We start from the raw sequence: 60,948 nt of genomic DNA, 5'->3' as shown, positions 1-60,948 counted from the left end.
ATTCATAACAAAAACATTAAGATACCCTTTTAGATTGGTAAGATTTTTCAATATCCAGCACCAGTGAGAGGGTGGAGAAATAAGCATGGTTACACTGTGTGGATGGGTGGGTGGGAGGACATTAATTTTTCTAGAGGGCAGCTTAGCATTATGAATCACAATTTAAACTGTACCACAATTTCCAAGCCATAATCCACTTCCAAGAATTACTCTAAGGAGATAAACTGAACAAGAATGCAAACATGTATACATACTTGTAGCTACCATCATCCTATTTTATGATGAAGAAGCTGGAAAAACAAGTATCCATCATTAGGGTATTGGTTAAATAATATATTGTACAGTACAGCAATTGCAAGAAATACCATGCATCCATTAAAAATGGTAATACATATCTATATTTGACAAGCACGTGTTCCGAAAATTCTAAGGCATAATCTACTTTTTAAATGAATATGCTTTATTATATTCAAAATATACAATTATATAAAATATTTTATAAGCATAATCATATAAGTATATATTCGTAATGAATATATCTAAAGGAAACCCAAATATGAAGTGGGTTTTTTGTATGGTTATCTGAGGCCGATGGAATATCTAGTATTTTCTTCCCTTTTTTTCTTTGTACGTTCGTACTTCTTGGATTTACCTCTAAAAACAATGGGGCTGTATAACTTTATAATCAGAAAAAAAGGTGTACTTTCATCTGGGGTAGGACTGTAAGGTTCTTCGATTTTCCACGCTATCCTAACTCATTAGGGAGAGAGGTGCACACACGGTTACACCCAGGAGTTCCAAAGGTAGTAACCAGGGCTTGGGAAGACTCTAGTCCCCGCGCGACAACAAAGACAATCGTGTGCCCACCTGGCGCCGGGCGTGGCCGTCGCCTCGTTTGCTCGCGGCCTCCGGGGAACCCGGCTCCCTCGGCGGCACCGCCCCCACCCCCCGGCCCTCTGGGCCACGAACCTGCCTGCCGCTGCAGCCACCAGGCCGGCAGTGAAAGCCGGGCGCGCGAAGTGACTCGAGGGGCTCAGGCACGTCAAGGGCACAGCACGACAGAGCTTACACCTGCTTTGGGGAGCAGCAGACCTGTGTTCAGTAGGGATCTCAGGCGTTTCCCAGCCGCGCCAGGGGGGAAACTCCCATTCCGCGCTTTTCAACACCCGACCTCTCCACAGCAGCGGCCGGCCGGCCCTCGTGGGCCCATGCAGCCCCTATTCCAGCCTCTGCCCGCTCACCTACCCCGCCAAGGTCCGTTCGTCGCAGCGAGTCCCGCCGCCCCACTAGCGCAGCACCGTAAGCCTCCGTTAGCTTCCCATAGCTCGCGCAGGCGCACAGCCCGCCCACGCGCCGAGGCCGCAGTTAACCGCCCCGCAGCCGCCGTTTAAACCTGAAGAGCGAACCCGAGCCCTCGGCACCGCCTTTCAGCCCTCCTATTGGCTCTGAAGACGAGCGTCTTCCACATCTACATTCTGATTGGTACTCATTTTCGTTTGGCCTTCTCCCACAGGCGGGAGGAAGCCCGGGATTTGAGCGTGGATTCGGAAATTCTCCAACATTCCCTTGGACTGGCGCGTTACCCGGAACCGTATCTGCGTCGCCTGCAGGCGCACGGGTAGGGAAGGAGGGGACTCTAACCTTCGTTAACGGCTAGTTGGCTGGGTTTTGGCAGGGGCGGCCTTAGCGTTTAGTCCGCCTCAATGGACGGCGTCTCCACCCTTCCCAACTCCGGACTGCTGTGTGTGTGTGGGGGGGGGTGCGGTGACGTCGGAAGAGGAGGCTCCCGGAGCTCGGCTGGCGTCATTTCCATAGATCCCTCTCTTCAGAAGGTTCACCTGGGGTCTGACCCACGCAGGTTCTGTTTAAAAACACAGACGCGCATTGAGACCCTTCTGTGGCTCACGAGGCTGTCCGACCCATTGCTGTGTCTCCTGTCCCTACCGACGTTACTCTGCACCTGTGCTCCAGCCGCACTGACTTCCTTGCTAGAACAGCACTCGCGGTTTTCCTCTGGAATGCTCCCGTCTACTCCCTGCCCATATCTTAATTTTTAAGAACATTTTTTCTTTTTCTTTTTCTTTTCTTTTTTTGGTTATGTACCCGCTTTGGGGATCGCTGAGGATGAGACCTAGAAAAGAAAATGCGTAGAGGTCCCCACGATTCAATATTCTGATCACTGCCCTGCAACATAGCTAAACAATTTGTCCTCCACGTCTGAGCGTTCTGTATCCCACTTCACACAAACAGGCAGGTGCTGGTTGACAAATTTATATCATTTTTTAAAAAATATTTTATTTATTCGACAGAGATAGAGACAGCCAGTGAGAGAGGGAACACAAGCAGGGAGAGTGGGAGAGGAAGAAGCAGGCTCATAGTGGAGGAGCCTGATGTGGGGCTCGATCTCATAAGCCGGGATCACGCCCTGAGCCGAAGGCAGACGCTTAACCGCTGTGCCACCCAGGCGCCCCTACAAATTTATATCATTTCTTAAACTCAGGATTCAGTGAGAGGGGGAGGATAATATTTCATCCTTTTTCTCCAAACACTTTTACCCCTTAGTCTCGGGGCCTTTGCACGACCTCTAAGTCACTTTGGATTTGTTGGGAGGAAGAACAAGGAATAAACAAGATGGCAGATGGTGGGTTGTAAAGATTTTAATGACCCTATGCGTAGATTTCCAATATCAACACTACTTTAGTGCCACACATTCTTTTCTTTCCTCATGAGCAAATATCCCTTGTTCTAGTTTGGTCATCTCACACCTGTGTGACTTTTTCTTTGACATCAAATCTCCGCGATCTGTCTTAGAAACAAGAGCACTGTCATTTTTCTTACCTACGGCTTTGATCATTCAACATGCTCCTTATCTCCACCCCCAATTATTTTCTTGTTATCCTTTATGACAAAGTTTGGTCTTTGAAAACCTTTAATCCATAACAATCTGAAGGATCTATCTCCTGTCACATTTCAAGTGGTATCTTTTGTTCAACACAGTCCTTGTTTTTTGATGGATCACTTCATGCTCCAACTTTGCCTAGATCTAATTTAACAATCTTCATGATTCTCTGAAATCCATTGAACCCACGTCAAAAATCTTAACCAAGGCCATCTAAAATAAAGTATATGGAAGAAAATTCTATTCTTGAAAACCAAACTGCATCCTTAAAAACATTAAGGAAACTTCCAAACACACACACAAAATTGTATATAAGGAAGCCCCATGAACTTAGTGCCTAGTTCCAATAATTAACTCATGATCAATCTTGTTGCTTCTATATCACTATCCACATAACTCCTTTTGTATTATTTTGAAGCAAATATCAGGCATCTGAAATCTATAAATGTATTACAGTATGATTTCTTTAAAAAAGACCTTTTTAAAAGCATAACCACAATACTATTATCACACCTAAAATATCTAAGGTATTTCCTTAGTATTATCAAATAGCCAGTGTTAGATTTTTGACTTGTCTCATTTTTTTTTCTTTACTTTGCTTGTCTGAACCAGGATCCAATCAAGTAGATTGGTTGATCTTTTAAGTTTCTTTTATAAGCTCCTCCTCCACTTTCTTGTGCAGTTTGTTGAAGGAACCATGTTGTTGGTCCTATGGAGTTTCCCATAATCTGGATTATGCTGATTAATGCAGTTTAATATGGTTTCCTTACCTTCTGGTTGTAACACAGCTCTCTTTCAGATGCTTTCCCTGCTTAGGTTTAGCTGTCTATTAACCCAGCAGCATCATTATCTTTGCACTGAAATATTACTTTCAACTGGTTATATTGCCATGCTTAAATTAATCACTCCTTTATGATATGTTTGCTTACCTCACCCCTTTGTTGACATTTTCAAACTCCTTCAACTCTAGCCCTCTCTTTTCTGACTCATTATCTCCTGTCTCTGACATTTGCAGTTTGTCCTCCTTTTAATCTTGGAAATACAGAGAACACTGGCCTAAAGAACAGCAAAATGAAAACAGCCCTCTGGATGCTGCTGCCCCTCTTCTGCCAGCCTACTTGTCTAGCTTCTCGACTCTGTTCTCATTGCTGTAGTGCCTCCCTCATCAGTATATTCAAACTGTACTCTCAGATGTTGCTAATGATCTTAACGGTCATCTCCAGTTTTGCACAGTTCCCATTCTTTTTTATTTTTTTGAGATTGTTTGATAATTTATTCAGTAAATATTTATTGAACACTGTTAACCTTAAAAGTAAAACTGTCAGTTATTTTGCCAGCCAAAATGTGTTTATTTGGGTATAGCAGGGGATTGCTAACTCGGGACATGCTAGGTATAGCAAAATGATGGGCAAGTACAGAGAACAAAGGAGAGGAATGTTCTTTTATAAACAAAGGGAGGAAGTTGGGAGAGGCTGTTTTAAGCAAAATGTTTATTGGAGTGCACTGGGAATTTGAAGTATTGTGGATTTTCATTGGCTAAGTTGTGACAGCCTCTCATTGGCTAGGCTGTTGCCAGGCTTCTACATAGGAAAAGCCTCCTTCCTCTTTCTGGGGTAGTCAAGTATAAATTGCTTTTTGGTGGGAATGCAAGACACAACTCTTCTTATTGGGGATCTACAATTGACAGGGAGTAGTGGTGGGACATGAGACCTTTCTGTTGTGGCCTCTCAGCTCCATTTTAAATGAGGTATCCTTTATTCGGTTTCACAATACCTATGTTAGGTACTGTGCTATGTGTCTTAGTGATTTGATGATGAATAAAAAATGACCCCCCTCCCTTATGAAGCTTCCAGTTGGACTGAAGAAAATGACATTTATCAAACAATCACAAATTATTGTAAAATTACAGCTGTGTTCAGTGCTAAGGAGAAGCAAATGGTCTAATAAAAACATCTAAAATGGGGAGATTTAACATAGTGCCACTGAACAAAGAGCTAATGGATGAGTAGGGGAAATGTGGAGGGGAGAGATCGGGTGAAAGATTTCTAGGCCTAGAAAAAAGCATTTGCAAAGGCCTTTTGGGGGTGGAAGCTTGGTACATTCAAGAAATTGAAAAAAGACCAACAAAAAGACAGGGTAGAGATGAGACTGGAGAAGTAGGCAAGGGCCAGATTATGTAGGTCATGTAGGCCAAGATAAAGAATTCGATCTTTATCCTAAGAACTATGGAAACTCACTAAAATGAAGATTGGGACGTGCTATGTGACATACTCAGGTGTGCATTTGTAATGTTATCTTGGCTGCATTGAGGAGAATGCATTTGAGGGGGACAAGATTATGTGAAATCCAAATTGGAGGCAGTTGTGGTATTCTAGGCAGTAGATGGTGGTGGCTTAGGCTAGGATGTTAATAGCCAGAGATAGCAAGAAGAGGACAGATAGATTTAGTGGATAAAACCCTAAATGACATGACCATGAATTGGCTAGGGTTGATGTATGAAAGAGGTCATGGATTACTTGTAGGTTTCTAGGTTTTGCAACTGGATGCCATTTTCTGAGATAGGGACTACTGGAAGAAGACCATATTTTGAGAGAGTTAGATTTGGGGCATGGTGAATTTGAGATGCCCTTAAGACATCCAGGTAGGGGTAAAATCAGGCAGTTAGAAATCTGAGTGAAGAGGTTAAATGCAAGGTATGGCCTTATGATATTTGCGAATGGGTGGATAGTTATTTAAATAATCGGTGAGAATGAGATCTTCCAGGACAGAATATAGAATGAAAAGCAAAGGCAGCCTACTTTCTTCTTGAAACTCTTCTGGTAAACTCTTTGAGACTACTACCCTGTCATGATTCTCCTCTTACCTCTCGTCTTCTGCCTCTCAACTGTTGCTCGTTTCCAAAGTATTATCCTTTTTTCCCCCTTGAAGAGTTTAATAGTTTTTGTTTTTTTAAGATTTATTTATTTGAGAGAGAGAGAGAGAGAGACAAAGAGTAGGGGGGCAGATGGAGAAGGAGAGAATCTCAAGCAGACTCCCCACTGAGTGCAGAGGCTGGTGTGGGGCTCAATCTCACAACCATGAGATCATGACCAGAGCTGAAATCAAGAGTCGGATGCTTAACTGACTGAGCTACCCAGGTGCCCCGAGAGCTTAATAGTTTTATTGCTTCCACTACTCATTTTATGTGAGATAATTTCAAAATCTTTATTTCCAACTCTTACCTCTTTCCTGGTTTCTAAAATTTATCTTAGCTGTGTACTAAGATTTCTACATGAATATCTTTTCCTTCTCAAATATGACATAACTAAAATACTATTTCTCCTTTCCCTCTGGATTCACCCTTATGATATCCATATTCCTTTCAGTGGTATCATCATTTCCCCAGGCTTCCAACACTTAAGAAATGATCATTTTTTACTCTTTCTCATCCCCATATATCTTACAGGTATTAAGTTCTACCATTTATTTCCTTTTAAAGCCTCATCTCTCTCACTTCCATTTCCTTTTTACAACTAATCACTAGTTCAGCCCTAATTATTTCATTTTCAGATTCCTTCAGTAACACATTGAATGATATGGAAGGATATGGCATAGTACTTAAGAGTGTAGGCTCTGAGGTCATATTATCTGGGCTCAAATTCTGACTCTTCCACTCCCTAGTTTTGTGCCTTGGGCAAGTTATATAGCCTCTCTTTGATTCGATTTTCTCACTTTTAAAATGAGATGATAATCTGACTTCCTTCATATGGTTGTTGTGAAAATTAAATGGGAAAATGCATCTTAGCATAGTGTCTACCAAGTAATAATTGGCTGCATTATAAATAGTGTATAGTGCAGTTGATTCTTGAACAACATAGATTTAGACTGTACAGGCCAACTGATAATGTAGGGTTTTTTTAAAATATAAATATAATACTGTAAATATATTTTCTCTTCCTTATGATTTTCTTAATATTTTCTTTTCTCTAGCTTACTGTATTGTAAGACTACAGCATATAATACATGTAACATTCAAAGTATGTGTTAATCAATGGTTTATGTTATCAGTAAGGCTTATGGTCAACAGTAGGCTATTACTAGTTCAGGTTTTGGGGAATCAAAAGTTAACATGCAGATTTGTGACTGTGTGGGAAGTTGGTGCCCCTAGCCCCCGTGTTGTTGAAGAGTCAATTGTATGTGGTTTACGCATATGTTCTTCTGCTCTGTAGCTTGTCTTTCACCCCCTTAATAGGGTCTTTCACCAAGCAAAAGTTTTACATTTTGATTAAATCCATTTTGTCAACTTTCCCTGTTATGGATCATACATTTAGTGTCCAGTCTAAAAACTCTTTTCTTAGCCCTAGAGCCCAAATATATTTTTTAAAGTTTTACATTTTATATTTAAATCTGTGATCCATTCTGAGTTAATTTTTGTATTAAGTGTAAGACTTAGGTTGAATTTTGTTTTTCCTATGAATGGTCAATTATTCCAGTATCATTTGTTGAAAAGGTTTCCTTCATTGAATTGCTTTGGTCCTTTTGTCAAAAATCATTTGGGCATAATGATGTTAGTCTATTTCTGGCATCTCTGTTCTGTTTTATTGATCTGTGTGTCTGTCCCTCCACCATTATCTCACAGTTTTCATTCCTATAAATATGTGAAAAGTCTTGAAATGAGGTTCCTCCTGCCTTATTATTTTTTAAAATTGTTCTAGCTGGCTATTCTAGTTTGTTTGCCTTTTTATATAAATTTTATAATAGTCTAGTCTATAAGAAATCTTTCTGAAATTTTGATAGGAAATGTGCTAAATCTATATATCATAATGGGAAGAATTGACATTTGTACTATTTTGAATCTTTGAATCTATGAATATGGTATGTTTTCATTTTGTTTAGAACTTCTTTGATTTCTTTCATCAGTATTTTGTTGTTTTCAGCAAATAAGCCTTGACTGTGTTTTGTTAGATTTACAACTTAGTATTTCATTTTTTTATGCAGTGATGCATGGTATTATGTTTTAAATTTTGATATTCACACATTCATTGTTAGTGTTCAGAAATATAACAGTTTTTTATGTATTTATCCTGTATCTGCAGCCTCGCTGAATTCGCTTATTAATTCTTATTTCTTTCTTTATTTATTTAGGTAGATTCTTCGGGAATTTCTACATGAACAATCATATTCTCTGCCAATAGGGACAGTTTTATTTCTTATTTTCCAATCTGTAGTCCATTTACTTCCTTTTCTTGTGTTATTGCACTGTGTAGAACTTCCAGCATTATATTTGTTAAGAGTGGTGAAAGAGAGTATCCTTGCCTTGTTCCCAACCTTAAGGTGAGAGCATTTAGTTTTTCACCATTAAGCATAGTGTTGGGGCGCCTGGGTGGCACAGCGGTTAAGTGTCTGCCTTCGGCTCAGGGCGTGATCCCAGCGTTATGGGATCGAGCCCCACATCAGGCTCCTCTGCTATGAGCCTGCTTCTTCCTCTCCCACTCCCCCTGCTTGTGTTCCCTCTCTCGCTGGCTGTCTCTATCTCTGTCAAATAAATAAATAAAATCTTTAAAAAATATATATACTAAAAAAAAAAAAAGCATAATGTTATCTGCAGTGTTGTGTGTGTGTGTGTGTGTGTACGCTCTTTAGTAAGCTAAAGAAGGTCCCCTCTAGTTCTATTTTTCTGAGAGTTTATTTTTTTTAATCATGAATGGGTTTTGAATTTTATTAAATGCTTTTTCTGAATTGATTGGTATTATATGATTTTTTCTTCTTTAACCTGTTAATATGGTAGATTACATTGATTTTTGAATGTTGAACCAGTTTTGCTTCCCAGAATAAATCCCACTTGGTCATGGTGCATAATTCTTTTTATATACTACTGGATTCTATTTGCTAATATCTGTTAGAGGCTTTTTTTTGTTTGTTTGTTTGTGGTTTTTTTTTTTTCATTTCTGTGCATGTGAGGTAGTGGTCAATAATTTCTTTTTATTTTATTTCATTTTTTAGCTAAGTATAGTTAGCATACAATGTAACATTAGTTTTAGGTGTACAACATATGATTTGACAAGTCTGTAATGGTTTTCTTTTCTATACTGTTTTTTGTCTGGTTTTAATATCAGAGTAATACTGGCCTCATAGAATAAGACGTGAAGGACTTTCTCTTTAATTTTTTGGAACAGTTTGTGAAAGATTGGTGGTAAGGCTTGTTTAAATAGTTACAAACTATTAAAATAATTTCATATTGGGTGAGTTGAAGTAGTCTGTAATTTTTGAGAAATTGGTCCTTTTTGTCTAAGTTGTCAAATTTATTTGTATAGAGTAGTCCACAGTATTACCTTATTATCTTTTTTATGTCAGCAAGGTCTGCAGTGATATCTCATGCTTCATTCCTGATACTGGAAATATATTTCTTCTCTATTTTATCAGTCTTACTAGAGGTTTCTAAAATCTGTAGACCTTAATCAGCTTTTTTTTTTTCCCCAGTTGTTTTTCTGTTTTCATTTTCATTGATTTTTTTTCTCTTATTATTTCCTTCCTTCTGCTTAGGGTTTAATTTGCTCTTGTTTTCCTAGGTTCTTGAGATGGGAGCTTAGAATATTAATATATAACTTTCCCTCTTTTCAGATGTATGTGTTTAGTGTTTTAAAAAGATCTATAAAAGGAGCACTGCATTAGCTCCTTTCTACAGATTTTGACATGTTTTAATTTTCGTTCAATTCAATGCATTTAAAAATTTTTCCCTTGAAACGTCCTCTTTGATCCACGGATTATTTACTTATTTATTTGATCTATGGATTATTAAGAGTTGTTTAGTTTTTGAGTGTTTGTAGATTTTCTTAATATCTTTTTGTTACAAGTTTCTGGTTTGATTCCATTGTCATTGGAGGATGAACTTTGAGCTCCAGTTTTTTAAATTTGTTTAGATTTGTTTGTGGCCCAGATGTGGCATACCTTGGTGTATGTTCTCTGTGCACCTGCGTTCTTATTGGTTGAAGGGTTCTGTAAATGTCAGTTGGATCCTTTCGGTTGCTTGTGGTGTTGCTAAATTTTTTGCCTAGTTGTTTTATCTGTTTTTGAGAGAAAGATGTTGAAATCTTCAGCTATAATTGTGGCTTTGTCTATTCCTTCAATTCTGTTAGTTTTTTTGTTTGATGTATGCTCTGTATAGTTTGATGTAGAGCTCTGTGAGCTCTTAGCCACCTTGGTCCTCCCAGACTGTCAGTTTTGTCTCTTCGACTCAGGCACACTTCTACAGCCTGTGAACTCTTCAGGTATAAGCTGGGGCAGTCATAGGGCTCACCTCATTTATTTTCTGTGCCTCAGGAATCAGTGACCTACATTGCCTCATATCCAATGCCTTGGGACCCATGTATTGTCATCTATTCATTTTTTTATTTGCTTTAGGCAGGAGGGTAAATCTGGCCCCTCTTAAACTACCTTGACCAAAATCGGAAGAACTATGTAAATATAATTTAATAGAACTAAAAGTCAACAGGTGGGTCAGATAACGTCCAGTTTGTGCTGGGCAGCTCAGGTCTCATGGTAACTTGGTGTCCCATGGTCAAGTGTTTAGTTTCTACTGAGGCCTAGTAGCAGGCCAAGAGCTATTCTAAACAGGAGAGCAGTTATCTGCAAAGGATGGCCAGGCCTTGCTCCAAAATTCTAAGGGCCTGTGCTGCAGTTGAGCTATACGTGCCTGCCAGGGGCTCCAAACAGCATCCCTGTCTGCCACTGCCACCTTTTATGCCATTGGTTGTGCTGATTGGATGGCCCCGGGGCAGAGCAGCTTGTACGGCAGCCTGGAACTGTTGCAGGGCCTTCTCTTTTCTGGGCCTCGCTCAAGTCTAGCAGCTTTTTGGTTACGCAGCAAATGGGCAAGATTAGCACACCCAAATGAGGAATATGTTGCCTCCAAAATCCAAGACACCCACTAGCCAATATACCTCGTTTTGTGTTGTAGGAGGGGCCTGATTAAACGGTGAATTTATCCTTCACCTTGGAAGGGATATCTCAACATGTCTCATGTCACTGAACCCCTAGAAATTTCACTGAGGTAGCAGTCTCCTGAATTTTTGTTGGACTTATTCCTTCTGACATGCAAATGTTTTACCAATATGTCTGGAATACTTGCTTCTGCTTGCTCTCTAGGACCATTAAGCATTATGTTGTCACTGTAATAGGACCAGTGTGATATCTCTTGGAGGGGAAAGGAAATGAAGATCCCCTAGAAACTAAATTGACACAGGGCTGGAGAGTTGTTTTACCAAAGAGGTAGGACAGTAAAGATGTATTTCTGGCCTTGCCAGTTGAAATCAAACTGCTTCTGGTGAGTGTGTAGACAGGTATGGAAAAAAAAATGTTTGCCAGATCAATAGCTACACCCCAGGTACCAGGGGATGTGTTAATTTGCTCAGGCAATCAAACCACATCTGGTACAGCAGCTGCAGTTGGAGTCACCACCTGATTAAAATTATAATAAACCACAGCCATTATCCAAGTCCATCTGTCATCTGCACAGGCCAATTAGGAGAGTTGAATGGGGACATGGTGGGAATCACTGCCTCTGCATCCTTCACGTCCTTGATGTTGGCACTAATCTCTGCAGTCCTCCTGAGAATTACTTTTGGTTTACCATTTTCCTAGGTAGAGCCATTTTTAAGGGCTTCTGTTTGACCTTTCTTGCCATAATAGCTTTCACTCCATAGTCAGGGAACGAATGAAGGGCTTCTGCCAGCTAAGTAAGTCTATTCCAAGTATGCATTTTGAAATTTTAAAAGTAAACACCTCTGCCAGCTAAGTATGTCTATTCCAAGTATGCATTTTGAAGTAAACACCTCTGCCAGCTAAGTATGTCTATTCCAAGTATGCATTTTGAAGTAAACATAGGAAGGTTCAGGGACCCACTGGACCCACTATGAGATGTAGCTGAGCTAAAACTCCATTGATCACCTTCCTAAGCCCCTACTCTGACTGGTGGGCCACAGTCATTTTGGGTCTCTTGGAATTTGTGTCAATTCAGGGCCAGTTTCTAGTAATCCTGAAAGGTTTGAATATTTCCTTTTCCCCAGTGCACAGTTCCCCTGGTAAATGGCCATAGGTTCCTTTGGGCAAGGCTGGGAGGAATATTAAGCAAAATAAGTCAGAGAAAGACAGGTACCATATGATTTCACTCATATATGGAATTTAAGAAACAAAACAAACATGCAAAGGAAAAGAAGAGAAACAAACCATGAAACAGACTCTTAACTAGAAAAACAACTGATGGTTAGCAGAGGGGAGCTGAGTGGGGGATGGGTAAAATAGGTGATGGGGATTATAGAGTACACTTACCATGATGAAAAAAATGCAATACAATGCAGTACAAAATAAAATATAAAAAATTAAATTAAGAAAGAAAGCTAAGCTTAAGCCTAGGATGTCAGTTCTAAACCTTACATATTCTCAGATTAACAGTGACAGATTATCAGAGCTCTTCAGAAATCTAAATTTCCATAATGATAGTTACTGTGAAAACCATTAGCCATCACTCTCAGTGCTGTGCGCATTGCCCTCTCCCCTCTGCCTAGATAACACCATTTCTCAAACTTCGGTTAACTTACACAGAGAATTTTTTTCTCTCTCAGATAAGTGGTCAGAAATGGAATGTGTTGATACCTGCTCCTATTTGTAAGACTGGATACTCATCCCAGGGCTGTTAAGGGGTTGTCATCAGATGCTTTGGAACATAGGCCGTTTCTAATCCAGATCTCAGAGGCTTTCTCTCACTCTTGGCTGCCCCTTGACCCCAGGGCTGACCACTTCAGTGCCTTGATCCGGGAGTAATTCGAACATCTCCCTGGGCTTTGCGTCTGTGCTCCTTGCCAACACTCCTTTAGAAGGCTTCTCTTGCACGTTTATTTGAGAGCAAAGGGGATTTGTATTATCACCTTCACTTCTCTGCCTGTTAAATGCGGTTGTTGATGTTCCATGTTCGCATCAGCGCCATTGGAACTCTTACCCAACTAGATCTTAGCCATGTCCTAGAATTCCTTGGCTGTATAGTTGACTCTTGAACAACACGAGTTTGAACTGCACCTACATGCAGACTTTTTTCAATAAGTATACCTATCGTACTGTAAATGGATTTTGTCTTCCTTATGTTTTTCTTAATAACATTTCCTTTTCTCTACCTTTACTGTAAGAATACAGTAAATAGTGCATATAATGCACAAAATGTATTAAGCAACTATTTATATTATCAGTACGGCGTTCAGTCAATGGTAGGCTATTAGTAGTTAAGTTTGGGGTAGTCCAAGTTATATGCATATTTACCACTGTTAGTGGGTTGGTGCCACTAACCTCCACGTTGTTCAAGGGCCAGCTGTGCTAACCATAATCATAAGCATCTAATGCACATATTCTTGTAGTAGACACTATTCTAAACCATTTACAGGAATCATCACATTTCATTGTCACAAAATCCCCATGAGGTTAGTATAATTATTTTTTAATTAACTCAATTACTAGTATGAATTTATACTATAGTTAGTGTAATTATTTTTCTTTTTTTTAAAGATTTATTTTATCTATCTGAGAGAGAGGAAGAGAGAGAAGGAACATGAGCAGGGTAGGAGAGGAGAGGGAGAGGGAGAAGCGGTCTCCCTGCTCTGCAGATCCTATCTTTTTCAAGCAACAGAGTCTCTGGTGATTGATTGCCAACCCATGGCTGCAAAAAAGAACTGGCTGAAATCCTGAAACTGCTATTTTTTGAACCACATTTTATGAGTGGATATTCTTAATATTCTCTTTGAAAGAAGGGAGACAGCAAGATGGATCATTATTCTCACCTCACAAATCAGAAGCGTAGAGATGGGGGCTGCTCTTGCACTTATATAAACATTTGTAACTCAGTGATTATCAGACCATCCAAACTTTCTTATGCAACCAAAAGCTTCCAAAGGAGCTGCTTTAAATTTATAGAACTTGGCTGTCCAGAGACTAAACAGTTTTGATTCTTTTTTTTTTTAAGATTTTATTTATTTATTTGACAGAGACAGCCAGCCAGAGAGGGAACACAAGCAGGGGGAGTGGGAGAGGAAGAGGCAGGCTCCTAGCAGAGGAGCCTGACGTGGGGCTTGATCCCAGAATGCTGGAATCACGCCCTGAGCCGAAGGCAGACGCTTAACGACTGCGCCACCCAGGCACCCCAACAGTTTTAATTCTTAAATGGTCTCTGTGCCCTAGGGCAGAACGTGTTGTTTGTAATAATAGGAACAATTTGTGGCCCAGAAATCCTCCCCTTTGGCAGCCAGGTAAGCATAGGAGAAGAAACTATCATTAATACGACCCCTGCTGCACCCCAGTTTCAGTGGGAAGAGGCATATTATTAGTTAGAAAAGTCCCTGTCAAGAAAGAAAGTACAGGCAGTACAGGCAGGGTACAAAACAGAGGTTGCTGTAGTGCCACCTAGTGAGACTCCGGAAGGTCAGCGCACAGCGTGCCATTATATATGCCAGAAGCACAGCATTTAAGACTTGTGCCCCTCTGTGACCAGTCTTTCTCTGACTTGGATGCTCTCATGCAGCCACTCATTGTGGGAGGAGTTGAAGAGCTGAATTTTGTCTCTCCCAAAATAGGGAGATTTGAAAGACCCAGGGTCAGGCCTTTGGGAAAGCAAAAAGGAAGTTGGTGGAATTGACTCAGCATTCAAAATGCTGGAAGCTGTTCCTGACTCTGGGCTTGCTCTGGGAATAGAGTCCTTCTAATAATCCTGAACTAGCCTTTTTATGCCTTCTAGAAGAAAGTACGTGTGCCTAAGAGTTTGGCATCGAGAAAGGCACTTGGAAATTCCCAGAAAATCACAAAAGGAGGGGAGATCCTGGAGACGGGGGAAGAGATACAAGGAGAACACTCCCAGAACAATTCAGTTGAGATCTTTTTAGGGATTTACACAATCCTTTGGATATTTCTTCAGTTTTTGGTCATGCTTCCTTGTAGAACTCTAGATCCCACCTTGTTAGGATAAATCAGAACTCCGTTGATTTCCTGGCTGCTCACTCATCTGAGAGAAGCCAGTCTGTTCTGAACCTGAGTCCCTGACTTCAAAGGCCATTCTAGAAGAAACTGTTCTTGACCTTATGGCTTACTCCCAGATGAGACAAATACAGGCCTCAGAGATAGTTTGACTTTAGCAGGCCACTCCTACACTAGCCCCGCTGCCAGGTTTGTCTTCCTGCCATGGCAGGGCCCCAGCTGCAGCCCCTGGGCTATGGCCCTCTTTGGACAGCTGACCTCTGAGGGTAGTCTGCTGGCTGAGTCATCCGCCACCTACTCAGGCTTCGGGGGTGTGTGTGGCTCCCGAGATTCTCAGATACCGAAATCTTCCATTATCTTACCTCAGTTATGTTCTTGTGCTTTGGCCTTACGGGAACGTGTAAGACAGAACATTCTGTTCACTTTTGCTTGGGGAAATAGAAATAATGAATTTCATTCAGTTACGTTGCACAGTGGTGGGTCCACCTTTCCCCAGTATAACTCTGTAACAAATTTGTGTGAACCTGGGTCAATGTTCTCTATAAGCTGCCCATCACACCTGGGTTTTCTTTGGTAGATGAGAACAGACGGAAGTGACAGCTAGGGGACAGTATAACTTCACTCCCCTCTTCTCCAGCCTGACTTGTCAATGTCCCAGCAGCCTGTAAAGGGAAGCCCTGAATGAGCCATGAGTGTTAAGGAGGGCACTTGTGTTGAGCTCTAGGTGTTATATATGTGATGGATCACTAAATTCTACTCCTGAAACCAATTTTACACCATATGTTAACTAACTGGAATTTCAATACAAATTCAGAAAAGAAAAAAAAGGAAGTGCATATGAGCATCTACTCTGACCCAGTCCTGGAAATTGGTCGAGAACTGCTGTTTGGGGGTGGCTGACAGGACCCTCCCATCCTGTACTCATCACTCCAAAATGTGATGGGCAACGACCAGGGTGAGGGGCTGGAAGGCAGTAGGCTGGGGCAGTGGAACAGTGCTTCAGGGAAGGGCCTCAGGGCAAAGCCCTCTCTGCCTTGGAGACTGAGAGCCTGCTGACTCCATCTAAGAAATGCCTCAGGAAAGGGGGTCACACAGAAAGCTTTCGGAGGAGTCCTTTTTTTTTTTTAAATAATGATTTTTTATTATGTTATGTTAGTCACCATACAGTACATCCTTAGTTTTTGATGTAGTGTTCCAGGATTCATTATTTGCGTATAACACCCAGTGCTCCATGCAATATGTGCCCTCCTTAATACCCATAACCAGCCTATTCCAATCCCCCCCCCACCCCGCCCGAAGCCCTCAGTTTGTTTCCCAAAGTCCATAGTCTCTCGTGGTTCATTCCCCCTTCTGTTTACCCCCCCTTCATTCTTCCCTTCCTTCTCCTACTGATCTTCCTGCTATTTCTTATGTTCCATAAATGAGTGAAACCATATGATAATTGTCTTTCTCTGCTTGACTTATATCACGTAGCATAATCTCCTCCAGTCCCATCCATGTTGCTGCAGATGTGGGTAATCGTTCTTTCTGATGGCTGAGTAATATTCCATTGTATATATGGACCACATCTTCTTTATCCATTCGTCTGTTAAAGGGCATCTCGGCTCCTTCCACAATTTAGCTATTGTGGACAATGCTGCTATGAACACTGGGGTGTGTATGGCCCTTCTCTTCACTACGTCTGTATCTTTGGGGTAAATACCCAGTAGTGCAATTGCTGGATCACAGGGTAGCTCTATTTTTAACTTTTTAAGGGACCTCTACACTGTTTTCCAAAGTGGCTGAACCAACTTGCATTCCCACCAACAGTGTAAGAGGGATCCCCTTTCTTTAGGAGGAGACCCAGTGAAGAAGTCCACTGTTACTCCTGGCCTCCCCACAGTCGATCCCCTGTCAACTATGTTAGGTGAGTTAAGGTCTTAAGCAGCACCTGTGGTAGGAGCTGAACCAACGAGAAGGGGTGACCCAGAATCCATGTCTGACCCTGAATTCCTGTTCCTTGCTTCTGTCACCGGTCGGACATGATCCCTCAACTGACAGCTGAGAGGGCGCGGATCAGGATCTCCCTTTGCCTTGATGCTCTGCTGAAATTTCAGTTCAGTCCTGTCTCTTAGGCATAAAAGAAAGACATGGGGCTCTGTGGCTTCTATGCCCAACTCATTAACCCATTTGGGAAGATGGTACCTTCCAGGCTGCCCACAGCTAGAAAGTCTGGAGGACAGTTAAAGGAGGGAAGTGGGGCTAGGTCAGGAGGCTGATTTGGGTTGAGGATGGGGAAGGGGGCAAGGGTTTCTGGGGTGAGACCCAGGCCTGCAGGGCAGTGTTGTGGGGTGGGTCCAGCCTCTAGGGGGAGCGTGGGTCTGAGGCAGGCTTAGGGGGACTGCAGACCAGGAGAGCTAGTGCTCCAGACCCCATGTCCCCTGAAGGCATGGGAGTGAGGCAGGTTTGCCCTCATGTGCAGAAAAAACGGTCACGGAGAAGAAATGGGACTGGACATCCATCACACACTTCCTTCTTCCTGCCTGTAGGGGAGCTCAGAGGGAGCCCTGTAATACAGCAAGTCTCTGTCTTCTCACGGCCTCACCTGGAACCAGATGATCCCACTCTCATGTGGGCTCCCTGCAGAGCAGGGCCAGGGGAAGTGCTTGTTGGAGGTTGGCAGAACTGATGCAAGAGGGTATTTCTGAATGCAGGGACTATCTATGGGTTCGGGGTGGTGGGGGCGGAGATGGGGTCTGTTTTTATTTTCTTTTCCCTGCATTCCCTGCCCTTTCACTGTCCTGCAGGGGCAAGGTGAGCCCAAGCTTGGGCTGGCTACAAAGGAACCAAATGTGGCCTCAAGTCCATTACCTTCTCCTCCATTGGGCGTGGGTAACAGGGAGAGCCCCTGGGCAGGGCAGGAGCAGGACAGCATGTCCTCCAACCTCCCATGGAGGAAGGGGCAGCAGGGTGGAAAGGCTTTGAATGGGGGCCAGAGGAGGGGAGAAGGTGCAGACTCTCAGCCCCACGAGGGGGGAGGGCTGGGAACCTGCTTCCAAGGCTTTAGATACAGACGGGGGAGGAAAGAATGGCTACAGAGCACACCCTCTCTATCTGTGGGAAGGAGAGGTGGCCGCAGGCGTCCAAGGTCTGTCTGGGGCCCACACTAAGATCCTCAGATGAGAGGTGTTGAAGGGCTAAACAGCTGACCGAAGCTTCTGGCTGAGTCAGGAAGGCAGAGTCGGGTGTTAACCTTTGTAAAGGGATTTACCAGGGGACCAGCTCCTGAACCTCCCGCCATCTCTGGGCCTCACCTACTAGGAGGGGAAGACAGGTCCGGTGATAAAGGCGCACTTTCCACAATAACAAATCACAACTTCGTACATACCGTGTGAACGATGATGGTTGTTATGAACGCAGACTTGTGGTATATGCACAGAAGTATTCTTGTATGGAGGGACGGCCTACGTTCGCAGTTGTTCTCAGATTTGGAAGCACAAAGGGAGCTTTATGTACTTCTTAGGAGTTTGGTGTGTTTGCACAATTTCTGTTACGTCTACTCCCAGTAGAATGTTGTTCAAAGTTGCCTGGATGAACACAGGAGAGAGACACGTTGCACGAAGTTGGAATTCGCTGCAGATTTTAATCCCTGGTTGCCCAGATCATGGTGCAAGAGCATCTTCCCAGGCAGAACGTGGGGTCCTTTGCTTCCAAGCATAAGCTTGGCTCTCCCAACTCAGACCCTCAGGACTTCTATCCATGGATTGGTGCCTGTGTCTCACATGTTCCAAATGCAAAACTCACAAATGTGGTCCCTGTGGGAATTACTTCCCAGACCGTGGCTCATAAGTCTTATAGATCCCAGCCAGGCTTGTGGGACACCCTAGTTTTAGTGGGACTTAGTTTGTGAATGTTGTCTCCGCCAGGCAGAGAGATTCTTTATTTATTTATTTATTTATTTTTAATGGAGACAGACTTTTTCTTACCTGTTCTCCCTTCCTTTCTCCCCACTGTCATCTCCAGCCCTGGGAACCCTTCTCCAGATTGTAAAGAGAAGGAAAGAGCATGGGAGAGAGGAAAGATAATGGCCCACCAGATCAAACAGATATGCACCTTATTCCCTGGGGGAAAACAGTTCCTTTCCAAGTGCCCTTGGACTTCAACTGGAAGATGAAGTCAGTTCTTTCTAACCTATGTGGTTGTTCAGAGAATTCAAAGGTATCAAGTGCTCTACATGCCCAAAGATCCTTTGACACCAAGTAGGGTCTTCCTGGCCATGATCCATCCATATGTGAATTTCTTTTCTTCCTTTTCTTTCTTTCTTTCTTTTTTTTTTAAAGATTTTATTTATTTATGAGAGAGAGAGAGGGAGAGAGAAAGCATGTGTTGGGGGGGAAGGCCAGAGGGAGAGGGACAAGCAGACTCCCCCGGCAAGCAAGGAACCTGACCCGGGGCTTGATCCCAGGTCCCAGAGACAGTGACCCAAGCCGAACACAGATGCCTGACCGACTGAGCCACCCATGCGCCCCACCATATTTGATTTCTTAAGTCCCAACAACTACATCTGATGTACCTCTGGCAGTCCTTGTTTCCACCTGTGAGGACCCAGAGGCACAGAGAAGTGAATAACTTTTTTAGATCACATTACAGGGAGGTAGTGCACTGAACCTTCCATCCCAGATGTGCAGAGGAAGGATCACATTGGGGTAGTCTGTTTCTGGCTCTGGGAATGAGCCCACTCAAGATAAATGGGCCCCACACTCTTTCCCCAAGGCAGGAATCGGCCATGATCAATGCCTGTCCGTTCTCTGTGGTGACCACCAACTGCAAGGTAGGCAAGGAATGTCATCCCGTGAACTGGGAATTAGGGGCTGTCCGTATGGGGGCACTGCTCCCTTGTGCCTCTCGGGTTAACCACGTCAACAACGCATTCGTGTTTTCATCAGCTGGTTTTGATTATTTGATAGGTGCAAGGCATCTTTCTAGGTGCTGAGGAGAAAGCAGTGAACACAATCCAGGAAAGTCTTGCATTCATGGCACATTCGTCCTTGAGAGGGGAAAGACACAAGACACATAAGTAAGGAAAAGCCTTCGAATGACAAACTGGGTTAAGCATGTGCGAGAAAACTGGAGAGGGATGTGGCCAGCATGGTCAGAGAGTTTTGCACACACATACAGATATTTCCTGTTTACCCATGAGCACGTTGGCAAGCCTCACTTAATTGAGTGACACTTAGTAGATGAAAAAGGGAGGTACAACTGTGTGGCGCTGTCTGGAGGGAGTGAGGCAAAGGCAGAGAACTGATGGGAAAACTCATTTCCAGGCCTCCCTGCTCCTTTCCCCCAATCACACCCCATTTCTAGTGACTAATCCAAATATGGCTTCCTCTCTCCCCATCACCCCCAGTGTAAGTCTCTCCCACTATAATCATTTCTGGTCTTTGTCTCCCTTGGACAAATTAATGAATAAAGCTCAAGGGAAACAGATCATCGAAACCTCTTCAGCCCCCTTTCTTGAACTGTCCCATCCATCTCTCAGAGGGGTGCTACACTGGCCCGTCAGACCACATCTGGAGCATCAGGCTCTGGCCCTGGTGACCCACTTTGGGAGGGGTGTAGTACCGCTGGAGGTCACGCTGAGGCCAGTGTCCAGGATGGTCATACCTGAAAGGGACTGAGCAACTCCCTCACAGATGCTCAGTGACCCCAGGTTTGTCGTATGTGAAAGGTTGTCCTGTGGATGTGGGGTTAGACAGGCTCTTTGTAGGCCAACTTCCAGAACTACAAGTGAAGTGAAGAGGGACTAGCGAGAGAGATTCTCTACCAGCATTAATTAGTACCTTATGCTAGACCTAATAAAATGAAATGGGGTGTCTGGATGAGTTCTGAGTATCTGGAGGAATGCAAATGCAGACAGGGTGTACCCTCTCCTGGGAACATTATAGAGAGGATGCAGGTGGCTTCATCTGAAATTTATGGTTCTGTGATCTAGTGGGCTGCCTGAGGGCAGGTGATGGGAATAAATAAAGCTGGAGCCTCCCTCTGGGACTGTCTCAGGAATGGGCGCGAGGATGTTCCAGTTCCTTCTGCTGGGGATATTCACAGTGCTCTTCATGGATGAAGGTAAAGCCTGGTGAGGGAGGTGGTGATGGGTGACTTTTTGGGCTGCTGTAAAATGGTTTAAGGAGATTTTTTTTCTTTTTCTCTTTGCAGGAGACAGAGTCCTGACATCAAAATGTATGTTGTAGTTGGTTTGCAATTTTTGCATTAATAATGCCACAATGAGAGGGGACGTTCCCGATTTTTTCAAACATTGTCCCTCTACCCACCCTGACTATATTCTACTCTTCTCACTCACTGCTCTTGTGGTTTTTTTCTGCCCCCAGCCTTGGGTGAATGGGGGAGGAGGCTTGAATCCTTGTGGTCATAGCTGTCACCCACTCAAGGGAGTAAGGACTCCTGGCAGAAGTTGGGAAGGGTGTCAACTTCCTTCTTGTGAGGTCTACACCTCTACAGTGTAAATGTTGATATTGGGGTAGGCTTCTGAAGCAGACTTAACTTTCCCTAGAGCTCTGCTTTCAATCTTTCCTCTCTTTATTTAGTGGTTCGGTTTTGCTATCAATGTGCCCACTTTAATGGATATAAATGCCTCACTGGCTTGAAAAAGTGCTGGAAGTTCAATCTAACAATTCACAACAGGAGTTGTTCCATAGATCACTACTACTATAGTGATCGAGTAACAGGTAAGTGCGGGTTATAGGGAGACACAAAACATTACCAGTGGTGCCCACCAACCCTGGAGTTAAGGCGTGGAGGGAAACGGGGACGATGGGAAAGTCTGGGGAAAGTGAAATTCTCCATAAACTACCTGGGGTGGAGCCTGTGTGGGAGGCAGATATCTTTTGTCTGGTCCTACCTAGAGAGACTTAGATGAGATTTAGGCACAGCTTTGGGGCTCATTCCCATCCACAGAAACCCAATGAGGTTCTGGAGAGATGTTATTGCTAGGAAGATGGTATGATTAAGCAAGGAGATCACATTTGCTTTTTTTCTCTCTTTAGGGAGATCTCTGTATCGTTACACAGAACTGTCTTGTAAACCTTGTGAAGAGGGAATGAAACAAATATACCATGACTTACTGAAAGAAACATTGTGCTGCAGTCATGATGACATGTGTAATAATGGCCACATAAATTTAGATACTACAATTATATTTGGAAGAGGGATCGATAACATGACTGATGTGATAATAGAAAGCTAAACATGTGCTTAAGATTTTGAACCATATAGGAACACACATCTTATTAAATAATACTTTCCCCTCCCCCTAAAATAGACAGAGTATAGGGGCACCTGACTGGCTCAGTCTGAAGAGCATGGGACTCTTGATTTCACGATTGTGATTCAAGCCCCATGTTGGGTGTAGAGATTTCTTAAATAAATAAACTTAAAAAGAAAAGAAAAAGAGATAGTATAAAAGGAGATAGACCATAAAGTAGAAGAGATACACACAAATGCACACACACCGTAAAACAATATAACAGCATTGACTAAACATATTAGCCAAAGTAAAAAGATTTTAGTTTAGTATACAGTGCAATATCCAACTCTGTGATGATTTAGAAATATGACCAAGTCAAAACAATTCAAAATGTGTAAATATAAATGAACGGGAAAAATATGTATTAAAAACCCATAGGGATTTTGAGCCTATTTATGGGCTCAATCATCAAAAGAGATAATATACTTTACGTTATCAAAGCCACTAATCTACAATAAAGATCTAAATTATTAAAACAGGCAGCCAATACCACAGCAACAACTTTTCTTAACAACTCTCCTATAGAAATTATAAGAGAGATGATGAGAAAAAGAAATGCATGCTAATCACCAGATCATGTGGATAAATAATGAGCAAGGGGATTAAAGACATATATAACATGATTATTAAGGTTTATTATCATAAACCTATATCTAATTCTGAACCCAGATAATAGAGAACACGGCTTTTCAAATGCACATGGAACATTCACAAAGATTAGTCACATATTAGCCCTGTGGAGGATTGAGTTGATTTACATCTGAAATGTAAAAGGTCCGTATTTTTCTCAGTCCATGTTTGGAATTTTGGCCAGGATAAAAACCTTTAAAGTCTGAAACTCTCCTGGTGACTCCCAGCATCATTTTATTTACTGATATAAATAAACTATTTTCCAGCCTGGCTTGATCACATGGTCAGAGACATTATAATCCCACCCCTCGCCACCAACCACATGCACTGTCATTAAGAACTTCTGTTTAAAATAGTCCTGAAGCTGAGATTCCTCACACAGATTTTGATTGTGCAGTGCAGTGACAGAGAGCAGTCTGTAGGTAAATGAGGACTCTGGGAGCTTGTGCATGGAATGTCTCTTGGATTTCCCCCAATTTTTGTCTGTACTCTCCTTTTGCTGCACTGTATTCTTTGTCTTTAAATAAAAGCTCTATTCAATATGCACTATAAGTATGTTCCTAGAGAATAAGTGTGTTCTGTGAAGTCTGATGAGGTGTTCCAGATATCTAAATTTGGGAAATCTTTGCAAACCCTCAAAGAAACACTTGATAAATTCCGAGAAATAGAAATAATAAAAGCAATATTCACTTACCACATGCAATAAAGTAGAAGTTAAAAACAAGACCAAAAAGGTGCCACCACCTGGAAATATAGAAAGGTGTTATCAAGGAGCTCTTAATAGGAAAATCTAGGACCAAAAAAAAAGCAGAATTTCTTAGCAGAAAACATTACGTATCAAAAGTTATGGAATACAGCTATAGCATTTATCAGAGGAAAATTCATAGCATTAAATACACATAAAATTTAAAAAGTGGTAAACACTCAACTCAAAATAGCAGACCAAGAACAAAGTAAGCAGAAAAAAGGAAAGAAGTAGCACTACGTAAAAGCAGATATCTCAGAAGTAGTGTATTCACTCCATATGGCCATCATTCATTCTGTGGCTGTGTACATAGACTTAGTGGCTTAAACACATTATCTCACAGTTTCTATAGGTCAGAAGTCCAGACAGAGCTTAGCTGGGTCCTCAACTCAGAATCTCACAAGACTGCAATCAAGGGGTAGACCAAGCCATGTTCTCATTTGATAACAATTTAGGAAGAATTCACTTCTAAACTCTTTTGGCCTGTTGGTAGAATTCATCTCTGTAGTAGTATAACTGAGGTTCTTTTCTTTCTAGCTCTTGGCTGGGGCCTCTTTCAGCTCCAAAAGGCCATTCATTCACAGCTCTCTACCACGTAGCTAGCTATCCCCATAGTCAATTTACAACATCACTGCTCCTTCAAGGCCAGTGGGAGAGTGTCTCTCCTGTTTGCTAAGATCCAGTCTTATATAATGTAACATAATATGAATGATATTCTTTCACCTTTGCTACATTCTATTGGTTAGAAGTAAGTCACAAGTTCTGCCCACACTCAAGGGAGGGGGTTATTCAAGGGGTGAATCATTGGGTATATCCCATACCTTAGGATGTGTCTGCTACATATAGAAAACAGGAAATAAATACAACAAATGAATTAAAAAGTTTAAATAAGCAAATCACAAGTTAACCTGTTATTTAAAAAAGGAGACTGCACAAATACAAAATATTAGATATTGCAAAGGAGTAATAAACATCCAAACTGAGGAAATTTTAAAAAATATTTAAATTTCAAAATTAATTTGTATAATCCTATGCAAATGAATATAAACATCTAGTTGAAATAAGTAATTTTCTAGGAAAATAGAATTTTTACCCAGACTGACCCAAGCAGAATTAGAAAGGCTACCCAAACTCATTTCTATTTTTAAGAAATAGAGAAAATTGGGGTGCCTGGGTAATGCTGTCGGTTAAGCGACTGACTCTTGGTTTCGACTCAGGTCATGATCTCAGAGTCCTGAGATTAGGCCCTGCTGCAGGCTCCGCTCTCAGGGTGGAATCTTCTTGAGATTCTCTCTCCCTCTCCCTCTGCCCCGCCGCCCACCAATGCGCTCGATCTCTTTATCTTTCTCTTTCTAAAATAAATACATAAATCTTTAAAAAATAAAAAACAGAGAAAATTATAAAAGAGCTCCTGTCACTTCCCAAAAAACACACATCTACATGGTTCACAGAAGAATTCCAAAAAACTTTTTTTTTTTAAGGAGGGTAGGGGAGAGAGAGAATCTTAAGCAGGCTCCATGCCCAGCATGGAGGCTGCTGTGGGGCTCGATCCCACAATCTTAAGATCATGACCTGAGACAAAATCAAGAGTAGGATGCTTAACCAACTGAGCCACCCAGGTGCCCTCCCCCCAAAAAACCCTTTAATAAGTAGATGATTCCAATGCTACTTAAACTATTTCAGAGTATAGATAAGGAAAGGAAACATTCTTTTTATTAAACAGTTATATCCAAATCAGTTTATGTAATATAGAGCATTCTAAAAGTCTCACTTTTTTTGGCTAACTGAACATGATGAAAAAAAGAATTGGAAGAGATTGTCTTTAAAAAGACGATAAAAAAAATAAAGCCTATCTTGTCTGATATTAAAAAAATCTCACTTATCAATTTAAAAATCTTTGACAAAGTATTAGCAAACAGATTTCAATACCAGATAAAAGGATAACATAAAATGAATTATTTTGTTTCTGTTGAATAACAATTCCAAAACTCAGAGGCTTAAAATTACAAGTTATTTTCCTGTGTCTGAGGAATTCAGATAGTCCCGATTTGCTCAGCTGGGTAGCTCAATCTCAGTGAGACCAGACTCACTTATACGTCTAGTGGGTAGCTAGAGATTGGTTGATTGAGCCTGGCCTTGGCTAGGGTGACTGAGCTCTACTCTGCATGCTCATCTTCTCCTGGGACCAATAGATTAGCTTAGACATGTCTTACTCATGGCAATGTCAGAATCATAAGAGAGCAAGACCCAAGCCCATTTTTAAACCTCTGCTTACATTAAATTTGCTAACACCCCAATGGCCAAGCAAGTTACATGGCCGTGCCTGGAGTTAAGAAACTGGGCAGGTAATCCCACCTACAATGGGAGGACATTGAGAATTTTCACATTAAAGGATGTAGACATATAGGAGGGGTGAAGAATTGGGGCCAGATGATACAATCTACCATACATTATGGCCAAGTGAGCCTTATTCTAGGGATGCAAGAGTGGTTCAGTGTTAAAAATGTCAATTAAAGGGGCGCCTGGGTGGCTCAGTCGGTTAAGCCTCTGCCTTTGGCTTCAGTCATGATCTCAGGGTCATGATCTCAGGATCCAGTCCCGCATTGGGCTCCCTGCTCCACGGGTGTCTGCTTCTCCCTCTCCCACTGCCCCTCCCCCCACTCCTCCCTCTCTCTAAAATATAAACAATATGTTTTTAAAAAAGCAGTCATTAAATAGACCAATCAATAAATAAGTAAACAAAAACAGTAGACATTTGTCCTAAAATAAAGTAGGATATCATAAATTCTAAAAAAAAAAGTCAATAATACAATAACAAGAATCAGATGATCATCCTAAAGGGTAACAAGTAGTCATTTCACAAAATTCAACACCTGTTCATCTATAAAAGAAACTCAAAAGTGGAATTGATGAATGTCTTTAACATGATAAAGTGATATATATCTCAGTCCAAAATCCAGTAGCTTATTTAATGGGGGAAATATTAGATGGCTTCATGCTAAAATAAGAAATAAGGCAAGGACGTTCACTACCTATACAGCTAATTAGTATAATAATAGAAAATTAATCAATGTAATTAGACCAGAAAAAGGAACTAGGGGCCTTAGAATTTGAAAGGAAGAGACAAAACTATTTTCTTTAGCAAATGAAAGGGTGTATATCTGATGAAACCAAAAGAATCAATAGACAAACTGCTACGAATAATAGAAAAATTAACATTCAATTATCAATAGCATTATGTGAATGCAGTAACTATGTAGAATATAAAATGGGAAGTCTCACTTAGAGCAGAAAAAAATCCATATAAAGAAAACTATTAAACTATTTTGAAAAAAAAAAACCTTTAAGATACCAGTGAAAAAATACCAATAAAAGCATACCATCACTTTTTACCCTGGAGTTAGACAAGCTGACTAATTGGAAGAAGACACAAACAAGAAATGCCAAAAAATGCTGAAGACAAAGAGCAATGAAGGAGAGCTAGCTCTTCCTAACATTGAAATCAAGAGCAAAGCTTTTATAATTAAAACAACATGGTTATTAATACGTGAATAGACAAAGAGGACTTCTTGAAGAGATTTCCTTGATCATTTAAATGGCTGTCAAAACAATTTTTTTATTGAAGTAATGCTTTCTCTGTTCCTTTCTGTGTCATAACCTCAAGTATAACTACTTCTGAATTCTTTCACCATATTTCTATCTTGTTTTTACACTTCATATGAGTGAAATTGTATAAGTGATATGAACTGTATTCTTTTGTGCCTGGCTTCTTTTGCTCATCCTTATCTTTGGAAGTTATCCATGTTGTTGCATATAGCAATAGTTCAGTCTTTATATTGCTGTGCAGTGTTACACTGTATAAATATACCACATTTTATCTTTTCTGCTGTCTATGAATAATTGGGTTGTTTCTAGTTTTTAGTTATCACAAATAAAACAGTCATGAACCTCCACCTCCTCCAGCCTCCCAAGCCCCGTCCTCCTCTTTCTCCTCCTTCTTCTTTTTTTGGCAAATCCTTCATTAGAAAATAGCACTGATAAAAAAAATAATTGATATTGTGTGGGTTGTTCGTTCAAAGGAAGCAAAATAGCTATATCAGGTGCGGTAAAGGCCTGAGAAACAACGCTTAAAACAATTTCCTAACTTGATCTAGGACGAACATGGTTGGGAGCAATTAAAGGGCTCAAGAAGAAGGTTAGGGTTTTAAAAGAAATTACATTCTTGATGGGGCATCTGGGTGGCTCAGTCGGTTAAGCTTCTTTCTGCCTTCAGCTCAGGTCATGATCCCAGGGTCCTGGGACTGAGTCCCACATTGGGCTCCTTCCTCAGCGGGGAGCCTGCCTCTCCCACTCTCCTCCCTCCCCCTACTCATGCTTGCTCTCTTTCTCTCTCTCTCTCTCAAATAAATAAATAAAATCTTTTTATAAATAAATAAATAAATGAAATTACATTCTTGAAAAGTAGCAGGCAATGAAACTATTAAATAATTCCTTACAGGTTTTAAAGATTAAAATGTAACACATTGGAGTCACATGCCTGTCATAGGAGAATTCAAATGGAAATTACACATTGGCCCTCCAGTGAGCTACTTTCTATTAAAGAAAGAAATGCTGTCTGGGGAATTTGGAAGTTTGTCCAGTTGCCCACAATGACATGAAAGAAAGAGACAAGTCTTTAGAATCAGAGGAATTAGAGCTATAATTATGACTTTAGGTTGTGTGATTTATAAAAATTCTGTCATGTCTCTTGGCCTGTTTCCTCCTCTGAATATTCTTGTAAACATCTTTTGGTGGACCACTCACTCATTTGCTACATAGGGTAGAACTGCTAAATCATAGAATGCACTTAATGATGAGGTTGAGAAGATACTTACCATATATTTTCAAAATACCAATTACATCAACATTTTTCAGATGCTTATTGACCACATAGGTAATTTTTTTTGGTAAAGGACCTGTTTAAGTCTTTTGCCTCTTTTTTTGGTGGGTAGTTTTTCATTATCAAATTGATTTGTAAGAATTCTTTTTAAAAATTTTACTGAGGGGGCGCCTGGGTGGCACAGTCGTTAAGCGTCTGCCTTCGGCTCAGGGCATGATCCCAGTGTTCTGGGATCGAGCCCCACATCAGGCTCCTCCGCTAGGAGCCTGCTTCTTCCTCTCCCACTCCCTCTCGTGTTCTCTCTCTCTCTGGCTGTCTCTCTCTGTCAAATAAATAAATAAAATCTTAAAAAAAAATTTTACTGAGATATGTGATATATAACATTGTGTAAATTTAAGGTGTATGATGTATCAATTTGATACATTTATATATTACAATATAATTGCCACTGAAGCATTAGCTCACACCTTTATTATGTCACATTATTATCATTCTTTTTTGTGGTGGAAACAATTAAGATCTAGTCTCTAAGCAACATTAAAGTTTATAATACAGTATTGTGTGTAATCACTGTTTTTGCATTAGATGTCCTGGATTTATTTATCTACTGATTGCACGTTTGTATCTTTAAACATCTCCTCAATTCGTCCACCCCCTAGACCCAACCACCTTTCTTACTCTCTATTTGTACTAGTCTGACATTTTTAGATTCTACATGTAAGTGAGATCATAAAGTATATGTCTTTCCCTGTCTAATTTATTTCACAAAATGCCATCAAGTTTCATCCTGTTGGGGCGCCTGGGTGGCTCAGTCAGTTAAGCATCTGCCTTCGGCTCAGGTCATGATCACAGGGTTCCTGAATCAAGCCCTAAGTCGGGCTCTCTGCTCAGTGGGGAGTCTGCTTCTCCCTTTGCCTCTCCCCCTGGCTCATGCTCTCTCTCTCTCTCTCTCTGTGAAATAAATAAATGCATAAAATCTTTTTTAGAAATTTAAAAAATTTAAATTTAAAAAAGTTTCATTGTGTTGTCACAAGTGGCAGAATTTCTCTCTTTATCGTGGCTAAACAATATTCCTTTGGGGGGGTATCACATCTCTTATTTATCCATTAACTATTGAGGAATACAATTTGTTTTCATAGCTTGGCTATTATAAATAATACTGCAGTAAACATGGGAGTGCATGTATTTCTTTGATGTCCTGTTTTCATTTCTTTTGGAAATATACCCAGGAGTGGAGTTGCTGGACCATATGGTAGTTCTATTTTTAAATTTTTGAAGAACCTCCAAGCTGTTTTCCATAGTAGCTGTACAAATTTACATTCCCACTAATGGTGCCTAAGAGTTCCCTTTTCTCTCCACATTCTCAACACTTGTTATCTGTATTTTTCTTGATGATAGCCATTTTAACAGGTGTGAGGTGATAGCTCATTGTGGTTTGGATATTTTTGATGATTAGTAATGTTGAGCATCTTTTCATGTACCTGTTGGCCACTGGAATTCTTCTTCGGAAAAATGTCTGTTTAGTTCTTCTGCCCATTTTTAGTTGCATTTCCTTTCCTTTCCTTTCCTTTCCTTTCCTTTCCTTTCCTTTCCTTTCCTTTCCTTTCCTTTCTTTCCTTTCCTTTCCTTTCTTTCCTTTCCTTTCCTTTCCTTTTCTCTTCTTTTCTTTCATGAATGCATGAGAGAGTGATGTGTTTTAAGCCCAAAGATCCCAATATGAATCATTCCGGTTCTGTTACTATTTCACCAAATGGCCCTGGACTACTCTCTTAACATCTCAGAAACCCAGTTTCCTTATTTATGAAATAAAAATGATAACATCTTCTTTACTGAGTTGTTGCAAGAAAGAAATGAGATCTTACATTAATTGCCTGGCATGTGCTCAATAAATGCTAGAAGTTGTTTTATTGTAATTGAATTGTATGAGTTCTTTATAGATTTTGGATATTGACCCCTTATCTGATATATGGCTTAAAATATTTTCTCCTATTTTGTAAGTTACCTATTCATTTTATATTCTTGTTTCTTTTTTTTTTTTTTAGAAAAACTCATTTTTATTTTTCTAACACTTGGAAGTTATTTTATCCATTTATAGCAATTCTATTGTCTCCCTTTGTTAAAATTATTTTAAAACTAATTAAAATAGGTAAATGAAGCATTATATGGGTAAGTAAACCCTTAGAATCTTATTTAATAGTATTAATTCCAATTACATCATTTGAAATTTTTTTCATATTATTCTTTTTTTTCCCCAGTGGGTCAATTTTATTTTTTTTCCTTCTCATTTTGTAAAAATTTTAAATCAGTTAATTAACATATAATGTATTATTAGTTTCAGAGGTAGAGGTCAGCAATTCATCAGTTTTATATAATACCCAGTGCTCATTACATCATGTGCCCTCCTTAATGTCTGTCCCCCAGGTTCCCCATCCCCCAACCCCCTTCCCCTCCAACAACCTCAGTTTGTTTCCTATGATTAAGAGTCTTTTATGGTTTGTCTCCCTCTCTAATTTCATCTTGGTTTATTTTTTCTTCTCTTCCCTGATTATCCTCTGTTTTGTTCCTTAAATTCCACATATGAGTGAGATATGATAATCGTCTCTCTGATTGACTTATTTTGCTTAGCTTAATACCATCTAGTTCCATCCACGTTGTTGCAAATGGCAAGATTTCAATTTTTTTGATAGCTGAGTAGTATTCCGTTGTATATATCTACCTCATCTTCTTTACCCCTTCATTTGTTGATGGACATCAGGGCTCTTTCCATAGTTTGGCTATTGTGGACATTGCTGCTATAAACGTTGGGATGCAGGTGCCCCTTTGGATTACTACATTTGTATCTTTGGGGTAAATACCAAGTAATGCAATTGCTGGGTCATAGGATAACTCTGTTTTCAACTTTTTGAGGAATCTCCATACTGTTTTCCAGAGTGGCTGCACCAGCTTGCATTCCCACTAGCAGTGTAAGAGGATTCCCCTTTCTCTGCATCCTCGCCAACATCTGTCGTTTCCTGACTTGTTAATTTTAGCCATTCTGACTGGTGGGAGGTGGTATCGCATTGTGATTTTGATTTGTATTTCCCTGATGCTGAGTGATTTGGAGCGTTTTTTCATGTGTCTGTTGGCCATTTGGACGTCTCCTTTGGAGGAATATCTGTCCGTGTCTTCTGCCCATTTCTTGATTGGATTATTTGTACTTTGGGTATTGAGTTTGATAAGTTCTTTATAGATTGTGGATACTAGCCCTTTATCTGATAAGCCCTTTACAGATATCTTCTCCCATTCTGTCGGTTGTCTTTTGGTTTTGTTGACTCTTATCTTTGCTGTGCAAAAGCTTTTTATCTTGATGAAGTCCCAACAGTTCATTTTTGCCTTTGTTTCCCTTGCCTTTGGAGACGTGTCTAGCAAGAAGTTGCTGTGGCCAAGGTCAAAGAGGTTGCTGCCTGTGTTCTCCTCTAGGATTTTGATGGATTCCTTCTCACCTTTAGGTCTTTCATCCATTTTGAGTCTATTTTTGTGCATCGTGTAAGGAAATGGTCCAGTTTCATTCTTCTGCATGTGGCTGTCCAATTTTCCCAATGTCATTTGTTGAAGAGACTGTTTTTTTTCCATTGGATATTCTTTCCTCAAAGATTAGTTGACCATAAAGTTGAGGGTCCATATCTGGGTTCTCTATTCTGTTCCATTGATCTTTGTGTCTATTTTTGTGCCAGTACCATACTGTCCTGATGATTACAGCTTTGTAATATAGCTGGAAGTCCGAAATTGTGACGCCACCAGCTTTTCTTTTCTTTTTCAACATTCCTTTAGCTATTCAGGGTATTTTCTGGTTCCATACAAATTTTGGGATTATTTGTTCCAGCTTTGTGAAAAAAGTTGATGGTATTTTGATAGGGATTGCATTGAATGTGTAGATTGCTCTAGGTAGCATAGACATTTTGACAATATTTGCTCTTCCAATCCATGGGTATGGAATGTTTTTCCATTTCTTTGTGTCTTAATTTTTTTCATGGGTATTTTATAGTTTTCTGACTATAGATCCTTTGCCTCTTTGGTTAGGTTTATTCCAAGGTATCTTATGGTTTTTCATACAATTTTAAATGGGATCAACACCTTAATTTCTCTTCTTTCTGTCTGATTGTTAGTGTATAGAAATGCAACTGATTTCTGTGCATTGATTTTATATCCTTCCACTTTACTGAATTCCTGTATGAGTTCTAGCGGCTTTGGGGTGGAGTCTTTTGGGTTTTCCACACAGAGTGTCATGTCATCTGTGAAGAGTGAGAGTTTGACTACTTCTTTGCCGATTTGGATACCTTTTATTTCTTTTTGTTGTCTGATTGCTGAGGCTAGGACTTCTAGTACTATGTTGAACAACAGTGGTGAAAGTAGGCGTCCCTTTCGTTAGGGGAAAAGCTCTCAGTTTTTTCCGCATTGAGAATGATATTCACTGTGGGCTTTTCATAGATGCTTTTTATGATATTGAAGTATGTTCCTTCTATCCCAACACTGTGAAGAGTTTTAATCAAGAAAGGATGCTGTACTTTGTCAAATGCTTTTTCTGCATCTATTGAGAGGATTATATGGTTCTTGTCCTTTCTTTTATTAACGTAGTGTATCACATTGATTGATCTGCAGATGTTGAACCACCCTTGCAGACCAGGAATGAATCCCACTTGGTCGTGGTGAATAATCCTTTTAATGTACTGTTGGGTCCTATTGGCTAGTGTCTTCATGAGAATTTTTGCATCCAAGTTCATCAGGATATTGGTCTGTAATTCTCCTTTTTGGTGGGGTCTTTTCTGGTTTTGGGATCAAGGTAATGCTGACCTCATAGAGTTTGGAAGTTTTCCTTCCATTCCTATTTTTTGAAACAGCTTCAGAAGAATAGGGATTAATTCTTCTTTAAATGTTTGTTAGAATTCCCCTGGGAAGCCATTGGCCCTGGATGCTTGTTTATTGGGAATTTTTTGATTACTGCTTCAATTTCCTTGCTGTTTATGGGTCTGTTCAGGTTTTCTGTTTCTTCCTGTTTCAGTTTTGGTAGTTTATGCATCTCTAGGAATGCATCCATTTCTTCCAGATTGCCTAATTTATTGGCATATAGTTGCTCATAATATGTTCTTATAATTGTATTTCTTTGGTGATGGTTGTAATCTCTCCTCTTTCATTCATTATTTTATTAATTTGGGTCCTTTCTCTTTTCTTTTTGATAAGTCTGTCCAGGGGTTTATCAATCTTATTAATTCTTTCAAAGAACCAGCTCCTAGTTTCATTGATCTGTTCTACTGTTCTTTTGGTTTATGTCATTGATTTCTGCTCTAATCTTTATTTCTTTTCTGCTGGGTTTAGGCGTTATTTGCTGTTCTTTCTCTAGCTCCTTTAGGCGTAAGATTAGGTTGTATATTTGAGATCTTTCTTGTTTCTCGAGAAAGGCTTGTATTGCTGTATACCACCCTCTTAGGACTGCCTTTGCTATATCCCAAAGGTTTTGAACTGTCGTGTTTTCATTTTCATTTGTTTCCATGAATTTTTTAAATTCTTCTTTAATTTCTTAGTGACCCATTCATTCTTTAGTAGGCTGCTCTTTAGCCTCTATGTATTTGAGTTCTTTCCAAATTTCCTCTTATGATTGAGTTCCAGTTTCAAAGCATTGTGGTCTGAAAATGTGCAGGGAATGATCCCAAGTTTTTGGTACCAGTTGAGACCTGATTGTGACCCAGGATGTGATCTATTCTGGAGAATGTTCCATGTGCACTCGAGAAGAATGTGTATTCTGTTGCTTTAGAATGGAATGCCTTGAATATCTCTGTGAAGTCCATCTGGTCCAGTGTGTCATTCAAAGCTCTTGTTTCCTTATTGATCTGCTTAGATGATCTGTCCATTGCAGTGAGTGAGGTGTTAAAGTCCCCTGCTATTATTGTATTATTATTGATGTGTTTCTTTAATTTTGTTATTAATCGGCTTATATATTTGGCTGCTCCCATGTTAGGGGCATAAATATTTACAATTGTTAGCTCTTCTTGTTGGAGAGATGCTTTAAGTATGATAGAGTGTCCTTCCTCATCTCTTATTACAGTCTTTGGTTTAAAATCTAATTTGTCTGGGGCGCCTGGGTGGCACAGCGGTTAAGCGTCTGCCTTCGGCTCAGGGCGTGATCCTGGCGTTATGGGATCGAGCCCCACATCAGGCTCCTCCACTATGAGCCTGCTTCTTCCTCCCCCACTTCCCCTGCTTGTGTTCCCTCTCTCACTGGCTCTCTCTGTGTCAAATAAATAAATAAAATCTTTAAAAAAAAATAAAATCTAATTTGTCTGACATAAGGATTGCCACCCCAGCTTTCTTTTGATGTCCATTAGCATGATAAATGATTTTCCACCACCTCACTTTAAATCTGGAGGTATCTTTGTGTCTAAAATGGGTCTCTTGCAGACAGCATATCGATGGGTCTTGCTTTTTTTTTTTTAATCCAATCTGATACCTATGTCTTTTGATTGGGCCATTTAGCCCATTTACATTCAGAGTAACTATTAAAAGATATGAATTTAGTGCCTTTATATTTATCTGTAAAGTTAATATTTATGTATATTATCTATGTTCCTTTCTGGTCTGTGTTACTTTTGGGCTCTCTCTTCACTTAAAGGACCCCTTTTAATATTTTTTGTAGGACTGGTTTGGTGATCACAAATTCTTTTAGTTTCTGTTTGTCCTGGAAGCTTTTTATCTCTCCTTCTATTTTTAATGACATCCTAGCTGGATAAAGTATTCTTGGCTGCATATTTTTCTCATTCAGCACCCTGAATATATCATGCCAGTCCTTTCTAGCCTGCCAGGTCTCTGTGGATAGGTGTGCTGCAAGTCTAATGTTTCTACCCTTGTAGGTTATAGACCTCTTGTCCTGAGATGCTTTCAGGATTTTTATTTGTCTCCAAGAGTTGCAAGTTTCACTATTATATGTCGGGGTGGTGACCTATTTTTATTGATTTTGAGGGGCGTTCTCTGTGTCTCCTGTACTTGAATGACTGTTTCTTTCCCCAGATTAGGGAAATTCTCTGCTATAATTTGCTTCAGTATACCTTCTGCCCCCACCCTTCCTCTTCTTCTGGGATCCCAATTATTCTAATATTTTTTCACTTTCTGGTTTCACTTATCTCTCAAATTGTCCCCTCATGATCCAGTAGTTGTTTATCTCTCTTCTTAGCTTCTTTATTCTCCATCATTTTGTCTTCCATATCACTAATTCTCTCTTCTGCCTCATTTATCCTAGCAGTTAGAGCCTCCATTTTTTATTGCATCTCATTAATAGCTTTTTTAAAATTTAGACTTGATTAGATTTTAGTTCATTTATTTCTCCAGAAAGGGATACTCTAGTGTCTTCTATACTTTCTTCAAGCCCAGCTAGTATCTTTATAATTGTTATTCTGAACTCTAGTTCTGACATCTTACTTATATCCATACTGATTACGTCCCTGGCAGTCAGTACTGCCTCTTGTTCTCTTTTTTGAGGTGAGTTTTTCCATCTTGTCCAGAGAAGAATAGATAAATGAGAGAACAAAATGCAAAATGACCCCAGAGTCATATACACTAAACAAAGCAGAAGAGACCCGAAACCGAAAAAAAAAAATTAAAATAAAAAAAGTGAGAGAGAGAGAGAGAATATAATCAGGCAGGTGAACAGAATAGAGCAATATACTGGATCCTGTGTGTATTTTGGTCTCTTTGTTAGAAAACTAGATCCCAAAATTGTAAAGAAAGGAAAACTAATATAGGTACAAAAATAAAATTAAATACTTTGAAAAGATAGAAAATTAAAAAGAATTTAAGAAAACAAAACAAAAAAAGAGGAAGAAAAAAAGAGAGAGAGAGAATACGATCAGGCAGGTGAAGAGAACAGAGCCATACACTAGATTCTGGATGCATTTTGGTCTGTTTGTTAGAAGAAACTGCATCCCAAAATTGTAAAGAAGGAAAAGCCTATATAAATATATATACAAAAATAAAATTAAATACAATGAAAGGATAGAATGTAACTGTAAAAATGTGAATTAAAAAAGATTTTATAAAAAGTGATAAAATCAGAAATTGGTTGGAAAAGGAAAGAGAAAAAAATTAAAATTGAAAGACTAAAGAATCATGGGGAAAAAACCATGAATTCTATATTCCATATTCCCCTAGCGCTGGAGTTTTGCAGTTCTCCTTAAGTGGTGAACTTGGTCTTGGCAGCATGTTCTTGCAGATCTTCTAGGGAGGGGCCTATTGTGCCGATTCTCAGGTGTCTTTGCCCCAGGTGAATTGCACCGCACTTACCAGCGGACTAGCCTAACTAATCCGCTCTGGATTGCTCTATGTAGCTTTTGTTTCCTGAAGGCTTTCCGCTCAGCTTTAGAGGATGAGAATGATAATGGCGACCTCCGGATCTCCAGCCCGCGAGCCAAGAGCTTGGGCCCCCCCCCCTCAGTGCATCCTCGGAGAAAAGCAGTCAATCACTCCTGTCTCCCTGGTCTCCATCCTCACTCTGTGCTCACCCAGTCTGGGACTGAGAATTTGTATCTCAGGCATGCGAACACATTCTAAGTCTCCAAACCCTGCAGACTCCTGCAGCGCACACCTGCCCTGCTCCTCCCGGGGGAGGAGTGGGGGTCTCACTGGTCCTGCTGCTTGCTGAGCCCCTTTTTGGAGAGCAGTCGCATGACTGCGCCCTGGTTCATGGTATATGGCAACCCTGAGCTGAGAGCCCACTCCTGGGCTCACTGTTTGTAGCTGACTTTCCCACTCCAATGCCTGGGAACTCTGCCAACTCAGGCATTCCCAGTCTTCCTGGGACCCCGAGGATCCTGAGACCACACTGTCCCACCTAGGATTCTGCCCTGCTTTGCCACTTGAGCGCCTTTTAGGCTGGGATGTCCCTCACCAGAGCAGACTTCTAAAAGTTCCAATTTGGCACTTGGCTACTCTATCACTTGCCAGTAGATGGCTGACAGAGACTCCCTCCCCCCGAGGTCTACCTTCCCATATGTCACCTCAGATTCACTTCTCCGCACCTCCTGCCTTGTAGAAAGTGGTCGCTTTTCTATTCGTGGTGTTGCAGCTATTCTTTTCTTTGATCTCGGGCCGAGTTTGCAGGTGTTCAGTATGATTTGATAGCTATCTAGCTGAATGCCTGAGACCGGATGAAGCTAAGGTCTCCAACTCCTTTGCCATCTTGGACCACCATCAGGACTGCCATCAGCCAGCATGTTTCTAAAGACAAAGAGCTTTTCATTTTATATTTTATTTTTTGGCTACACAGAGTCTTTTAGTTTGATTTAAACCTACTTGTTGGGTTTTACTTTTGTTGCTTGTGTTTTGGTGTCATATCTAAAAAGTCTTTGCCAAGACCAAGGTCAAGAAGCTTTTTTCCTATGTTTTCTTCTAGGAGTTTTGCAGTATTAGGTCTTATTTGAACTAATTTTTGTGAATGGTGTAAGATAGGGGTACAATTTCATTTTTTTGTGTCTGGTTACCCACTTTCCCAACATCATTTGTTGAAGGGACTATCCTTTTTCCATTGAGTGTTCTTGACTCCCTTGTCAAACATCAATTGACTGTAAATAAGTAGTTTAGTTCTGGGCTCTCTGTTCTGTTCTATTAGTCTATTCTATTTTTATGCCAGTACCATACTGTTTTAATTTATATAGCTTTAAGATATAGTTTGATACCAAGGCTTGTGATGCTTCTAACTTAGTTCTTCTTTCTCATGATTGGTTTGGCTACTCAGGGTCTTTTGTGGTTCCATACAAATTTTAGTATTGATTTTTTATTTTTAAAAAAATGCCTTTGGCATTTTGATAGGAATTGTGTTGAATATATAGATGGCTTTGTGTATATGGACATTTTAACAATATTAATTCTAATTCATGAACATGGAATATCTTTCCATTTGTTTATGTCTTCTTCAATTTCTTTCCTCGATGTCTTGTAGTTTTCATTGTACAGATTTTTCACTTCCTTCTTTAAATTTATTCCCAAGTATTTTTGTTTGTTTTGATGCTATCATGTATGAAATAGTTGTCTTTATTTCTTTTTCAGTTGTTTTGTTGTTAGTGTACAATTGCAACCAATATTTGTGTGTTCATTTTATATCTTCAACTCTGCTGAATTTGTTGCTTACTTCCAATAGCTTTTTGGTTATGCCTTTAGAGTTTTCTATATATATGTTCACATCATCTGCAAATAATGATAATTTTACTTCTTCCTTTCTGATCTTTTATTTATTTTTCTTGTCTAATTTCTCTGATTAGGACTTCCAGTATATCTTGGATAAGAATGGTGAGAGTGGACACTGTTGTCTTGTTCCTGATCTTAGAGGAAAAGCTTTCAATTTGTCACTGTATGTATAAATGTTAGCTGTGGGCTTGTCATATATGGTTTTTATTATGTTGAGATATGCTCCTTCTATAACCACTTTGTTGATGATTTTTTCTCATGAAATGCTGTTATATTTTGTCAAATGCTTTTTCTGTATATATTGAGATGATCATATTATTTTAATCTTTCATTCTATCAATGTGGTACATCAGATTTATTGATGTGCAGATTATTGAGCCATCCTTGTATCTGAGACATAAATTCCATTTGGTTATAATGATCAGTCCTTTCAATGTGCTATTGAATTTAGTTTGCTAAAATTTTGTTGAGAGCTTTTATATTGACCCAGGGATATTGGTCTATAGTTTTCTTTTCTGTTAGTGTTTTTATCTGGCTTTAGTATTAGGCTAATGTTGGTCTTGTAAAATGAATTTAGAAATGTTCTTCCTCTTTAATTTTTTAAAAGAGCTTGAGGATTGATGTTAATTCTTTTTTTAAATGTTTGACAGAATTTGCTGGTGAAGCCATCTGATCCTGGGGTTTTCTGTGTTGTGAGGATTTTACTCATTATTGGTCTATTCAGATTTTCTATTTCTTCCTGACTCAGACTTGTGAGGTTGTATGTTTCTAGAAATTGATTCATTTCTCTAGGTTCATCAGTTAGTTGACATATGATTGTTCTTAGTAGTCTTTTATAATTTTTGTTATTTTTGTGTTATCAGTGTAATGTCTCCTCTTTCAATTCTGATTTTATTATTTGAATCTTCTGTCTTTTTTCCTTAGTCTAGCTAATGGTTTGTCAATTAGTTTATGTTTTTGAGAAACTAGCTCTGTGTTCTGGTGATTTTAAAATTGTTTTTCTTGTCTCTATTTCATTTATTTCTATTCTGATCTTTGGCATTTCCTTGCTTCTGCTAGATGTTGGCTTATTAATTTTTCTTTTGATTTCTTCTTTGAGCCTTTGGTTGTTCTGGAATGTGTTAATTTCTGTATGTTTGTAGATTTTTCAGTTTCTTCTTGTTACTGATTTCTGGTTTCATACCATTGTGGTGAGAACATACTTGGTATGAGTTCAATCTCCTTAAATTTGCTTAGACTTGTTTTATGTCCTGTCAGATGATCTACCTTGGGGAATGTTACATGTGCACTTGAGAAGAATGTGTATTCTGTTTCTGTTGGATAGGATGTTCTATAAATGTCCGTTAGGTCCATTTCATCTAAGGTACGGTTTAAGTCCATTGTTTACCTGTTGATTTTCTGTCTGGGTGATCTATCCAATGTTGAAAGTGTAGCATTAAAGTCCCCTGCTACTATTGTATCATTGTCTATTTCTCCTTTAATTTGTTAGTATTTGCTTAATACATTTAAGTGCTCCAATGTTAGGTTTGTATGTATTTATAATTATTATATCTTCTTGACGAATTGACTTCTTTATCATTATGTATTGACCTTCTTTGTCTCTTATTACTGTTTTTGGCTTAAAGTCTGTTTTGTGTGATATAGGTATAGCTACCCTGCTTTCTTTCGGTTTCCACTTCAATGGAATATCTTTTTCCATGCCTTCGCTTTGAGCCTATGTGTGTCCTTAAAACTGAAATGAGTTTCTTATACACAGCATATAATTGGGTTTTGTTTTATCCATTCAGCCACTCTATGTCTTTTGATTGGGGAGTTCAATTCATTTACATTTAGACTTGTTATTGATATGTAAGGACTTACTACTGCTATCTTATTGTTTTCTGGTTGTTCTGTATTTACATTACTTCTTTTCCCCTCTATCTTTGCCTATATTTGTAAATTGGTAATTTTCCATAGTTGTTTGCTCTGTCTGCCCTTTCTTTAGCTTTTGTATGTCTACTATAGGTTTTTGCTTTGTGCTTGAGTCTTATTGAAGTTACAGTAATTATAGTTGCATCATTTTTGCACATAAGTCTGATTGCTGAGATCAAGTGTCAGGTAGATTAAACAGTCCACTTTAAGCTGATAGAAGCTTACCTTTGATTGTCTACAAAAGCCTAACCCTTTTACTCCCCCTTTTTTATTTTGATGTTATTATTTACCTCTTTTTATATTGTGTATTAATAAATTATAGTAGCTACAATTACATGAGTGCTTTTTCCCTTTGCCCTTTGTACTACAGTTAAGTGGTTAACACACCATCTTATTACAGTTTTCTAAGTCTGACTGTATATTAACCTATAGCAGCATGTTGTATATTTTTATATGTTTTCATGCCATTGATTAGCATCTTTTTATTTCAGCTTGAATAGCTCCTTTCAGCATTTCTTGCAAGGCAGGTCTAGTGGTGATAAAGTCCCTCAGCTTTTGTAAGAATGATTTTTATGTTCTGGATACAAGTTCTATGGAAGATATAAGTATTGCAAATATCTCCTCTAAGTCTTTAGCTTGCCTTTTACTCTCTTAGAGATGTGTTTTGATGAACAGACATCACTATTTTAATGTGGTCTAATTTATAATTTTTTAAAAATGGTTTTGCTTTTAGGTGATGTTTAAGTAAGTAATCTTTGCCTCTTCCAAAGTTATAAATGCATGCTACACTTTCTTCTAGTTTTATTGTGTACTTTTCATATTCAACTTATAATTCAGTTTGAATTTGTTCTTTGTGCATGTTATAAGATAGAGGTAATGGATAGAAAAATTTAACTGTGTAGAGGACCCAGAATTAGTATTCGTGCTAATGGAAATGCAGTGTACTATGAAAGGAGCATCTCAAATTAGTTGCAAAGAATATAAACTTTTAAATAAACATCATTGAGCTAATTGGGTAGTTACGTAGAAATACACTGAATTGGGTCAGTTTCTTACAAGGATAAATTCCAAATGGAGAAGTTGAGTGTTAATTTAAATGTAAGTATTAGAAGGAAACATGCATGAATTATTTTCTAACTGGGGCATAAAAGGTGGCTGAATTCCATTAATCATCAGGAAAGTACAAGATATCCTTTACAACCACTAGAATAGCTAAAATTTAAATGACTGATAATAATTGGTGATGGGAAGTATGTGGAACTCTCATACAGGGCTGGTAGAACTATATATTTGTATCACCACTTTCACAAGCTATTTGGCAGTTTCTTTCAAAAGTATGTATATGCCTATATGGTTACCCTATGACTAATGAATTTTACTTTTATTTACTACTCAAGAAATGAATGTGTATGTCCACCAAAACTCTTATTACAAGGATGTCCATAGTACCTTTATTTATAATAGCCCAAACCTCGAAAAACTTCATGTCCATCAATACGAGAATTGATTTAATAAATTATTGTATACGTATACAGTGGGGGGGAGAAAAAGAACAAATTCTTGGTGTAAACAAAAACATGCATTAATCTTCAAAATATCTGGTGAGTGACAGAAGCCAGACTTGAGAGAGTAGTTTGTGTGTACTTTCATTTGTTCAAGTTCATAAATTCAAGAACAGGTAAAATTGTACTATGGTAATATAAGAACAATAACTTTGAGAGTGGGTGGTTACCTGAAGAAACTTACTGGGTTAATGGAAATGTTCTGTGTTTTATCTGGGATGGTGGCTATATAGGTTTATACTTTTCTCAAATCACATCAAACCATATACTTAACATATATTTATTTTATTATATATGAATTATACTTCAATTAAGAAGATAAAGTAATTAGGGGTGGTTGGGTGGCTAATTCAGTTAAACATCAGACTCTTGATTTCGGCTCAGGTCATGATCTCAGAGTTGTGAGATGGAGCCCCCATATTGGGCTCTGTGCTGGGTGTGGAGCCTGCTTAAGATTCTCTCTCTCCCTCTGCCCCTCTCCCCTCCCTCTCTAAAAAAAAAAAGAAGATAAAGTAATTATATTTCAACTCATAATGAATATTAGATCTATTTAATAATAATCAATGGAGGCTAAAGCTGTCAGATAAAAGATTGAAGGGAAACTTTATATTGTATAAAATAAATCTGAGATCAAAAGTATCTGTGTGATCAATCTTGACATCATTAAAACTAGGAAAACATGTGCCTTCAGATATTTCCAATATGCTGGGTCAGATTACCCTTTCTAAACTTACATTTCTATTTTATAATGGTAGCATTGATTATGAATTTTGAAGTAAGATTAGCTAATGAGTTTTGGAAGAATCCCATCAAAAGTAATTGTTGGTTAAGATATTCGAATACTGGGGCGCCTGGATGGCTCAGTCAGTTAAACATCTGCCTTTGGCTCGGTTCATGATCCTAGAGTCCTGGGATCAAGCCCCATGTCAGGCTCCATGCTCAGCGGAGAACCTACTTCCCCCTCTCCCTCTGCCACTCTGCCTGCATGTTCTCACTTGCTCTCTCTTTCTCTGTTAAATAAATTTTTAAAAATCTTTAAAGATATTTGAATACTAAAGTGTCCCACAAAAAGAAATGTCTTTTGCATAATCTACTTCAAGGAAAACACTTAGTATAGTGAACATTCTTTGTTTGGTAAGAAGTAGAGATTACCATTCCTAGTACTCAAGAAAATAGGTATGTAGCCAGAAAAAGCATAAAAGCATCGTTAAGTCCTGTAAACTAAATAGATGCACAAGAAGAATTTCATCAACATTACTGGCCATTCAATTAAATGCAATAAACTTTCACTGGCCAGCTAAAGGCAGCAGAAATGAGTAAGACAGGGATCTGTTCTTGCTGTGATTTGTAACATACTGGGGCAAATAAGACAAACAGAGAAATGATTCATTGGGAGTGTCAAAGTATCCATAAAGTGACTTGGGTATTCAGAGAGGGAGAATTTGTACAGCAATGGTGTGGGTTGCTGGGGAGGTGATAGTGGAAGTGGATAGCAAAAGAGGAAAGGAACAGATTAGGAGAGGAAGGAGAAGAAGGGAGAGTTGCCATGTATCTTGAGTGTACATCTTGACAGACCTCCAAGCAGCCGTGCATGAGCTGTGACTATCACAGAGGCAGGATTTTCCTTATTTTCTGATTTGTACTGACATTGTATATGGATGTACTCTGCAAAGGCTAAGAAAATCATAACTGAGTTTGAAGTGAACACTGTCCACTTGGGAAAATAATGTGTCCATAGAGGCAAATCTCAAGTGTCCACCATCCATTTTGCTGTAATTTCTGCTTAGTTATAGTAAACAATAAATGGGCATTTTAGATCCAAATATTTGTGAACTTTCAGCTGAAGTGTTTCTAGTCCACCTCAACTAATTTAAGCTAATCATAAGGTTTGGGAGCAGTCATGTTTTAAATTTTGCCGTACGGAGCCTCTTGGGACAGGCTTCTTGGAGTATGGAAATGCCATTCCCTGTCATGGGAGAAATCTGTTGTTCAGGATCCTTATCCTCTGACTGAGGTAGAAACCAAGCCGGAGGCATGAAGAAGGATGACACTGAAAGAAAGAGCTGCGGTACATCAAAGATGGACAAGGAGGAAGGCAAGGGCACGCAGAGCATGAAGGGGGAGAAACGTCGACAACATTCTGACTTGAGACCTCAGGAGGGCCAATATTTTAGATTTTGAGGTTACAAAAATTGTGCTTGCAACATTTATGAACGTAAGTCCGATTGTTGAGATCAAAGGTCAAGTCTCTGCAGAATTTCTGACACACCATATATGATAACTGCAGAATGTTACCTGTAATAAGAAGGAACATAGAAAATAGCCCAGTGATCCAAGTTCTGTAAAGACAGGTCAACCTGGCACCAGTCCTGTCTGAAAATTTAATTAGGCATCAGGGTGGGTTTAGGAATGGCTTCGCAGCTTACACCTACCAAAAGGACGGAGGCAGGAAGATGTAGAAATCACTGGCCCCCTTCATGGTTGTTTGCCTGAGGTCCCTAACGACCCTTAATTCTCTACAGCTGCTTCATTCCTATTCCTGGTAGAAGATTAGCAACTAATGCTTTGGTGTCTTCAGAGTTCAAATCTGTTTGGTCAGTTTTATTGGGAATATAGAACCGCCCTCTCCTTCCTCCTGTCTCATCTTCCCCCCCCCCCCCCCCCCCGTCCTCTTCTGTCTGCATGCACAGGGACCTGAGCTCAGGAGCATTCTGCTCTTTGGGCCCTCTCCTGGATTAGCCTGAGTGGAGATATGACATTGCTGAAGTACTCTCCTAAGAATGTTCCAGGAATCTCACAGGGCCTCCCCTGACCCTCTAACTTACCCTGGAAGATCTTTAAAGTCATGCATGACTCGAACTTCTGAGCAACACAGAAGCCAAAGCCCCTTCTACAGCGATCTGTCCGTGTGCGAAGGTGGCAGGTCATGCACTTCAGCGACGTTGCTGCTGGAGAGCATAGAGCTGCTGTGAGACCAGGGGGACTTTGGAAGGAGCTGGAATTATCTAGATTGTGGGGGGTGGGGGTGGGGTGCAAGGGGTGGATGAAGAGCTGGCGGTGGGTAGAAGAGCATGTAGTAAATGGTTGGGAGCTCTTACCAACTTCATAACCCAGAGAAATGCCACTGTGAGAAGAAAAGGATTCTTCTGGTCCCTATTTCAGTCCTCTTCACCTGGATTACTTAGAGCAATGGCATTGGTTTTTCCAGCTTTAAAATAGGTCTATGAATGATGGCCTAGCCTACCTGACAGCAGTGTAGATAGACGGGAGTGTAACAATGAGGGTGAGTGCTTTAAATATTTTACCCAAGCTCATGTTGCTAACATTTGCTGCTTTAAGATATTGTTAGGTAATGTACTCTGTAATTTTGAACTTTGAACTGAATCTATGTAAAGTCCTCATAAATTATGACAGTAACGTGGTGTTGTGGGATGAGCTAATCGAAATACAGGTTTAATAAAAGAAACAAACAAAAATCCTCTCCCTGGTGCACCTAGGTGCGAAAAGAAAGTAACATTTATTAAGTGTCTCATTTGGGCCATGTTCTCTCACTTTGTATCTGATTTAATCATCACAAAAGCTTTGTAAGTATTTCCCCATTTCTCAGATGAGCAACCAGAGGTACAGAGACTTTAAGACAGCGACTAAAGCTTTTTTTAAAAAATCTGATTCTAGAGCATCCAATATTTCGTCTCCTATAATAATTTGTTTTCATGTAAAGTCCCTTGTAAGTGTATCAAAAGCCATTGTTCAGCACTTAAACAAACTACAGAATTATCCATTATAGACTGACCAGCTCTGTCAGCGAATGGGATACAGATTTATGAATGAAAGGATGTCCTCAGGAAAATCTTACTAGGATTTTGAATTATGGAGAATGGTAGAGACAGAATGGAGAAAGAGTATGAAGGGGCAGCCATAGAGGCTTGAGCCCCTGGTGAGGAATGGCAGAATGTTGAGAAGGTCAGAAAAGATGGCCTGTAAGGCAGAAGGAGCATTCTGAAGAATGGCTTCCTCTCCCTCATAAATGTGGTCAAGGCTCAGCCCTCTGTGGGTGCCTACAGTACATGCAGAGTTTCCAGGGGCTCCCTACAGCCTGTCTCTGGAGCCCACTTCTCAGGTCTGTGACTCACCTACAATGAAGCAGCAAAGGAAGAAAACCATCAAGAAGTGTTTGTCCATCCTGAGCCAGAAGTCCCTTGCACAGGAGAAGCCAGGAACTGCAAGAACAGCTCTTCAGGCTATAGGGACGAAACCTTCATCATAGGGTAGGGATTATTCATGCCTAAAGGGAACCAGTCACACAAGGTTTCCTCTGGCAGCTCCAGATTCTCTGTTTACCCCATAGCAAAGTATAATGATAATTAGTAAATTTGGGGGTTTACGTTAAGCTTTGTTTTTTTAAATAAAATCTTTCTCATAGTAATTATTGTTAGAGTTATGACGTTATCATTCTTATCCTAATTTACAGGAGAGGGAACAGGCTTGATGAGGTCTAGCAACTTACCGATGATTACAATAGGGAGTGGAGGCCACGCTTGTAACCACCTTGATTCAGTACCTCTTGGAGACTTTCTAGATTTTATTTTTTTATTTGAGAGAAACCACAGAGGGAGAGGAAGAGGGAGAAGAAGACTCCCGCTAAGCAGGGAGCCCGATGTGGAGCTCAATCCCAGGACCCCGGGATCATGACCTGAGCTGAAGGCAGATGCTTAATCAACTGAGCCACCGAGGCGCCCCATGCCTCTTGGAGATTTATTTACATTCAACAGACATTTACTGGGATCTTTTGTGTGCCAGGCATAGTCCCATGTGTGAAAGTACAACAATGTGTAAGTCAGGAAAGCTCATGTAGCTCCTCACCCTATGGGTGAGAAACAGGAGAGTGAAAGAGATGAAAATACGTCTACTCTATGATCAAGCTGGGCCTTCAACCTAGAACTGCCGATTCTCAGCCCAGGACTACTTCACCTTCACGGAAATCTGTTCTCCACAGCCAGAGACTATTTATTCTGTAGGGCTATGAAATCCCCCCTAGAATTATCACACAACATGATCTTCACCAAACTTATATTGTGAACCAGCTGGTTTTTCTATGATTTAGGTATCTGTCTCTACAAAAGTTAACTCAGTTAAGGTTCACCATGGATAAAGTTCTGGGAAACCATGGCCAGTCCTGGCGTTCCAGGGCTCCTAAACCAATCAGTGAGCTGATGGCACCTTGGCTAGAAATATTAGGAATCTTCCATACAGAACTAATTTAACAACATCTTCTTTCTTGTAGGAACAATATGTTCATTAAAACATCAAGTCTGACATTTTTAGACATCAGGTGAAGATTGGAGGACATAGGTCTTAGTTCAAATGCCACAGAATTTACAATGTTCTTTTTCTATGACCACTCAGAGTGTGGAGCCCATCTTTGCCTAAGAAGAGAGCCAAAAGCCTTAGTCAGGGAATTGGTTTCTTTGAAAAGAATTGATTGTAGAATGGAGAGCAAGACCGAATCTAATTTTCTATTCTGTCATATTTCAGGAGAGCATCTTAGAAACTGAATGGCATTTTTCAGGACTTTCCAAAGGCTTATCAAGAAGGCAAAGCCCTGAGCCTTTGGTGCTTGAGTTTACAAGGCTATTGGAGCATTTCCTTTGTCACCCATTTTCTGGAAGCAAAGGACATTCTAGGTTAAACAGCAGTTGGTTTTCGGGGCCTACTCTTTCCTTGGCAGCTGCTTTCCGAAAGGCCCACTGAGTTTTGAATCTCTCTTCTACTGGATTATTTCCAGTTAGGATTGTGAAATTTTGCAATTCTACCCAAACACTGGGGTCCTCTGACTTACTTCTCATCTTCCGCCAGTACCTTATCCATCAAATTTTCTCTTGAAAACAATTTCTTTCTTCATTTAGCATGACATAGGAAAGAATAAGTATTAGAACCTACTAGAAGCAGTGTGGTACAACAGAAAGAGGATTTTCCTGGGAGTCTGGAAACCTTTGGTTGATTACTGTGTAATTCACGGCATCTTTAGCAAGCCATTTATCCGTGATGTTAGACTTCAGCCATTCTTATGGCCCCTTACAACTTCAACATTCTATGGTTTCATAATGTAAATCATGAGGTTGGGTACTAAGTTCTGTTATTCTGACCTAGCAGTTTGCTTGGCACATGATGATGTGCTGAACATGTGATGGCTAAATGAAGGAGGGAATGAATGAAGGCTAAACCTCACCTGATACCACTACCCACTATCCCACTGATACAGAGTCCCAAATTAATGCACTCCATGACAAGACGGCCATCTACTCAGCATAGATGCCATTTGCCCTGCTCTGAGGAGGAGAAGGCAGAACATTGTGTCCTCATATTCATGGTCTTTCTTGGCTTCAGGGTAGGTAACAGATCTTGACGATACCACAGGTGAGCAACCCTCTTAACTTGTGCTTCTAAATGCTGCTCTTTGTTTTGGGGAATGGACCTTGGCATAGAGTCAGAAATCGGGCTACTTTGTTCCTGGGCTCCCAGGGGCAGCAATGGCTTTCCAGAGTGTGTATAGAGACTAGAGTGTGAGATAATGATTGTTTAAAAAGTCTGGTGGAAAGGAGCCTGTTTGCAGGGCCCAGGGAAGTCACCCTCACACATCCAATTGCTGGTGGGAAAAGAGGTGAAGGAACGAAGAACAAAACCAACATTTATTGAGTGCTTGCCAATGTCCACGCATGAGGCTAACCACTTCTACTTAGATCATTTCATGGAGCCCTCACAACACCCCGGTGGTGAAGTGTCTATCAAGGAGCCCAGCTGAGGTTCAAGCATAGATCATGTCAGTAAAATTCTGGCTTCATTCACAATATTGCTGTTAATGCAATACTTCAGGTGAAAAGTCCCAGTGTAATGAAAAGTTTCAGGGGCGTCTGGGTGGCACAGCGGTTAAGCGTCTGCCTGCGGCTCAGGGCGTGATCCCGGCATTATGGGATCGAGCCCCACATCAGGCTCCTCTGCTGTGAGCCTGCTTCTTCCTCTCCCACTCCCCCTGCTTGTGTTCCCTCTCTCGCTGGCTGTCTCTATCTCTGTCAAATAAATAAATAAAATCTTTAAAAAAAAAAAAGTTTCAAAAAACGCTTTCAGAATTGTTTATGGACTGATCTTATGCATGTGAGTCGCAGATTTTTGTCAGCACCTTACCTTCATTCCTGAGCAAAGTTTATTAATATGGGGTCTAGCGTCCTCTTAGTTTCATGGGTTCTATGAACCTTGGTAGAAAATTTTGTATTTTTCATTAACCTCTTGTCGGGGAGCAAGAATTTCTGTCCCTTTCAAGGTCCTTCTAGCCAGATTAAGAATCAAATTGACATGAAACAGATTAACAGGAGAAAAATCAAATTTAATAGCATACATATGGGGAATCCACTCAGACATGGAAATTCCAAAGACAGGTAGGCAAAATGAGGTATATATGTCCACCCAAACTAAGGAGAAGGGGGTAGGAGTCTGGGACTTCAGAGGAAAGGAATACAACTTACTGGAACATAAAAAAGTAAATGTTTGGTAAACAGAAGTTTGCTGGGCCATTTAGAAACAATGGGACATAGACGGTTAGGTTCCTCCCCATCTACCAAACCTAGTTCTTACCATAGTGCCATTGTATCAACAGTGATAGCTCTCTTCCTGGAGCAGGTCTCCATCTGAATTCTTTCAGGCTGTTGAGAGGTAGGTAAAAAACTTTTCCTGAATCTGCTGCCTTGTGATTGATTACTTTTTTTAAATTTAGATTTTATTTATTTATTTGAGAGAGAGAGAGCAGAATTAGGGGGAAGGAGGAGAAAGAGAGGGAGAAGCAGACTCCTCACTGAGCGGGAAGCCCAAGGTGGAGCTCGATTCCAGAACCCTGAGATCAGGACCTGAGCCAAAGGCAGATGCTTAACTGAGCCACCCAGAAGCCCCTGATGGATTGCTTTTTGACTCAAAATAATTTTCATACCAAAGCAGCCCACCTTGGGGTGGCCTGCTATTGGCTTCTACACTATAAAGGATATTTCTTTTCCTTCCATATTTAATGTTGGCAACAAACTGCAAAATGTTAGCAGTGTCCAAGACTTTATTACTAATAGAAGTAAGTGAAAGAACAGGAATTAGATGTTTTCATTTGCATCTTTGAACTTACTAGGACACAAAGGCCACAGTGGTTGTGTGTGTGTGTGTGTGTGTGTGTGTGTGTAAACTCATGAATGCAAGTGTGAAGCCAGATACAATGAAGTTGCGTCTCACTTCTGTCTGTCTGGAAAATTAGGAATCTTTCCTAATAAGAAAGCTCAGTTTGAAAAACTTGGCATATTTCTGGGGCACCCGGGTGGCTTAGTGGGTTGAGCATCTGCCTTTGGCTAGGCTCATCTCAAAGATACTTTAAACCATCTGAATGTGATAAATGTTTGCACTCAAGGTCAAGAACGTATTGTTAAGGTGCTACTGAAAAAAATCAGAACTTTCTTGGCTAAATTGCCCATGTGAATGAAGAAGGTAGAGGCCAATATCCTTACAAATGTATGTTCCCCCCTCAACTTTATTCTTATATAATTAACATATAGCTTTGTGTAACTTTAAGGTGTACAGTGTGTTGATTTGATACACTTACATATTGCAATAGGATACAACCCAATGGTGGTAGTTAGCTGACTAGTATTGTTGCCTTAGCTAATGACTCTATCCTGTCACACATAATTGCCATTCTTTTCTGTGGTGAGGACATTTAAAATCTACTCCCTTGGCAACATTCAAGTAATGTAGTATAGGATTGTTACCTGTAATCACAATGCTGTGCATTACATTCCTAGAACTTGCTCATCTTCTAACTGTAAGTTTGTATGTACTGTTTGACCAATATCTCCCCTTTTTTCCCCTTGCAAATGTTCAAGTTCCATTTACCAGAATGGAATTGAAATACAAAATTCTGTGTCAATTTATTTGAAAGGAGAAATCCATGATCATCTGGAAACACCCCAGAAGTCTTTTGAAAGTCATTTCTGTCTTGATGACATTAATGTTGAGTCCAGGAATCACACTATTTCATATTTTAAAAATTTTTTTAAATTTTATTTTATGTACGCTCTACACCCAAAGTGGGACTTGAACTCACAACCCCAAGATCAAGAGTCGCATGTTCCACAGACTGAGCCAGCCAGGTGCCTCCACAATATTTTATGTTTTATATATTTATAAATATATATTTATAATATATATGTAATGTAAAATATATTTATATATTGAAATTATTCCAAACCTACAGAAAAATTTCCAAAAATAAAAACAATACAAAGAATACCATTTCTCCTTTCCCCAGGTTCGCATGTTGTTAACATTTAATCCCATTTGCTTTTCTAGTTGCTGTATGCTCTTTCTCATTTACTGCCCCCTTCAGCCCCACCTCATTCCCCACTTTCTGAACCATTTTGGTTAAGTTACCTGCATCATGGCTTTAGAGCACTTAAAACTCTATTAGTGTTTATTTTCTAAGAATAGAGTTATTGTCTCACATAACCACAGTGACAAGTTATCAACTTTGGTAAATTTAACACTGATGCAATACTTTCATCTACTTGATCACTCATATTCTAATTTGTCATTTGACCCAATAATGTCCAATTTCCTCCTTGGGTACAGGACCCAGTCTAGGGTCAGGCATTGCATCTGGTTTCTGCAGCCTTTCTTTGTCTTCCGTGGCATTTATATATATACATATATATCATAGAGTCCTCCCTCCTTTTTATGTGGAACATTTCTCATTTGGAGTTCATTTGATGATTCCTCGTGATTAGTCTTAGATTATCCATTCAAGGCTGAAATATTTTGTCCTTCTTTGTAACATATCTGGAGTACAAAATGTCCATCTGTCCCTCAATTATGATTTTAAAATACATTACATTCTATTTTAAAATAATTTTCTTTATTATAGCTTTATTGTGGTATCACTGATATCCAAAAAGCTGCACTTATTTAAAATGTACAATTTGATAGTATTTGGCATGTTCACGCCTGTGAAACTATCACCAAAATCAAGACAGTGAACATATTCATCAGGTCTAGAAGTTTCCATGTGACCCTTTATAATTTCTTCTGTCATGCCTCTCTTCCATCTCACCTCCCCTCCTAGCATCTGCAGGCAACCACTAAGCTGCTTTCTGGTACTTTTAGATCAGTTTGTATTTCCTAGAATTTTATAAAATGAGATCATACAGCACGTAACTTTTTTTTAGTTTGGCTTCTTTCAGTCAGCATATTTTTTGTGTGATTCATCCACGTTATTGAGTCAATGGTTTATCCCTTTATATTGCCTGGTAGTATTTACTCTGTAGACATACCACAATTTGTTTATCCATTTGTTGAAGGACATTTGAATTGATTCCAGATTTTGGCTATGACAAATAAAGCAATTATGAACACTTATGTATAAATCTTTGTATGGACGTATATACTCTTTCCTCTTAAGGAATTGTCTAAGGGTGGAATAGCTGGGTCAAATGGTAAATATAATTTTAACTCTAAGAAAATACCAAACTATTATCTGAAGTTGTACCATTTTACATACCCACCAGGAGTGCTCACTCACTCGTCCCTCCTCATCCTTGCCAACCCTTGCTAGGATCAGTCTTTTTACTTTTAGCTTTTCTAATGAGTGAAGTGGTTTTAATTAGTGTTTCTCCAATGAGTTCAAATCTTTTGCCCCTTTCATTAATTGTCTCAGATTTATTGGCACATACTTGACATATAATGTTGTGTATGTTTAAGTTGTTAATAATGCTCATTATTATTGTTAAAAAATCCGTAGAGTAAGTAGTTTTATTCCATATTTTTAAGGAAATAGTCCCTCTGCTTCTATTTTCTGGAAGAGATTGTAGAGAATCTGTATAATTTCTTCCTTAAGTTCTTGGTAGAATTCAAGAGTAAACCTATAGAGGGTATGGAGGGGCTCTCTATTTTGGGGGGTTAACCATTGATTCAATAGCTTTAATAGATCTAGACTTATGCAGACTATATCTTGCTTCTGTGTAAGTTTTGGCAGATCATGTTTTATAAGGAATTGGTCCTTTTCATTTAGGCTATCAAATTTGTAGGCATGGTGTTGTTCATAATGTTATTTTATGATCACTTAACATGTCCAAGGGATCGGGAATCATGGCCTCCCTTTCAATTCTAATATTAGCAATTTGTCTTCTCTCTCTCCCTCTCTTCTTAGCTAACCTGGTTAGTGCTTTATCAATTTTATCCATCCTTCCAAAGAACCGGTGTTTAATTCTGTTGATTTTTTTTCCCACTGGTTTTCAATTTGATTGATTTCTGTTCTAATTTGTATTCTTTCTCTTCTGCTTACTTTGGTTTTATTTTCTCTTCTTTAGTTTCCTAAGGTGGAAACTTAGATGACTGATTTTTAAATCTTCATTCTTTTCTAATATATGCATTCAGTACTATCAACGTGTCTCTAAATACTGCTTTCTCTGCATCCTACAAATTTTGATAATATATTCTAATTTTCATTTAGTTCAAAATATTTTAAATTTCTCTTGAGACATCTTTGACCCATACAGTAGTTAGAAGTATGTTATTTAATCTCCGAGTATTTGGGGATTTTTTTTCCATCTATATTTCTGTTACTGATTTCTAATTTAGTTCCATTGAGATCTGAGAACATACACTGTATGACTTGTATTCTTTTAAATATGTTTAATGTGGGGCACCTGGGTGGCTCAGTCGTTAATCGTTTGCCTTAGGCTCAGGGACTGATCCCAGGGTCCTGGGATGGAGCCCTGCATCGGGCTCCCTGCTCCACTGGAAACCTGCTTCTTCCTCTCTCACTCCCTCTGCTTGTGTTCCCTCTCTCGCTAGCTGTCTCTCTCTCTGTCAAATAAATAAATAAAATCTAAAAATAAATAAATATGTTTAATGAGGTATGGTGGTCCTGAATATGTCTATTTGGTGAAAGGTTCATCCAAGCTTGAGAAGACTGTGTATTCTGTTGAATAATATATTCTATAAATGTCAATTAGATCTAACTGATTGATTGGTGCTATTCACTCAGCTATGTCCTTCTGAATTTCTGCCTACTGGGTCATCCATTAATGATAAAGGGGTGCTGAAATCTACAACGATAACAGTGGATTCATCTATTTCTCCTCACAGTTCTATCAGTTTTTGCCTCACATATTTTGGTGCTCTGTGGCAAGGCACATACACATTAAGGATTATGATGTCTTCTTGGAGAATTGACCCATTTTAAAGTCTATGATGCCCCTCTTTATCTCTACAATGATCACGGTGGTCACCATAGGAGCTGAGCTCTGGAGTACCCTCGGTGCCACCCTGTGCTCCTCTTTGAGCATCTCATAGTCTGGGGGAACACCGGTGTGGGCAGTAGGGAAGAAGGGCTGGGAATTGGGGCTCATGGAGCAGCTGTCTGTTATTATCTCTTAAAATCCTGGTTGGCGTTCTCTAATCTTCCTGGATATGAGGTTTGGTGTTTCTAATTAATTTTGAAAAATTCTCAGTCATTACTTGCATTATTTCTTCCATTCCTTTATCTCTTTCTTTTCCTCTGGCATTCCCGCTGTGCATGTTACCCCTTTTCTAATCACCCCACAGGCTGGATTATTCTGTTCTTTTTCATTTTTTTTTCTTTTTGCATTTCAGTTTTGGAAGTTATTCTTGACATTATCTTCCAAGCTCATTGGTTATTCCTTGGCTGTGTAGCTTTTAAATAATTACAACAATAAAACAAAAGCCAGGTAGGCCTACATGAATGTGTGTTAAGGTCCTAGAATTACTGGTAAAGTGGGAAAAGTAATAATTGGCCATTTTCTGTAATAAGTTAAAGATGTAAGCAGTATTATCAAGGTAACAATTTAGAGAAGAGCTTAAATAAAAAGTACAGCAAATAAGTACAGTGAAAATGAAATAATAAATATTTTTGAGAAATCCAAAAGAAGTCCAGGAAATAATTTAAAAGAACCCAAAACAGATAGTTCAAAATAGGAAAAAAAAATTAGGTGCTAAATATAATCTTCTATAGACAGCAGTAACTGAATTAAATAGAAAAGATTAGATATTCTAATTAATAGTCCAAAATTGTGAGATGGTATTTTCAAAAACCCAGCACTGGTATTTATGAGCTCTATCAAAAACAAGATCGATTGAAAGTAAAAGACTAAAAAAAGTCATACCATGAAAACCCTAACTGAAAAAAAAGAAAGCTGGCAGGTTATACAAATATCAAAAAAAAAGTATACTTTCAGGCAAGAAACTTTACGGCTGATGAAGAGAGACTTTTCATAATGAAAAAGGGGTTAATCTACCGAGAAGATATCATAATTTGAAGTATTTGTGCACCTAATAACATGGCATCAGAATATAGAAAACAAAAGAATGGCAGGACTAATAAGGGAATTAAATATTATTTCTCATCTCATTATGAGGTATCTCCTTAGGAGAGATTTTATTACACCTTTCTCAATAGCTGATAGAACAAACATACAAAAAATCAGTTTAAGGATATAGGTTATCTGGGTAGTAAAACTTAAGCTGGTTGACAGATATGGAATAGTACCTCTAACAAAGGCAGGGTACATATTCTTTTTAGGTGCACATGGAATATTTACCAAAATTGGACAATAAATCAAGAGGTAAAAATTCCAAAAGAATTTTTGGAAAGAATTCAGGATATATTCTTTGACCATTGTGGAATTAAGGAATGCATCGATAATAAAAATAAAACTAGAAAATTTCCCTACTGTTTGGAACAAAAAGAACCTTTAAATTACTGATGGATTAAAGAAGAAATCATAATGGAAATTAGAAATAATTTGAAGTGAGTGCTCATGAATGGGTGACATTCATATTGTGGGAAGCAGCTAACACAGGGCTAAAAGGAAAGTTTATAGTCTTAAAATGGATATAGTAGTAAAGAAATAATGCAGAACATTAACTATTTAAGTATCTACCTCAAGGAGCTAGACAAAGGAGAGCATATCAAACCTGGGAAAAATGTAAGAAAGGAAATAAAGAGAAGAGCAGAGGTAAATATTCAAAAGACGAAATCAACAAATCCTAAATGTATTTCTTTGAAAATCACAGCTTTAATGAAGAAAAATGAAGAGAAAACAAAACTTACACGCATATCAGGAATAGGGGAAGAGAGGAGGGGGTGGGCAAAATGGGTGAAGGGAAGTGGGAGGTACAGGCTCCCAGTCACAGAATGAATGTAAGTAACGGGGATCCAGTGCACAGCAGAGGCTGGGCAATGGTATCGTCATGGCGCTGTATGGTGACAGATGGTCGCTATGACACCTGTGGTGAGCACCTGAAACTAATGGAACATTTGTGTGTCAACTCTACTTCCACAAAAATAAATGAATAATACATTTTAAAAACAAGGTTTTTAAAAAGGCAAATGAAAAAACCAAAAAAGAGTAAGAGGAATAAAGAGCTGTATCACTACATTTCCAACAGACATTTGAAAGAAAATAAAGAGGATAGTACAACAATCTATCTATACTGATAAATTTAACAATTTCACAAAACACAACATTTTGAAAAAATCAACTTGTGAAAACTGTCAAAAGAAGAAATATTACTACTAATGAAATTGGATCTGTAATTATAACTCTGTTGCTAAGGAAATCATAACCTTCGATGTCTTTACCAGTGACTTCCCTCAAACATCAAGTGAAAAAACCTCATGGAAATTCTTTCAGAGAACAAAATATCAGGAAGCACTCCCTAACTTAGTTTTATGCGTCCAGGATAACCTTGACATGATAAGGATGTTAGGAAATTTTTTGAGACTGATCTCTCAAACTCTGATGCAAAAATTCCAAAACAAACATTACAAAACTTAATTCAATAATATACAAAAAGGATGGGGCGCCTGGGTGGCGCAGTCGTTAAGCGTCTGCCTTCGGCTCAGGGCGTGATCCCGGCGTTATGGGATCGAGCCCCACATCAGGCTCCTCTACTGGGAGCCTGCTTCTTCCTCTCCCACTCCGCCTGCTTGTGTTCCTTCTCTCGCTGTCTGTCTCTATCTCTGTCAAATAAATAAATAAAATCTTTAAAAAAAATAATATACAAAAAGGATAATCTACTTCGACCAGGTAGATTTACTTCAGGAATGCAAGTGTTGTTTAACATTAGAAGAAGGAGTCAATTTAATTGTCCACATTCATGGAAGAAGAAAAACAAAATATGATGATAAAATTGAGTATCAATTTATAATAAAATTATCATCAAATAGCAGTAGAAGAGAACGTTTTCAATTTGATAAAAAGTGTCTATAAAAATCCACTTAATAGTGAATTATTAAATCAGTAGTCTTTCCAACATATCCATATGGCAAAAGATGTAACTTTTCCTTTACACCGTACAGAACTATTAACTTTAAATGGATCGTATACTGATATGTGCAAACTAAAATGATAAATCTCCTAGAAGAAAACTTAGGAGAAAATATTCACAAGATTCAGGTAGGCAAAGGTTTCTATAACAGAACATGGAAGCACAAATTACAGAAGAAAAAGATGATAAATTTAACTTCATCAAAATGTATGTCTTTTGATTTTTAAAAATCACTACTAAGAAAATACAAAGGTCAGCCACAGTTGAGGAGAAAATACCTCCCATGCCTCATGAATATACCATTTTGTTCGATTAATGAGGCCTTTGGGGCCGTTCCCACCTATCAAGTTATTGAGTCTAAGTTGACTCGCTCCCAAATGTGAATATCAGGCCAGAAAAGACATCACAGGGCTCCCTTGGATCGGCCTTCAGTTTTCATGAGCACTCTGTAGCAGGTCAATAGCTGTTTTCCAAAAGGGCTAGAGCCATGTCAAGGAGGTGACAAGTCCAAATCTCCAAGGAGTATCTCCATGTGGATGTTGCTTCTCTGTTGCCAGAAGCTCCAGCAGATGGTCATCAGTGACAATGCCTGTAGCTCAAAGAGGCCGTTAGTGTTGTAGACTCAGAGATGGAGAGCGGAACAGCACAGCTACGTTATCTGGGCCCCACTGCACGTTTTCCCCAAATCCTGCCATTTGAATCCAGGTGCTTTTTCCCCCTATGGGAAAAAGACCAGGTTGTTTAACAGACACACTTGCCAGGAGATTGTTGTTCTCTGGTCAGGAGTGTGGTGCGCACAGGGAGGAAGAGAAGGTAGTCTGCAGGGATGGCTGGAGCAAGGGGAGGCTTTTCCCTCTTTTGCACTTTGTCTCACTATTAGGACTGCCTCCCTCACTCCTACATAATTCCCATTCTCTGGGGCTCTCTCCTTTTATCCCCGCACGTGCTAATATATCCATTACCTATTGCCCCATAGCCAATTTCCCAAACCTTAGTGGCTTAGGACAGCAGACTGTATTACTTCAAAGTTTTGGGTTAGGAATCGGTGTGGCTTAGCTGGGTCCTTGGCTTCAGAGTCGTTCACAGACACAGTGAAGGTGTTGGCCAGGCTGTAGTCATCTTGTGCTTGGGGAAGATCCACTTCCAAGCTCGCTCGCATGGTGGCTCACAGATTGAGCTCTTCCCTGGTTGTTGGCTTCGGATGAGAACCACACGCCTTGATTTTAGCCTGGTGAGACCCTGAGCAGAGAATCCAGTCACACTGTGCCCACTCTTCTGACCTACAGAAACTGTGAGATCATAAATCTGTGTTGTTTTAAGCCACGTGTGTATGGTAATTTGTTCTGCAACAATAGATGAGTAATACAAACAGCTAGGAGAAGGGGCGTTCCCTTACCTCCCCCCACTTAGGGTGAGAGCACCTGCTACTGGACCCCAGACGTCTTCTCTGTCTCTTAACCCAATCCCGTGGGAGCCCTTGTCCTTCATCTTCCAGAAAGCCATGTCCCTGTCACTATCTCATCCTCATCTCCCAAACTGTCAAGAACAGTGAAGGGTCTGGGGTTTCTCCTACTTGCAAGCTAACAAGCTGGCTTGTTCTTGTTTTGCAGATGCTGGTAGGAGAAACAGAACTCTTGGGTCAGAGACAAAGGACTTTATTTTTTTTAATTTTTATTTTTCGAAGTCAAAGATAGTATTTTTATTCTTCTAATACAACTTCCAGTTTTAGTCAGTGTGCAGATTCAAAAGGTTGCAGTTTTATACTATGATCATACAGGTGGGATTTTTATAGTCTACATGTTTACTTCATTTTTTACTGCAGCTTTTTCCCCGTTTCCCTGGGAGCAAGATGTTGAGGCAAAGGACTTTATTCTCGGTGAGAGCAGAAGCCAGAGCGCCATGTTGCTCGTGTTCCCTGAGTCCCACAGGGCAATATAGCTGAGGCCCAGTGAGATGCTACTCACCGTGGGTTTCTGTCACAGCTGGGGAACACTGAGCTTGAGGAATCGACCACTTATATACTAAGTGGAAGCAAGTCTGCTCTTTGTCCTGAGGGAGATGTTACGTCATTCTTCAACATTTTTTCTCTGTGAACACAACCCTGAGCGATGGCCTGAGAAAAGAGTAGTCAAGGCCTTGCATCTTGGCATACCCAAAAAGAAGACGCTGTGATGCTCGGGGCCAAGGTCCACCATCTCTACTAACCAAAGTTGAAGAATATAAGCATAAATAGTGAAATATTGACCTAAGAAAAACAGAAAGTGAAAAAGGCAGAAATTTTAAAATCTAAAAGAAATGATTTATTGATTTTAAAATGTTGTAATTTTTTAAATAAACAAAAAAGATTCAATATACCCATAAGCTCGGGAAAAAAGAAAACCAAGGAAAAAGAACAGAATACTAAAAATTAATAATCATAAGAAAATTTTTCTGAAATGATTTTAAAAGACTTGAAATTTTACACTGAAACAGCACACTGTGTCACTGATGACAGCAACTTAGAATGCTCAATATCAAGACATATTCTTGTAAAATTACCAAACTTAAAAAAAGGGAAAAAATATCCTTTGAGCTGTTAGGCCAATGTCCATAACTTACAAGGGATAGAAAATTTGTTAATCATTAGACCTTTTTGAAGGAAGTACTATGTTTATGGTATGTAAGGAAAGAAAATGTGAACCAAGGATTCCATACCTAGCAAAATTCACTTAAAAGTGCAAAGAACAATAGAGTGTTTGAACATATAGGAATTTCAGGATTATTATTCCCATAAGCCATTTCTAAAGAATCCATTGAAAAAAAAATGCTTTGGATAAAGGAAATGACTAGAGAGACCTCAACATATGAATTACTGGTGAGTTTCAGTGTAAACCTTCAAGTAAAATAAAAACTCAATGAAAATTAAAAGCCAGAGAAGATAGCATGTAATGGCTCTAGGATGGGATGTAGATACAATATAATCACTTAAAAAAGACAAAAAAGAGTGATGATGGTTAAGAAGTGGAGAGCATATGCAAAATTTTTAAACTATTTTAGTAACTATAATTCGTGGTGGTAGCATTAACATTGTTATGTTTAGACTGTTGTGTGTGTACTGTGGGATAAAGCAAACAATTATGGGATATTCTAACTCTATTCGATTATAATTTTATTCAGTTTTATATATGCCAATATTGTAATTCATATAGATATAATTTTATGTTATGCATGTTATATATGATTCTAATTTTATTCTGTGTCCTTAAGAACCAGAATTTGCAGTTTGAAACAAAAGAGATGTAAAAGAAGTTAAGTATTCGAACGGGAAATATCAGTTGGTACTCACAAGGTATTTGACATCTCTTTATCTATTTATTCCCTGAAAAATTTTAGGAATAATGACCAATTCAGAGGTAAGAAGATTCTGGTCCTGAAATAGCATTTCTGACTACAAAATTACAGAATTTCTTGAATTTC

General features: G+C 39.4%; 1 protein-coding gene and 1 long non-coding RNA gene across 2 annotated transcripts; one reads left to right on the top strand and one right to left on the bottom strand.

The window, feature by feature from the left end:
• Nucleotides 1-16,621: 16,621 nt before the first annotated feature.
• LOC117803339 lies at nt 16,622-25,405 on the top strand. Its single transcript, XR_004627069.1, has 2 exons — nt 16,622-21,609; nt 21,928-25,405. It is a non-coding gene; the product is annotated as an uncharacterized LOC117803339 (long non-coding RNA).
• An 18,885-nt stretch (nt 25,406-44,290) lies between these two features.
• Nucleotides 44,291-58,651, bottom strand: PATE3 (prostate and testis expressed 3). Its single transcript, XM_034665719.1, has 3 exons — nt 58,514-58,651; nt 44,946-45,171; nt 44,291-44,415 (listed from the first exon to the last, which is right to left on the bottom strand). The coding sequence occupies exons 1-3, from the start codon at nt 58,649-58,651 to the stop codon at nt 44,291-44,293; spliced, it is 489 nt and encodes a 162-aa protein (XP_034521610.1).
• Between the last annotated feature and the right edge of the window lie 2,297 nt (nt 58,652-60,948).

The sequence above is a fragment of the Ailuropoda melanoleuca genome, chromosome 8 (assembly GCF_002007445.2).
Source record: "Ailuropoda melanoleuca isolate Jingjing chromosome 8, ASM200744v2, whole genome shotgun sequence".
Taxonomy (NCBI): domain Eukaryota; kingdom Metazoa; phylum Chordata; class Mammalia; order Carnivora; family Ursidae; genus Ailuropoda; species Ailuropoda melanoleuca.
The sequence above is the reverse complement of the archived record's forward strand: the minus strand, read 5'-3'. Positions and strand labels throughout refer to the sequence as shown.

Bases quoted from the DNA above. Each gene is read 5' to 3' on its own strand.
- PATE3 (XM_034665719.1), bottom strand. From the start codon at position 58,651: ATGCGAGCGAGCTTGGAAGTGGATCTTCCCCAAGCACAAGATGACTAC. The intron at 45,172-58,513 runs GTAATACAGTCT...ACCCACCGCCAG, and splicing joins TCCTAACCCAAAACTTTGAA to CTCTTCATCCACCCCTTGCA. The intron at 44,416-44,945 runs GTAAGTTAGAGG...TTCTTATTACAG, and splicing joins GACTTTAAAGATCTTCCAGG to GTAACATTCTGCAGTTATCA.